Source organism: Humulus lupulus, chromosome 7, assembly GCF_963169125.1.
Source record: "Humulus lupulus chromosome 7, drHumLupu1.1, whole genome shotgun sequence".
NCBI lineage: Eukaryota > Viridiplantae > Streptophyta > Magnoliopsida > Rosales > Cannabaceae > Humulus > Humulus lupulus.
In genome coordinates, this window is record NC_084799.1 from 12,477,309 (window position 1) to 12,548,251 (window position 70,943).

Here is a 70,943-nt window from a genome sequence, read left to right on the forward strand (position 1 = left end):
TGACAATGAACACCCCTGGAGCTAATAGAGCTAGTTTGTCAAGTCCCTTATCTCTCCAGATTCTGCGAAAATAACCTTCCATTACTGAAATCGGAGGGTTTGCTCCCAGAACATAGCAAACCAAAGCTGATTGCCAGTATTGAATCTCATCTTCAATATCTTCCGCTTCTATTTTAATACAATTAGTCTCAATATGAAGAGCTGAATAAGATGTGGATGTACCTGGTTGCTCGTTCTTCCCCAAGTCTCCTTTTAGGACTCCCAGCCAATTAGTAAGAGTTTGTTTCACCAAGGATCGACGAACCTCTCCATCTGGATTCACCTCTGTATCACTCAACAATTGTGAATTCGGATTAGTCCCCTCAGATTGCTCCATCTCTGCTCCATCCATAGATTGAGTAGACGATTTCTGCAAAATATCTTCGTTAGGTTCGTCCAGTCGACTTCGCTCAGAATCCTCTTCTCCCTCAAACACCATTGCCTCCACTCCTAAGATGCCAGCCATAGATTTGACTTTGAGGACTGGATCCGTAGAAGATATGTTACAAATTTGTAACACCAAATATGTTACATTATTTGGATATATCTCATATATCTAAATATTGTAACTCTCTATTATATGTTACAATATGTGACACACTTTGTCACATTTATTTAATCTAAAACATTATATTATAATATAATATAATTTTACATTATATTATAAAATAATATAACAAGTTTTACGTGGTTCAAGCAATAAAAGAGCCCCAGTCCATGAGTCTTTGGTATTAGTGAGTTTGAAGTTTGTTTTTGCAAGCTTCAATGAAGTCTCAGAAAGCGTATATATTGCTTTGAGTTTACAATGCTTAACAAACCAAAGTTCTGAACCCTTTATAAGGAGATACCCCAGCCCTATTTATAGAGGCGTGAGTCATTAATGCCCTTAATAAACTATTAATACAACATTCTCCATTATCTGGGGAGTAAATTGCTAATTAATTACATAGGGATGCACTAATAAAGACCATGGGCCCAGGCAGATTGCACGGGGCCCATTTGTAGAAAGTTGCCTACTAACTTTATGGGGAACATGCATCTGACTGTGTCATGATGCAGCGCACGTTCACCCATGTCAGGCGGCGTTGTGGGAAATATCGATTGTCGAGTGTACGATCTTGACACCACTACTCGTGCTCATCAAAAGTTGTCAGACGATTTTCTGGTGGGCCACAGCTGCGGCGTTGACACCTGGCAGCTACTTTAGGTTCGAGGACAAGAATCCTAGGCCTGGGGGATTGGAAAATGAAGAGAGCAAGGACCATATGAATGGTCTTAGAGATGAGTCATGGGACGCGGCCTCGCCTAGAGACATCCACGCATCGAGGACAGACCTCGGGGCGTGGCCTCACTTGGAGACATTCGCGTCTGGCCAGACCATAGTATGAACCCTCACTAGCGCTCGAGGAGCTTAATTACTCCTCTAATGAATGTCACCTGTCCTTTGGTGAAAACACGAACAATAGTAACAAAAAATAAAATGAAGGATAAAATACGTCGACTATTAAGCATACCCATGCCATTAATTTACACGAGATAAATACTTATCAATGCTATCATAAACAATAATTGCAACTTATCAAAAAATGAACAATTTTCTAGGGATAAGGGAGTTACTTTCTCTTTCTTTCCAAACACAATTTTATAGTTAATAACTTTACCATTGCAAGCTCATGCAATCCAATGCAACCACATATAATCTAATACAACTTATGGCAACTTAAAAATTCATATTTTAATTTTATCATTTTGCAACCTACTGCAATCTCAAATGTAATCTCATGCACTCCAATGCAACTCATGGCAACTTAAAAATTTATATACTAATTTTATTCTTATGCAACTCATGCAGCCTAAAATGCAAGCCTAAGCAATCCAATGCAACCCATGACAACTTAAAAACTCATATGCTACTATCATTCTTATGCAACTCATGCTACCCACTGCAACCTCAAATGCAAGTCCATGCAACCCTATGCAACCCATGATAACTTAGAAACTCATATGTTAATTTCTGTTATATTATTTCATATAATATAATGTTAGATTAAATAATGTGACAAAATGTGATCTGTCACACCTTGTAACATATTATTGAGAGTCGCAAAAAATTAGACACTTGTGTGTGCCCAAATGTGACATATTTTGGAGTTACAAAATTAGTTACAAATTTGTAACTCCCAAATATTACCCAATAATGTGTATATTATATGTTACACATTTGAGATTGAATTTCACAAAGCCATGATGAAATATGGCTGTTGGAGACATGTTTTTAACTCCCAATAGGTGTTTGGAGGTTACAAAATCACGTGGGAAATGATTTGGGACGTTTTGGAAAAATGATTTTTTTCGTGCTGAAAATGGCCTGTGGCCGCGGCCACTGAAAAGTCCTAGTCGCGGCCAGTGAGGCTGACAACCTATATGGTTTTTTAGTTTTTTCCAAATTGAACGGTTCTAACATCCCAAATAACTCTCAAATCTCCATTTTAATTCCATAAACATCTAATTAAACATTGGTAACAACCATGAGGGTTGGTGGAATTTGAAATTCAAAGGGTTATCTCAAACTCTATAAATAGGAGCCTAATGCTCACTTGTAAGACACACAATTTTCCATACACAAAGCACTTGGCTGGAAAATACACCATAGAGGCTTGATATTCTAGAGAGCTATTTCCTAAAGAGATCCCTTAGTTCTTAGAGAATAGGGGAAATAAGCTTTTGGACAAAGGTTTTGAACCTTATTCAAGTTGGTGATCCCCACTACTCTATACTTTGGTTGTGTGGGAGTTTGTTTTTTCCATTGATCTTTTCATTCTGTTGTTCTTCTTGTATTATTAGTGTATTGATTTTGTAATCCTCTACTTCTATTTCTATTTACATATTTATTGATGTCTTTTGTTTTAGGGTTTTAGTTCTTATAATTCTCTTCCTTCTCTTATTTCTATCTACTTGTATTTTGAGCAATTGAGTTGTAATATTTATTTAATCAATTACCTTGTCTATTGTATTCTTTGCATAGAGTTGTATTTTGGTTTTCTATATTTCCATTGAGTATAAATATATATTCTCTAACAATCAAAAGCCTATGTTCCTTTTTCAATGGAAGGAGAAACCATGGAGATTGATAAACGAGTTTTAGGCTCGTTTATGGTCCTAGTTTTTAGGCTATTTTTCATTAGTTAGGACTATGTTATTTCGGAATTATGCTCGTTTGTTCTTGTTTCAGGGTGATTAACGTTAAGTGATACAAATAATGAAAAGGAGCAAAAGTGGAATAAATTTGGGACAGAATTATGAATTTTGATGGTTCTGTAAGTAGCGCTACAGCGCTACTAAGGGAGCGCCATAGCGTTAGGAAGAAACTTTGAAGAAGCTCGTTTCTGACTTCAGCGCTGCAACATGAGCGCTACAGCGCTTGGACGCAGTTTTCAGGAGGTGGTTTCTGACTTTAGCGCTACAACGCTACCATAAGAGCGCTACAGCACTGGTGCCCAGATTTTCCCCATTTCAGTTTCTGACTATAGCGCTATAGCGCTACAATGACAGCGCTACAGCGCTGGGTTGCGATTTTTCACCAAGTTAATCACTTCTAGATGGGCAATTGGGTCTTTTCCACTCGAGAATTGAGAGGGGTTTTTAAAGAAGCATAGTGTGCGACTGAGAGGGAATTAACCTAAGGAGACGGCTGAAGGCACATGATAGAGGATTGCGAGCGGATTTGAAGAATTCATCACAGTTTTTCTTCTTTTCTACTTTAAATTTCTGTATTCTGGATGCTTTTAATTTCTTCTATGGTTATTATGGATTTAATCATGAACTAAACTATTAGTCTAGGGTTTTAATGGATTCTCCTGAACCTTTATTTTAAATTAATGCAAGTTTTATGATTTCAATTTTATCTTGTGATTTATTCAATTTGATTCTAATGTTTGTGAATGATTGATCACCATTAACATGAAATATATGATTTTGATTCGAAATCTGAAAAGTGAGAATTGAATATGCTGTAATTGAATAAACATAGATTTCATATTAGGACGAGAGTACCTGTGTGGTCTGTGTAGTTTTAGGGTTGTTAATCTTAATGCCTATCTTATGTTTATTTATCACAGAGATGTAGAAAATTTGCATAAGATTGAGACTTATATATCCTAGTACGAATATAAGTTATTATTGTTGACCTGCTATCCCAAGAGAATAATTGAATAGTAAGATTTGTGTTAAGGAAAATTAAAGAGGATGGTTGATGAAATTAATTGCCCTAGTTTTTAATCCATTGAATTTTCGTCACGTTATTTATTTTTAGTTATTGAAGCTAATTTTAGATTTTTGTTTTACCGTTTTAGTTAATTTTTGTGACTCAATTATTGTTAGCCAAATAGATATAGGAATTAAGTTTGGGTATTTAGTATACAGTCCTCGTGGGAACGATCTCACTTACTCTTTATTACTTGTTAAGATTACGTGCACTTGCGTATCGATTTTACACAACAAGTTTTTGGCGCCGTTGCCGGGGACTGTTTTTACTAATATCAAGAAAGTAATTCTTTTTCTAATTTGGTTACCTTTCTTACCATTCTCATTCTAGTTTTCTGTTGCACTTTGTGATTTCAGGTACTCATATAGTTTATGCGACGACAGGGGTCTGAGTCAAGGGTGCCTGTTGATCCGGAAATTGAGAAAACCTGTAGAAGAAATCGGAAACAGAAAAGGGTAGAAAAAATGGCTCAGAACAGAGGTAACGGAGGGATCGACAACATTGCTCATGGTAACGATGAGAATAGAAATGCTGGGATAGCAGCGGATAATGTTGGAGGAATAGGAGTTGCACCAGTTCAGCAACCAATGCAAAGATGTTTGAGGGACTATGTGCTACCTACTGTAACGGGGCCCAGTCATGCATTAGACCTCCAACAGTTGAGGCTAATAATTTTGAAATTAAGCCTGCCATTTTGCAAATGGTACAATCATCAGTTCAGTTTGGGGGATTGCCAACGGAAGATCCAAACTTACATTTGGCTAATTTCCTAGAGCTTTGCGCCACATTCAAGATGAACGGAGTGACAAACGATGCAGTGAGGTTGAGACTATTCCCGTTTTCATTGAGGGACCGAGCAAAGAGTTGGCTTATTTCTCTGGAAGCCAATTCTATAACAACATGGGAGGAGCTGACTCAAAAAAATTTAGCAAAATTTTTCCCACCATCGTTGTCTGCAAGGTATAGAGGTGAAATCAACAATTTTCACCAAAAAGATGGTGAATCGTTGTATGATGCGTGGGAGAGGTTTAAGGAGCTGTTGAGACAATGTCCCCATCATGGAATCGAAAAATGGATGCTAGTCCATATTTTTTACAATGGTTTGTGTGGTACTACTCGCACAATCATAGATGCAGCGTCTGGAGGAGCGTTCATGAGTAAAAGCGCCAACCAAGCTTATGATCTGTTGGAGGAAATGGCCATGAATAACTATCAATGGCCATCAGAAAGAGAAACCAATAAGAAGGTGGCTGGAGTGCATGAATTGGACGCCATTTCAATGTTGTCAGCTCAAGTGGCAACTTTAACTAAACAGTTACAGCAGAATAACATTCATGCTCAGGCTCCAGTGATGCAAATGCATATAATTTGTGAGTTATGTGGGGGGCCTCATTTATTTGAACAATGCACGAATAGGGATTTTAACAATATGCCTATGGAGAAAATGCAAGCAATAGGGAACTTCCCAAGACCTTCCAACAACCCATATTCCATGAATTACAATCCAGGGTGGCGAAATCACCCAAACTTTTCGTGGAAAACTGGGCAGGGCAGTCAGCAACAGTTTCAACAGAATCAACCGCAGTATCCTCGACCTCCTCCTAGGTTTTATCAGCAGCAACCAGTAAGACCTGCACCGCAACAGATGCAAGCAAAGCAAGACGGTCAGGCCGATGTGTTGACTCAGTTTATGACTGAAACGAGATCATCAATTCGGAGCTTGGAAACGCAAATTGGACAGTTGGCTACGCTTATGGCAAACCGAGCTCAAGGGAACCTGCCAAGCACTACTGAGGTAAATCCAAAGGGGAATCCTAACGAACAGTGTCAGGCGATTACTTTGAGGAGTGGAACAATGTTGGAGGGAACAAATGTGGAAAAGAGCGTCGAGCAGAAGCAAGATCAACAGGCACCCACTGAAGAGGACAAGAAGACTTGTGAAGAGAAGGTTAAAGAGATTCCCCCAGCAAGAGAAGTGGTACCTCCGGTGTCTATAGATCATCACAGAAAAATTCCATATCCACAGAGACTCCAAAAGAACCGTCTTGACAAGCAGTTTGCAAAGTTCTTAGAGGTATTCAAGAGGCTGCATATCAACATCCCCTTCGCAGAAGCATTAGAGCAGATGCCCAGTTACGTTAAATTTATGAAAGATATTTTATCAAAGAAGAGAAAGATGGAGGATTACGAAACTGTGGCATTGACCGAAGAGTGCAGTGCTATTTTGCAGAGGAAGCTTCCACAGAAGTTGAGAGATCCTGGAAGTTTCACAATCCCATGCATAATTGGTAACTTTGAGTGTAAACATGCACTATGTGATTTAGGAGCTAGCATAAATCTCATGCCTCTATCGGTATTCAAAAGACTTGGTTTGGGTGAGGCAAAGCCAACAACTGTTACACTACAGTTGGCTGATAGATCACTGGCTCATCCGAGGGGGATTATTGAAGATGTGCTAGTGAAGGTCGACAAATTCATTTTCCCTGCAGATTTTATTGTGCTAGACATGGAGGAGGATGCAAACGTCCCAATTATTCTTGGGCGACCGTTCCTAGCAACAGGACAAGCTCTAATAGATGTGCAAAAGGGAGAGCTGAAACTCAGAGTTGAGGGGGACGAGGTGGTGTTTAGTGTCTTCAAAGCAATGACGTACCCGATGGCTAGTGACAGTTGCTACAGTGTGGATGTGATAGATAAGGCAGTTTTGAAAAGAAGGGTCAGTAGTGATGCTTTAGAGGCAGTGTTGACTGGTGGGGAGGAAGATGAAGATGATGAAGAGATGAAAGAATATGTAAAATGGATTAACTCTTACCACCCGTATACGAAGAAATTTGAAGAGTTGGCAGAGGCCACCGATCGACCATTAACATCCATTCAGCAGCCACCGAAATTGGAATTAAAGGTTCTTCCTGAGCATTTGTGTTATGCGTTCTTAGGGGAGAATGAGACCTTGCCAGTAATTGTTTCAGCTGATCTCTCAAAAACTGAATTGGAGAAATTGTTGAGGGTTTTACGAGATCATAAAATGGCCATTGGATGGACATTGGCGGATATTAGAGGAATAAGTCCTTCGACAGTAATGCATCGAATTTTAGTGGAGGCAGAAACTAAGCCATCTATAGAGGCTCAAAGGAGGCTCAATCCAGCTATGAAGGATGTTGTACTTGAGCAGATTTTGAAATGGTTGGACGTCGGGGTGATTTACCCAATTTCTGATAGTGCTTGGGTGAGTCCAGTGCAGGTGGTGCCAAAGAAAGGTGGAATAACAGTAGTCAAGAATGAAAATAACGAGTTAATTCCAACTCGAACTGTGACCGGGTGGCGCATACGCATCGACTATCGTAAGTTAAATAAGGCTACACGAAAAGATCACTTCCCACTTCCTTTTGTTGACCAGATGTTGGATAGGTTGGCAGGAAATAAGTATTATTGCTTTTTAGATGGTTACTCAGGTTATCATCAAATTTCCATCGCGCCAGAGGACCAAGAGAAAACGACATTTACATGTCCCTATGGCACGTTCGCTTTCAGGAGAATGCCATTCGGGTTATGTAATGCACCAGCAACATTCCAATGGTGCATGATGGCTATATTTTCAGATATGGTGGAAAGGAGCATTGAGATTTTCATGGATGATTTTTCGGTCTTTGGCTCTTCCTTTGATCTGTGTTTGGGTAATCTGAAAAATGTATTAAACCGGTGTGAAAAAGAAAATTTGGTGTTAAACTGGGAAAAATGCCACTTCATGGTTAAGGAGGGAATAGTACTTGGGCACAGAATATCTAGTAAAGGTATTGAGGTGGATCGAGCCAAAATCTCAGTAATAGAAAATCTTCCCCCACCAGTGTCAGTAAAAGGAGTACGAAGTTTTCTTGGGCATGCTGGATTTTACAAAAGATTTATCAAAGATTTTTCAAAAATTGCCAAGCCTCTTTCGACCTTGTTAATGAATGGAGTGAAGTTCGATTTTAATGAAGATTGTTTGAAAGCTTTCAAAATGTTAAAGGAGAAGTTGATTTCTGCACCGATTGTTGCTGCACCAAATTGGGACCTTCCATTCGAATTGATGTGTGATGCCAGTGACTATGCGGTTGGGGCTGTCTTGGGTCAGAGAATTGATAGGGTCTTTTATACAATTTATTATGCAAGCAGAACAATGAATGAAGCTCAATTGAACTATGCCACCACTGAAAAGGAGCTGCTTGCAATAGTATTTGCAGTTGATAAGTTTAGACCCTATCTCGTTGGAAATAAGGTAATAGTGTACACTGATCATTCGGCCATTAAGTACCTCATGACAAAGAAGGATGCAAAGCCTCGATTGATACGGTGGATATTGTTGTTACAAGAGTTTGATATTGAGATCAGAGATAAAAAAGGAACAGAGAATTCGGTGGCAGATCATTTATCAAGGTTGGAGGTTGAAGAGACACCGAGTGATAAAGAAGTACAGATAGATGACAGTTTCCCCGATGAGCAATTGTTTGCTATCAGAGGAGCGGTGATTGTCCCGTGGTATGCTGATTATGTGAATTTCTTGGCGGCTAACATAGTTCCTTCAGAGATGTCTAGACAACAGCTTAAGAAGTTTTATTCTGAAGTAAAACACTATTATTGGGAAGAACCGATTCTCTACAAACATTGTGCCGATCAGATCATTCGTCGTTGTGTGCCTGAAGAGGAAATGCAATCCATATTGTCTCACTGTCACACGTTGCAATGTGGAGGGCATTTTGGGGGAAATAGGACAGCAGCCAAGGTACTTCAATCGGGGTTCTTTTGGCCTAGTCTTTTTAAAGATGCTCATAATTTTGTCAAGGCATGTGATCGTTGCCAACGTACTGGTAACATCACAAGGAGGAATGAAATGCCTTTGACCGGAATTTTGGAAGTGGAACTTTTCGATGTCTGGGGAATTGACTTCATGGGACCTTTTCCGTCGTCATATAACAATCTTTATATATTGCTAGCTGTCGATTATGTATCTAAGTGGGTTGAAGCAGCAGCAACACCAGCTAATGACGGTAAAACGGTTCTCAATTTCCTTCATAAATATATTTTTACTCGGTTTGGAACTCCTAGAGCTATAGTCAGTGATGAAGGGAGCCATTTCTGCAATAAGCAATTTGATGCATTGTTGTCAAAATACGGTGTAAGACATCGAACTGCTTTGCCCTATCACCCTCAAAGCAATGGCCAAGCAGAAATCTCAAATAGGGAAGTGAAGAGTATTTTAGAAAAAACGGTGCAAAGCTCGAGGAAAGATTGGTCCAAAAGACTTGATGATGCATTATGGGCGTATCGGACAGCTTTCAAAACTCCAATCGGTATGTCGCCATATAGATTGGTATTCGGTAAGGTGTGCCATTTACCAGTAGAGTTAGAGCACCGAGCATATTGGGCAGTGCAGAAGCTAAACATGGACATGACTGCCGCGGGAGAAAAGAGAATGTTGCAGTTGAATGAGTTAGAGGAATTCCGGAATGAGGCCTATGAAAATGCGAAAATCTACAAGGAACGAACTAAAGCATGGCATGATAAGAATCTTGTACAAAAGGAATTTCAACCGGGGCAGCAGATGTTATTATTTAATTCAAGATTAAAGCTCTTCCCAGGAAAACTGAAATCTAGATGGTCCAGGCCGTATACAATTGTGAAAGTATTTCCATATGGAGCAGTAGAAGTATGCAGCGAGAAGAGTGGAACCTTTAAAGTGAATGGGCAGAGACTTAAGCCATACTTGGGAGGTCCCTATGATCAAGCCAAGTCGGTAATTATCTTGCGTCCTCAGTGATGAGGAATCCAGCATCCGGCTAAATGACGTTAACGACAGCGCCCTTGAGAGGCATCTTAAGCTTATTTTTTTTCTATTTTCAATTTTTATGTAATTTTTTTTTTTTTTTAGTTGAACAATTTTATTTTAATTTGTTTCTATAATTAGAATCGTGAAAATCGTGAAAAAAAATAAATAAATAAAAAATAGAAAATAAAAAAATATATAATAATAATTAATTAACAATGTGGTGAAGGAGGTGCCATAGCGCTACAGCGCTACACTTGCAGCGCTATAGCGCTCTTCTCAGAGAGGAAGAGGAAATTCGGGGGTTTTACAGCGCTACAGCGCTGTTAAACCAGCGCTATAGCGCTGGTTCCAGAGGCCAAATCCCATTTCGCGTATAAGCGCTACAGCGCTACGATTATAGCGCTATAGCGCTCGACCCAGGAAATTCCTTAAAAATCAGACCAGGTGCGATTTATTTCATTATTTCCTCAATTCCTCTTCTTTCTTTTTCTTCATCCTTATTTCCTTCTTCCCATCCTTTCCACAACCTCCATAGCCTTTCCCTTGCAGCCCTTTTTCCTAGAAATTTTTCCACACACCCTCCATTTTTCCTTCATTCTTCATCTTATTTCCTTCTTTCTTCCCTTCCATTCCAACCTACTTCAATTTTTCCCCAAATCTATTTTGAAACCCTAGAAATTCATTGATCTAAGTTCTTGCAAAAAGAGGAAATTCTGAAGGGGGCATTCACATTCAAGCGTCAGGGAATCGATTGCAAAGGTTTGGTAAGTGGTCTTCTTCCCTTTCCTCCTCCGATTTGTTTTGTTGTGATATTTGGGATTGGCTGGCCTTGATTGATTGAAGAGGGAGAATCATTTCTGTGGCTTGGGTTTGGGGATTTTAGTTGATTTGCTTGAAAGGTTGAATATTGTTATTGTTTGTGAAGAGGAAAAGGGTCCATTAATAGGGGAGGTGCTATAAAAATTTTGTCTTGTGGTTTGGTGATAATAGAGATAATGGCACCCAAGAGTAGAGCGGGTAGAAATAAGGACAAGGGAAAGGGGCAAGCTTCTGCGTCTCAACCAAGGGAAGACAGTTCTGAGCATGAGTATGATGAGACTCGATTTATCAATTTCAAGGCTCAGGAACGGTATGAGAAATTTTTTAGGAAGCCTTTGATTCCCGAGCGGGAAGTGGAATTTCAGTCTGAACCGTTTGCTCATCCGATTTTTGAACGGGTTCGGGTGAATCTCATGAATAGGAAATGGGGCGATTTTGTAACAAGGCTGGCTCAGGCTAATGTGTCGATGGTGTATGAGTTTTATGCCAACTTACGAGATAAACACAATGACACAGTCTTTATTCGAGGGAAACGTGTGCCGTTCACAGCTGAAGCGATTAATAAGGTGTTCAAAGCCCCGAATATAAAGCAGGAGGAGGAGGAATATGCCTAGTTCTTAAATGGTTCTATAGATTTTGAGGCTGTGGCTGATAAACTGTGCTTTGAAGGCGCTCCTTGGAATTTATCTGGCAGCCTCCCTAAAAGTATAGCCTCATGTCAGCTTAACATGGAGGCGAGATTTTGGGCGTTCTTTGTGTGTGCTCGATTCATGCCTGTTAGTCATGTATCTGATATGACTAAAGATCGAGCCTTATGGATGTACGCATTGATGCAGGGGATGAGTGTTAATCCGGGTATTTGGATTAAGGCTAACATCAATTTCATTGAAAAAGGGCACACTACTGGCAGTTTAGCCCATGGATCAGTCATCACAATGTTGTGTTGTAAGGCTGGTGTCCCAGAGTTCGTTACTGATATCTATCATTCGCTGCAGCAACCATTATCCATTAATTTGATGAATGACTATCCTGAGCCTTCTTTATATGTGCCACAAGCAAGAAAAAAGGAAAGCGCCGTGTGGAAGCTGTTGTGGAGGAGGAAGATGAACCAGTTTTATTGGGTGGCGGTAGCAATTCAAGCTTGCAGCAAGTCAATGAGAAGTTGGACTATCTAATCCAACAGAATCAATATGTGGTTCAGCAGCAGCATATGATGAATCAGTACTTGGGCCAGCGGTATGATTATGAAGTGAGTCATGTGGCTCAATTAAACAATTTGGTGAACCGCTGGTCGCTAGATGATTCAGATCGCACGTATTTTGCTCCACCTCCACCTTATCCACCGTACTCTCCGTTTTACCATCCTCCGCCACCCCCGTCCTTTGCTGGTTTTCCTGCACCTGAACCTCCGCAATCTCAGCCTTTCGAAGGTCCTTCTTTCCATCCACCACCACCGCCATACTGACGTGGCTGGTCAGGTAAGTTCTCTTCCCTTGTTCTTTTCTTTATCACATTGGGGACAATGTGCATTTTTAGTTTGGGGGAGAGCTTGTTTTGTTTTGTTTTTGTTTTGTTAGTCTTTTGTTTGATTTTCTGTGTTGTGTAGTGTAATTGTTAAACCATCATTCGTGTCTGTTGCTGCTTTGTTTTTGCTCATGAAAAGGAAATTGAATTCAACTGTGTGCTTGGTTCAATTGGTTTAGAGTTTAATTTAAAGGTTTTGTGGGAAATTTTTAATATGTTTTGAAAATGCAACATTTTGGAGTTTATTATATATGTTGGACTAGGGTTGGTGGTATGACAATTTGAATTCGATAGAACTTGCATTGTTTGGCCTTTGAGGCGAAATCCTTGATGACATGTGTTTAGAAAAGTGATTTAGGCAATTTTATTGGATCGATTGTGCCTTTCAAGCCAACCTTTATTTAATTATCCTTAGTCACCCTTTTTGAGCCTTAAACTTGGTTTTTATTCTTGATTATACTATTTAAGCCTAAATTTCCTAACGTCATTATTTTGTTTTCCTTTTCCTTTGTTATCATAAGCATATAATCTATGGGAAAGAAGAATGAAAAATAGTAAGGAATGTAGTATGATTGTACCAAAAGAAGAGAGACAGAAGTCTTCGAGAAAATTTTAAAAAAAAAAGAATCTCTTTGTCACACTCCTCGATTATATATAGATATGGAAAATCTTTAGTTTGGGGGAGTGTGATTCAAAAAAAAAAAATTAAAAAAAAAACACAAAGAGAAAATGAAAAGTGTTGTAATCTCTCTCTCTAATTTTATAAAAGGGTGATTTTTGGTGTGGTAAAGAAAAACGAGTTGGTTTTAAGGTTTTATGCTTATGGTAACGATTGAGCTTAAATGACAATTTTATCTACCCCTGCCTAAGCCTAGCTATAACCTATGAAAGTCCTTTTGATTTCAAAACACAGGTTATTGACATTAGTGGAGAAGGTCAAGTAATGCAAGCATATTGAAGAGTTGGTTTGTGGAATTGTTTGGAATGAGTTGAGCACATATGTTAGAGTCCAAGTGTTGTTGTTATTTTCGTGATATATTATTGATTTCCCTAATTGAACTTTATAAATTGGACTTTAAGGCAATTGAGTTGAAATTCTGGTTACTATTATTGCAATTGAGATTTCATGAGTTTTGGCAAAGTAGTGTAGATGGTAATGATGGTTTAGCTTGTTCGTTTGTGTTTGTTTTGTTAGTTTAACTTAGTATTTACTCGAGGGCGAGTAAAGATTTAGTTTGGGGGAGTTTGATAAACGAGTTTTAGGCTCGTTTATGGTCCTAGTTTTTAGGCTATTTTTCATTAGTTAGGACTATGTTATTTCGGAATTATGCTCGTTTGTTCTTGTTTCAGGGTGATTAATGTTAAGTGATACAAATAATGAAAAGGAGCAAAAGTGGAATAAATTTGGGACAAAATTATGAATTTTGATGGTTCTGAAAGTAGCGCTACAGCGCTACTAAGGGAGCGCCATAGCGCTAGGAAGAAACTTTGAAGAAGCTCGTTTCTGACTTCAGCGCTGCAACATGAGCGCTACAGCGCTTGGACGCAGTTTTCAGGAGGTGGTTTCTGACTTTAGCGCTACAGCGCTACCATAAGAGCGCTACAGCGCTGGTGCCCAGATTTTCCCCATTTCAGTTTCTGACTATAGCGCTATAGCGCTACAATGACAGCGCTACAGCGCTGGGTTGCGATTTTTCACCAAGTTAATCACTTCTAGATGGGCAATTGGGTCTTTTCCACTCGAGAATTGAGAGGGGTTTTTAAAGAAGCATAGTGTGCGACTGAGAGGGAATTAACCTAAGGAGACGGCTGAAGGCACATGATAGAGGATTGCGAGCGGATTTGAAGAATTCATCACAGTTTTTCTTCTTTTCTACTTTAAATTTCTGTATTCTGGATGCTTTTAATTTCTTCTATGGTTATTATGGATTTAATCATGAACTAAACTATTAGTCTAGGGTTTTAATGGATTCTCCTGAACCTTTCTTTTAAATTAATGCAAGTTTTATGATTTCAATTTTATCTTGTGATTTATTCAATTTGATTCTAATGTTTGTGAATGATTGATCACCATTAACATGAAATATATGATTTTGATTCGAAATCTAAAAAGTGAGAATTGAATATGCTGTAATTGAATAAACATAGATTTCATATTAGGACGAGAGTACCTGTGTGGTCTGTGTAGTTTTAGGGTTGTTAATCTTAATGCCTATCTTATGTTTATTTATCACAGAGATGTAGAAAATTTGCATAAGATTGAGACTTATATATCCTAGTACAAATATAAGTTATTATTGTTGACCTGCTATCACAAGAGAATAATTGAATAGTAAGATTTGTGTTAAGGAAAATTAAAGAGGATGGTTGATGAAATTAATTGCCCTAGTTTTTAATCCATTGAATTTCCGTCACGTTATTTATTTTCAGTTATTGAAGCTAATTTTAGATTTTTGTTTTACCGTTTTAGTTAATTTTTGTGACTCAATTATTGTTAGCCAAATAGATATAAGAATTAAGTTTGGGTATTTAGTATACAGTCCTCGTGGGAACGATCTCACTTACTCTTTATTACTTGTTAAGATTACGTGCACTTGCGTATCGATTTTACACAACAGAGATCATATGAGGATCCAACTTTGAAAAGATGGTAAGATAAGGTAATGTTTTTCTTTGGTTTTCTTAGAAGATCTAATGGTTTTCATATAGTGATAGAAATGAGAAGAATAAAACTTTATAATAAGATTCATTATTTTCTAATCTCCTTTGTTTTTTAGTGGTTAGATTAGAAGATAATATAATATCTTGAGTTTTGTTATATGTGATTAATATGTAAATAATCTAGTAGATTATTGGGTAATATGCTAGCATGTCATAGAATTGTCTTATTATGTGATAATGATAGGTTATTAGAATGACAATTTTATGAGTTCTATATGGCATGCATAAATATATTGATTTTGTGAATCAATAGAAATATGAAATCATATGTGTGTGATACTTGTAGTTTATGTTTACATATTAATAAAGAGCTATGTTAGTATGATATAAGTCATATATGTTGACAACTATGTGAAATTATATTGAAATATAATCATGCAAACATTTGTGAGATGTTAATAGGTTTTATCCAATATTATTGTTAGTATGTGATTTGTGAATAAAAGAATTATTTGAGAATTAAAAATTTTCTCATTTAAAAGATGAGCATCTCATTTTATGAGATAAAAAAAGATGAACCTAAGGGGGTTACATCTTTTAATGGTTGCGTCTTACCATTGCAAGAAAAATGGATAAAAGTGGATTCAAAAATTGTGGGATGACATGTTGACTCAATAGACTTATAGTTTAGAGTGTGGTCAATGAAATATATTTGAGAATTATTTAATGACAATAATTCTTAAGTATTCAATGAGGAGACATTTCAAAATTGGAGACATAATTTTGAATCTTTACACCAATAGTGAATAAAGAGAACTTTATTCATTTTTGGTTAAAGATGGTGATATGTTTAAATTAATCTCAATGAAGAGATAATGTTAAACAAAAACATAAGAAATCAAAGTGTTTAAATAAATCAATGAGGGTTTATTTTCTTTGATTTAAAGTGTTTAAAAAATTGACATTTTCATTTTCATTTTGATGAGAAAATCAATGGATGTCAAATTGATGTTTTCAAAAGAATCTCAAAGAGACTCTTAAGAAATACACAAAAGTTGTTTAAGTGATTTTGAGATTATTTAGACTACTAAAAATGAAGATTTGTGATTATTTGTTTGAGAAATTCTCACATTACATTTGTGTTCACATTTTATTTTGTGAAATATATAAAAGAAAGCAACCAAGTGAAAGTTACTTTCAAATAAGTGTTTATTGCTTTAGCAAGTAAATAAATCAAGATAAACATTGAGGTTTTATCTTAAGAGTTTATCATGTGGCATAGAGGACTCATGATGAACTTTGAGAATCATAGGTCCAGATTTTTCTTGGAGGATAAAGGACTTAATAGAAATGAAGAGATTTCTATTCTAAAGTGATATTTTATTATCACTATGTGAGAAATGTGGGGGTGATGCTCCAAAAGTTAATCAATTTATTTTGTTGATAATAATTGATTAATTTGGTCATCCTATCAAATAGGTGATTTGGAATTTCACATTCTAAATCACATTGGCTATATGTGTATAGAACGGACAAATCTAGACATGTTTGGTGTCTAAGGTCATTTTTCGTAATATTTTGATTCAAGAAGGAATCAATTTAAAACATAAAGGAGAATTTTAGAAACAAAGAGGTTTCTAGAATTAATATTCAAAGAAAATGTTTATCTTGGATATTAAACTATAAAATAGTGGGGGTGTTGACTATGGTCAAAATCACTATTTTAAAGAGGTAACTATTTTAATTAAACTATGGCTAGCAACAAAGTTTGAATAAAATAAAGAGAGTGTTTAAAGTATGCATACATGAGAAAAGAAATGATTCAAATGGAATCATTTCTACATCTCAAGGGGTGAGACTTAGACTCCCTAAAGAGGTTCTCGGTTGATGGTAACCTATCTTAATACTAGTCACCAAACTAGTATTAGGTTCAATAGGTAATAACAAGTTAATCAAGTGAATAGTAGTAGTATTCAAATTTTGTCCCATCTGAGATATGAGTACTAATGTGTTACCAAAATGAGGGTTAAAACCGAAAGGTTTTTTAATAGAACTCATTCTTGAAAAGACAAGTATTTTAGGGTAAAAAAATACTGTAAGAGTTCTACCTATATAAACCTAAGGGTGGTGCCGCCCCTCATGAGAATTGGGAGTCATTCTCAAGAAAAATCTATGAATGGAATGTGCACATGGCCATTAACGGTGCAAAAGCGAGACATTGAGGTCTCAAGTGAGCACAACAAAGGTGTGTGTGTTACCACCGGTTTGTTATCAAGGGATAATGGTTCAATGCTTTGGCAACCAAAACTTCAACAAACTTTGCGATAATTACACTAAGGTAAAATTCAAGTCGAAAGACATTTTACTTTATGCACAAATGCAAAGGTTTCTATAGAGAGTGATTATTTAATCAAGTGGGGGAATATTATATTTTAATATAATGTTTAATTGATTAAATAAGTGTTACAAAAAGTGATTATTTAATCTAATGGGAGAATGCTATATTATTTCATATAATATAATGTTAGATTAAATAATGTGACCAAATGTGATTTGTCACACCTTGTAACATATTATTGAGAGTCACAAAAAACTAGACACATGTGTGTGCCCAAACGTGACATATTTTGGAATTACAAAATCAGTTACAAATTTGTAACTCCCAAATATTAACCAATAATGTGTATATTATATGTAACACATTTGAGATTGGATTTCACAAAGCCACGATGAAATATGGCTGTTGGAGACATGTTTTTAACTCCCAATAGGTGTTTGGAGGTTACAAAATCATGTGGGAAATGATTTGGTACGTTTTGGAAAAATGATTTTTTTGTGCTGAAAATGGCATGTGGCCGCGGCCTGGGGGACAGACGCCAGTGGCCGCGGCCAGTGAGGCTGACAGCGTATATGGTTTTTTAGTTTTTTCCAAATTGAACGGTTCTAACATCCCAAATAACTCCAAAATCTCCATTTTAATTCCATAAACATCCAATTAAACATTGGTAATAGTCATGATGGTTGGTGGAATTTGAAATTCAAAGGGTTATCTCAAAATCTATAAATAGGAACCTAATGCTCACTTGTAAGACACACAATTTTCTATCCACAAAGCACTTGGCTGGAAAATACACCACATAGAGGCTTGATAATTCCAGAGAGCTATTTCCTAGAGAGATCCCTTAGTGCTTAGAGAATAGGGGGAAATAAGCTTTTGGACAAAGGTTTTGAACTTTGTTCAAGTTGGTGATCCCCACTACTCTACACTTTGGTTGTGTGAGAGTTTGTTTTTTCCATTGATCTATTCATTATGTCGTTCTTCTTGTATTATTAGTGTATTGATTTTGTAATCATCTACTTCTATTTCTATTTACATATTTATTAGTGTCTTTTGTTTTAGTGTTTTAGTTCTTATAATTCTCTTCCTTCTCTTATTTCTATCTACTTGTATTTTGAATAATTGAGTTATAATATTTATTTAATCAATTACCTTGTCTATTGTATTCTTTGCATAGAGTTGTATTTTGGTTTTTCCATATTTCCATTAAGTATAAATATATATTCTCTAACAATTTCATCCTTATGCAACCCAATCCAACCTAAAATGCAAAATTGTGCAACCCAATGCAATCTTATATAACCCATGACAACTTAAAACCTCATATGCTAACTTCATCTTTATGCAACTAATGCTACCTGCTACAACCGCAAATGCAAGCCCATGCAACCTCATACAACCCATGACAACTTAAAAATGCACATGCTAATTTCACATGCTGTCTTCCTAAGTTAAGTACATTCTTTAAATCTCTTTAAAACTGGTCAAATAATTTATTATCAAATTAAAGATAATCAAGTGTTAATGTCAACAAGTATGGAATGGGGTTTTAAAATTACAACATAAAATACAGTCAGAAGTCTTATGCCTCATCACTGGCTTACATAAATCCTTTTTTTGGGGGGGTTTAAGTTGTGCTAAGAAAACCAACTATTCATTTATAGCTAATTCAATATAGGTGTTTGAAATAATTTAGCCAATAAGAAGACAAGGAATGAATTAAAAGTGAACTTAATTTAGGAGCAACGATCATCTCAAGTCCCATTTGAACAAGAGCATTATGAATTTTACCTTTACAAATCTTCCATTATCTTCTGCATCTAAATCAATAAAAAGATTATCTGCTATCATTGGGAAATCATCATCATCCTCTAATAACAACCTAATATTTGTTTCCATCCAAGATTGTTGCAACATCGTGGGAACTCATGATCGGGCATGGAAACATCGTGGAAGAGAAGAAAAGGAAGTGGGAGAGAGATTTTTTCTTTTTTTAGTATAAAACATAAACCTGAAATAAAAAGATAAGATTAACGTAAAATTAAAAAAAAAACATATATAAAATTGAAACAAACTAAAATAGAACGTAAAAATGAAAAAGAAAGTGAAATTATCGTATTTAGGATAATTTTTCCCAATGGCGGCAACCTATTACAAATTTCAAATTATTTACATAAAAATTGAGTGTTTTTATAATTAGTAATCCTTATAATAATAATAATTAAATTTTAGTCTATTTTTATAATAAAACAAAATTAGGAGTAAAATATTTAATAGAGACAAGTTATAAATAATATCAAAGATGGTATTGCAAGTTATTTTTTTTAAAAGGATAATAAAGAAAATAAAACTAAAAATTACATCTCAAATTTTAAATTATAAAAAATTAAGTAGGGTGACCATTCTCGTTTTGATAACCTCCTTTGCTTAGCTAATGTATTGAATTTAATATTGTATGATTTGTTTGTATTAATATGTAATACATTGAGCATGCACATATGCTATCTTTAACATTTTCTTATATTTGATAATACTATATAATTAGTAGAGTTGATTAGGAAGTTTAGGATGTTAACATGAGCACATCATGATCTGATCTCAATTTAACTATAGTATATATTTATATATGTATGTATAAATTTTAAAACATATATATATATATATTCTTAACTTTTGGAGGGGTTGGTAGGATAGAGTATTGGAAGGTGGCGTTAGATTAGATCATCTCATGTGCATTATTAGCTTATTGTGCTAATATTTATTCTATATAATAAGTGTGTAGATAACGGAAATTCTTGGTTTTAACGGTTTTTTATTTTTTTAATGTTAACTTTAACAGAATATTCTTATATTTAACAGAATATTCTCATATCTAACGGTAGTTTGTAAATACTTTAACTTAACTTAAATAAAATAAATAATTAAAAAAATTAAAATAAGATATTTTACAATGATAATTTTTAAAAAATAATAAATAATTAAACAAATTAAAATATGATATTTTTTTAGATATTTTACAATAATAATTATTTAAAAATAATACATGATTAAACAAATTAAAATAGAATATTTTTGAGATATTTTACAATGATAATTATTTAAGAATAATAAAATTATTTTATAACTTAAATAAAATTTAATTAAACTTAAATTCGCTTATTAGAATAATATCATATTAAATATATAATATAATCTACTGTCAATTAGTAACAAATTAATTTAAAAAAAAACTAGCAAGAAACTTAAATTTAAAATACATGTATAATATTTAATATTACATTAAGCATATAATATATAATTGTCACTCCCAAATTCAAAAACTAGAACAAATATAAACTTAAATAAAAATAAATAAATTATTTAATTAAAATATGATACTTATTTGAAATTTATATAACATTAATATAAATTTAATAAAAATAATTAAGCAAACGTGCAATATGCTTGTATCTAGTATTATAGTTAAACATATGACACAAATCTCTCTTCAATATATTAATATAACTTAATTTGTTGTTCTAAGAGATTTTATAGTTTTAACTTGACACTAATTATAATATAGTAATTAGTAAAAACAAAATATATCATTTTTTAATGTTATTTTGACATCTAGATTGGATGTTGAACTGTTGAGAATATCTAGAAGACCCATTTTATAAAAAAATATTGAAAATAATTATAAAATGATTATTTCAACAAACACCTTATTATAATATATATATATATATAAATCATTATATATTCTATTAAAATACAAGTTTTAAAACTCAATCAGTTAGTTATCACTTATTCACTCTCAAAAAGAATGAGGAGCTAGTCTATTGAATATAGACAAAGAAAATTAAGTAATAATAGTTTAGTAACATAGAAACTATTGAATGAATATATATATATATATATATATATATATAGTGAACAATTCTTCAGAGTTTAGCACAATATTGTATAAGATATCCCAACAAAAGTATAGGAAGAGTGCCAAAACATACCAAGTCAAATGTATGAGGTTCAATGCATATATAGTTCTAGACGTGTTAGAAAATAGACAAGAAATAATAGGCAATAATAATAGAAAAAAAATACATAAGTGAATAAATTCAACACATGAAAAATTCTTGATGAAACAAACTTCGTATACGAAAAAAAAATTACTAAAGTATATAAACTTAGGGTGTTCGAAATTTACTCAATCCCCACTTGTCAAAATAAAAAAAAATCAAAATAAATTTATGAGTTGTTGGAGCTTATTGTTTGTGTTATTAAAATTGTGTTGTATATGACTTATGAGTTGCTGTATTTGTTGATTCAAAATTAAAATGAGTTTTATTTACAAAATTAGAGTTAATTTATTGATGAAAAAATATATATATAAAAAAATTAGTGATAAAGTATTAAATTTATAAATTATTTAACATTTAAATAAAATAATCAATCTAAAATAGTCAATTCAATCTGCACTCAAAGATAAAATTTAATTGGTAGCATAGAATAGCAGATTATTATATCTAAAATATAAAATTCGTACTCAAGGAAGATACACAATAGATTCAATGAACAAAATTTATTTTAAAAATATGAAAATATAATTTAACAAGTCTATATATCAATTTGATCAATCCCCTACCACTACACTACAACTACATAACCATCAAAAGGTAAACCTCTTGTATCGAAGTTCAAAGGATTTGGGTCATCATAGTCAAACAAGAAATTTCACTCAAATTTACTTTATAAATTAATGCACTGACTAATTAATTCAAAGAGTGCTTTGAAAATCTCTACAGTAGAGTACTATTATCAACTTAATTTTCCAGTCCAAGTTTCATACTAATTCAAAGTAGAAGAAAATTTCCCATTCCCACCTTTGCAAACTCCATTTTCAAAGAACAAAACTCTAAAATTAAGAACAAAACTCTTGTCAGCTTTGAAGTTTGAACCATGGGATAGATAAGCAACCCAAACCAAAAAGCTACAACTATACTAAAAGGCATCTATCTACAAACAATAACTTTTTCACCTCCCAAGAATCTCAAACCTACAATGACATTATTACTATTATTTTTAAAATATACTTTTAATGGAGTGGGGGGTGTTCCACTTGTACTATATCATATTTAATTCATATATTCATATACATATCCAAATAGATCATTATTATTCCTCCACACCAAAGCAAAGTAGAATATACCAAATGATAACCTTTCAGCACAGCACAACCCAGTACTTGTCTCATTTCTTGGTTAAAAGAGAACCAAAGTGACCTATTTTATTAGTGGATATATATATATATATATATATTTATATTTATATTGCTCAAGCTTTTTCAGAAGCAAAAGTGCTTAAATAGTTAAGGTTGGTTCAGTAGTAGTGGCAACAACAGCATAACAAAATGCCTTTATTCTTTTTATTTAATATACAAGGACAAGAAGGAAGAGGAATCAGATCTATTGTCTCACTCTTCTGTGTCACATCATAATACATTTACATTGTATCAATTTATTATTTCTTTACTATTTTTACTTTAGTACAAAAATTTCAGTATTTTAGAATATGGAACAATTTTTAATTAGTGGGATGTGGATGAATGACTTATCTTCCATACCATATTTCAGAATGTTCACATCAAAGACAGAAAACATAGAAATGAAAAAAAGGCATATTAATCAATCTGCATAACCACTTTGTGGTGCATATTACAAAATAAATAATAAATAATAATAATAAAAGATTTATAGGAACATCTGGAAAATGGGAAACATGTGAGAGTGAAGAGATAAATGCTGATTTTTATTACTCCATGAGTTCTGAATTATAGTCATTTGTACTGTTGAAGGTGAAAAAAATTATTATTTTTATAATGACTTCTAAATAATTTTGCTGTACTACTTTGAAATTTGATCTCTAAAAAGGGTGTTGTCTTTTAATCTTACATGGACAGAATGAGAAAGGTAGCAAGCCACCTAATTGGTTAAAGGTAGTAAATCTTAGACTAGTGGATTCATTTCACCATTGGAGGAACACCAAGATTGTTTTTTCCATGGTGTAAATTTAAAGAAATATGAACAAGAATAAGAAAGGGTATATATAAAGTAGATAGATAAGAAAGACGTAAAACACAATGAGAAGTAAAAATTCAATGGAGACAAACACTTTATGTACCATTTTCTACAACATATAAAGTGAACAGCTTTTAAGAAATAAGAGAGCTTTTAAGAACGATATCTCAACAAGAGAGCTTTAGCTTAGCAATAACTTCAAATAGGCTTCTGAAACTTTCCATGCACCCACACCCTTTGCATGCTTTTCCCCTTTCGACGATTTACCGAGTTAATACAACAATAGTCGAGCTCAACCTAGCACAAGAACAGAAGAAATGTACAATGGGAAATGTTATTACCATATGCATAACACAAACAATAATCATTCAAGTAAAAACATATTGACAAAATACATTTGTTTGCTCAGTAGAGAATGCATAATGAGAAATGTTATACTATGCATTTTCCATAGGTAGTGCAACTCCTTTTTGAGAATTCTTTTACCTCAGTGAAGCCAGCACCCACAAATAAATCCCTCACAATATCTAAACTAAAGAAGTAAGAGCGTGTCCCGTCTGATCGGTTGTATTCCCTGAACCCCACTCGCTGGCTCTTCTCAAATCGAAGCATGGTCATATCATAGAGGCCTGATTTTCATCAAGTAGAAATTTGTTTCAAAGGGGTGCTTAGATTCGTAATGTAATAAATTTGATTCTATACAACTATTTATTCAATCAGTTGGTGATGGTTACCATAGTCCCTAAACAAGAGTAGACCTCCAGGCTTCAAAATAGAAAAACATTCTTTAATGGAAACCGGCATCTCTTGAAGTGGTATAGCTGAAAGCGTGAATATCTAGCACATCACACCAAACATAAGAAGCAAATTAGATAAATGTTTATACAAAACTTCCTGAAAACTCTAATAAATCAACAAAAACAGTTTCAATCACTTTAGTATTATACCTTTTAAAAATTAAGTTCATTACAAAACTTGAATGATTAATTTAAACAGGGCTTAGAAGAAAATCATCATTATTTAGAAAAGAACAGCTAAAGATAAGGATTATTATTAAGGCAAGCAAGCCTTTTATAAAAATGACAAATAATATTCCAGACAAAGTTTTATATAATCATGCAAATTTAAGCTTATCTGCAAAATAAAATTTCCTACCAATGTAATAAAATCAACTCCGCCTTTGCAACATCCACTCCCTTCCAATGAATATGCATCATCAGAATTCGCTTTATTATTATTATTAATTCTAACATCTGGAGAAAAGAAGAAAACACTTCAGCTCTATATTGTGTATGGGTCCAACCAGGCTTCAATTTAATAAAATAAATGAATGAAGCAAATAACCTGATAAACATGACTGCTGTGTTTGAAGATTTAGATCTCGGCATTGGTTGCAGGCCAACCAAGATGGAAACCTGGTCACAGACAAGTCACAGTAAAATGGATGGAAACGATTTCTGAGAGCTACAACATTTGAGTCATTAACAATCTCTTTTGCCCTCTCTAGAATCTCAGAGCTACAGTCACATGCATAAACAATGATATTTTCATTGCCACTGCAATGAAGAAGAAAAAAAAACATGTGCTTTGTGAGGATAACATGTAAAAATCTAGCAGTAAAGTCCAAAAACATGAAAATCGGTCATGTACTATCAGTTGTTGTGAAGTAAAATGAAAACCACACATTTTAACAAAGTTGAAACTGTCAAAAATCCAAAAGAAATATGAATTTAAGATTTGACCATCAGTCTCATCAACTGAATTCATTAGGCATAAAGATTCAAAGTCATATGAATCAAGGTTACCGTAGTATTGGGAGAATGGTACTCCCATTACCACACCCCACCTCCAAAACCTTGGAGTTTTCTTTGCATGAAACCAGTTCAGGAAATTCCTTCAACAAATAACGTCTTTCCTGGAAAAAGACAGGAACCAGATAAAGCAATAAAATTTTAACAATAACACAGAGCAAAACAAAAAGGTCCAAGTGTTACTACTCTCTAGCTGATGACTTACAACATTATTTCAATAAACCGGATAGCCAAAACCATTTTTAACGTTTTTCATTCTTTTTAGCTGACTTAGATCTTCTAATGCGTAGTGTAAAATGTTTTGAACATAGATGGTCTAATAAGTAGTTGTACAATGTTTTGAAGGTAAAAAGGGGGCCCCAATTTCAGAAAAAATATTAAGCTGCTTGTATAAATGGCTCTTGTCGTACACAGCTCTGTAAAAAAAATATTCTGCTGAACAAGTTCAATACCCAATAGAGACTTTGCAGAATGCTTTCAACATTTTTCTTAAGGTCCTTCTACTGATAATTTTGATTCTTTTTTCTGATTGTCAGTTTTGTAGTTTGAAAGAAAGCTAATGAAAAACTAAGTTTGCTGAGATAGAAAATGTTGAATAGCAGTTTGTATGCTTTAATTAAAGTGTAAAGATTCTTGCAAACATGAGCAACTTAATGTTTTCTAGCATAGATAGACACTGGCACAGTGAATACTCATATTGTTGAAGCCAATATCATTCATTTGCTTCATCTCACTGTTGTGTGGTACTTTTTTTACTCTCAAGAGGCATATATCATGACCTCATTAAGCTTGTTGTCAACTTCATAGTAAAAAATACCCACAAGGAGATCAAAACAATTGGACCAAAATTTAACATGGTTCCATCAACATTTGCATGTCTAAGGGGAAATCATCATCCATCTTCATTTCATTATTTAGACACTGCAGAATAGAGAAGATATCCGACCATCTTGGATTGCGCAAATCGGTTGCTATAAAATTATGAACTAGTCCATCGATAACTAAACTACTACAACCTGCAATCTTCTTCACTCCCTTGCTTTCCATGACTTCCCTAACCATATCTGAGTGGTTCCACTTCTCACAAGCAGCGTATATATTAGACAACAATACATATCCACCTTCTTTCTCGGGTTCCAACTTGAGCAGCTCTCTTGAAGCGATCTCTGCTAGTTCCATGTTTCCATGAGCTCTACAAGCACTAAGCATTGCTCCCCAAATAGAACGACTTGGTTTCATTGGCATCTTCTCGATCAAATTATATGCCTCAACCAACTTCCCTGAACGACCTAAGAGATCCACCAAGCATCCGTAGTGCTCAACTCCTGGTTCAATGCCAAATTTTCTCTTCATACTATAAAACGTATAAAGCCCTTCATTCACAAGTCCACTGTGAGTGCAAGCTGTAAGAACAGCAACAAAAGTAACTTCATTTGGTGTTATGTCTTGCTGCATCTCGGAAAACAGATCCAAAGCTTTGTTTCCATAACCATGAAAAGCAAGTCCAGTGATCATTGTTGTCCATATAGTAACATCCTTCTTCGTAACTCCCTGGAAAACCAAGAAAGCTCTTTTAATACTGCCACACTTGCAGTACATGTCTATTAGCGCTGAACCTAAAAAGACATCTATTTGCATCTGATTTCTAACAACCATGCCGTGTATCCACTTTCCTTGGTCCAATGCTCCAGTTTGTGTTGCAACAGCAACCAAACAAACCATCGTGATGTTATCGGGCCTAACATTCTCAGCAGCCATGCTTCTAAATAGATACATTACCATCTTGTAATGACCGTTATGAGCAAAGCCAGCTATCAATGAATTCCATGAAACAAGATCTTTCCTAGGCATTTTATTGAACAAGTATAGAGCAAGTTCCAATTCCCCTGCCTTGACATGTCCTGAAATCATTGTGTTCCATGAAACAAAATCCTTCTTCTCCATTGCATTAAAAATCTTTGAGGCAAGCTCGAATTCATTACACTTAGCATACATGTCTAGAACAGCATTGCCCAATATCAAGTTTAAACTACTACTAGCCTTCCTCCTCTCTATCCATCCATGAACAGACTTACCAAGCTTTGTATCTCTTAATAGTCCACAGGATAGGATAAGTCCTAGCATGGTAAACTCATCTGGTTTAAGACCCAAAGACACCATTTCGTGAAACAGTTTGATAGCTTCTAAGAAGAATCCATCCTTGGCATTACCAACAATCATGATATTAAACGACACAATATCTGGGGTCGACATCTCATAGAACACCTTGTACGCAAGCCCTTTTGATCCTTTCTCCAAATAAACCTTCATAAGGGAGTTTTTCAAGTACCCATACGAGCCAAAGCCTGTTACAATGGCATGACAATGTACCTGCTTCACTTCTGATACACAAGGAGAAGCTTTAAGTAAATAAAGGAAGGTGTTTTTATCTGGGTAAATACCCGAATGGAGCATGGAGCTATACAAAGAAAAAGATTGAACTTTGGAGAAAGATAAAGCCGAAATCATGGTATTGTAAATGTAGAGGTTGGGATAAGGAGTATAGTGATTGAAAAGAAAGATTGCCATGTCCAAATTCTTTGGGTGTGAAATGGCTGAGAATAAGAGGAGTCTACTCATGGGAAAGGTTTGCCCAATAAGCCCAATCCTCATTATTTGAGCTAGAATCTGCTTGAATTGATTGCTTGAACTACATTTCTCGAGCAAAATAAGAGTTGGGTGACTGAATTGAAGTGCCACAGCTGGATCCCAGATGGTATTAGCGCTGCTTGAAGAAATTGAACTCAGTAGACGAAGGCCACGTCTATAACGATGCGTATATGAAGTTTTGACCAATGCCCAAGAGATCATCTATAAGTCAATTAAACAACTTCCGGTTAAAAATCAATTAAGGAATTTCACTCAAACTAGTTTTCTTGTGAGTCAAATGAAATTTATACGGTATCTACTTTGACTAAAGTACATGTGTTAATCCAAAAACAAAAACATAACATGTACATTGTCATGCCATTGTAAAAGTGAAAAACTTAATTATGATATCTTCGTTTGAGGTTGTTGAGTTCGAATAAATTGAACTGGGATGACCAAAATTATCAGAATTCAATCGACAGCATTGATTTTGTTGTATATATCATGATTTCAAGATTAAAAAAAAAATCATACATTTGAGTTAAAAATCAATATGTTAGACTTTGCACCCTGTAACTTCAAAAAACAGCAAGCAATCAACTAAAATAGAAATCACAAACAAGAAAAATAATGTCAAAAAGTGAAACAGATATCAACCTCAAACGAATAACAAAATTGTAATAAAAAGAAAAACGCCATAATATACTTGGTTTGGCCAAATTGGCCTCGTGCATAGCTGAATTTTCACTAGAGCAATGTTGCTCGTCCCGAGGACGAGCTCTTTTTTAGTTCAAACTAGAAATGGACAACCTTGTATTGCATCCATCTTTGATATTGTAGTGGGTGAAATCGTTCCCTTAAAGATTGGCCATCAGATTCCAGCTAATGAGTTGTTCTTAGAAGGTTGATGAACCATGGATATGCCAAGGTAGGGGAATTGGAGTTTGCTCTTTCCTTGTTCAATTAAAAGTCTAGAATAGATCTTGTTTCACGGAATTCATTGATAGTTGGTTTTTCCCGGGTCATTACAAGATGGCAATGATTCTATTTAGAAGCATGGTTGTTGAGAATGTTAGGCCTAATAACATCATAATGGTTTGTTTGGTTTTTTCAACCGCAGAAACTAGAGCATTGGACCAAAGAAAGTGGAAACACGACATGGTAGTTAGAAATAAGATGCAAATTATATGTCTTTTTAGGTTTAAGTGCTAGTAGACATGAATTGCAAGTGTGGCAGTATTGAAAGAGCTTTCTTGGTTTTCCAGGCAGTAACGAAGAAGGACGCTATTATATGAAGAACAATGATCACTGGACTTGCTTTCTAGTTATACAAACAATGTTTTGGATCTGTTTTACGAGACGCAGCAAGATGTAAATCCGAATGAAGTTACTTTTGTTGTTGTTCTTACAATGTGCACTAAAAGCTTTGGCATATGATTTGTTCAAGAAGAAGCCTATGAAACCAAGTTCTTCTATCTGGGGAGCAACGCTTAGTGCCTGTAGAGCTCATGGAAACATGGAACTAGCAGAGACAGAGATAGCTACAAGTGAGCTGCTCAAGTTTGAGACTGAGAAAGAGGGTGGATATGTATGGTTGTCTAATCTATACACTGCTTGTGAGAAGTGGAACCACTTAAATATGATTAGGGAAGTCATGGAAAAGCAAAGGAGCGAAGAAGATTGCAGGTTGTAGTAGTGTAGTTATAGATGGACTAGTTTATAATTTCATAGCAGCTGATTTGCGCCATCCAAAATGGTCAGATATCTTCTCTATTATGCAGTGTCTAAACAATGAAATGAAGCCGAATGATGATTTCCTCTTAGACATGCAAATGTCGATGGAACCATGTTTTTTCTTTCCTACTTGCTTTGCTCCCCTTGGTGGGTATTTTGTACTATGAAGTCGACAACAAGCTTAACGAGGAGGTAATGTTGTATGAGTCTTGAGATTGAAAAAGTACCACACAATAGGGAGATGAAGCAAACGAATGATATAAAAAAAAAGGATATTGGCTTCAACAAGATGAGTTTTCACTGTGCCAGTATCTTCATCTATGCTAGAAAACATCAAGTTATTCATGTTTGCCAGAATTTTCACACTTTAATTAAAGCATTCAAACAGCGACTCAACATTTATTATCTCAGCAAACTTAGTTTTTCATTTTGCAATGGGCACTACTACTAATGAACTACAGCAAAAAAATATAAATTAGCTTTCTTTCAAACTACAAAACTCACAATCGGAAAATAGAATCAAAATTTTCTGTAGAAGGAGCTAAAGAAAAATGTTGAAAGCATTCTGCAAAGTCTCTATTGGGTATTGATCTCGTTCAGTAGAACAAATTTTTTACAGAGCTGTGTGTACGACAAGAGCAATCTATACAAGCCAAAGAAGCAGCTTACTAATATTTCTGATATAGAAGGCCACTTTTTATCGTCAAAACATTGTACACCTACTTGTTAGACCATATATGTCCAAAACATTTTACACTCTAAGCATCAGAAGATCTAAGTCAGCTAAAAAAAATGAAAGTGACCCTGAGTTATGTGTTGAATTGATCTTATTATTTATTATATACAACCAAATAATAAGATCAATTCAACTCATAATTCCATAAATTGCATTTAGCTGAAATACCAATTAAAACATAGAGCACTCTCATATTACTCACATTAAAACAATCTCTTTTATCAACATGCCTCCATATGCTTCATCAGACACTTATCTCTACTTTGAACATGAGTATGAATAACCTAATGTTTGGATAGAAACCCAAAAATCCCAATAAGGGAGTGCAATTATTTAAGCATTTTTTTTCTGGTGGAAAGAAATAAAGAAATAAAGAAATTAATTAAAAGACGAACCTTGAAGAACTTGCCGGAGGAATGACGGATGTGAAAGCGTTTCCAGGCGTGTGAATCGGATTGGAGCAGTTGGGGTTGGGGTTGGGGTTGAAAGGGGAGTAAGTGATGGGAAAACGACGGGTCGTTTTCAACGTGGGATCTGAGCTCCTCCCACTCGAAGTCTTTGCTGTAGTACTCTGCTTCTTTCTCTTCTTCCAAACCTATCCCTCCATTCATGCTTTACTACTCTCTCTCTCTCTCTCTCTCTCTCTCTCTCTCTCACCAGTAACCGAAGAGGTGGTTACGCAGGTACTGTCACACCCAAAACCTGGGTCAGCACTGAACCGGGTTTCAGATAAATGGCTACGGTTCGGTTCCTATACCCGGTAACCACTATCCCGGATTTCAGATAACAAATGATTATTATTTAAAATATATAATGTGGTTAAAAAAAATTACACAATGAAAAAACATTATTTTGTTAATGGTATTATACTCAATTTAGTATTATGTTGTTTAATTAATATTATTTTGTTGCCCCATTTTCAAAAACATAAACATTTATTTACTAAGGTTATGAATTTTTATGCAAGGAAAAGAAACAAATCTTTTTTTTTTAATTTTATCAAAGACATACAATGAATGAATATAAAAAATTGAACCAAACTTCAATATTTCTATATTCATCCATGGAGAAGTTACAAAATCAACTTAACTTGGTGAATATTTTATGTTATCTAATTTTTATTGTCATGGAAACTCTATGTTTAACCATTTATATAGTGCATGTTTATGAGTAGTAAAAATCAATTTGTATATGGGATTGCAACCAACCAGTAGTTCTTGCTGGTGGTCTTCTATCTAAACTTCCATACTTTCATGTAAGATGGTCAACTTGGATTTAAAAGTCCAGGTACAACCAATACTATCCGCCATTACATGATTATATAGCTTAAATCACCAAAATGGTTAGCATAATCTAACAGCTACAATTTGTAAGTAAACAGTAAGTTTTACATTGTGAGTTGAGTTCTTTGTATTTGGTGCTCTCTCAATTATGAAACACCTCAATCGAATTTCAAGACTGAAAAACTAAGGCCCCAATTGCCAATGAGACTTAACTTCACATGCCTTCACCACCACCAGCTCGCTGCAGGACTCTCTGAAGTTCATCAGCTAGACCTTGCAAGACAACAGGTTTTCGAATTAATCCATTCATGCCTATCTGCAGACACCTCTCCCATACATTCTCCTCTGCACTCGCTGTGACAGCTATTATCAATGGCCAGCTACGGCTGCGGAACTTCCTGATTCGCATAGCCACTTCAAACCCATTCATTTCAGGCATATGAATATCCAGAAGAACCACTCGGCATGCGTTTTCAGCACTAGTAACAGCAGTCAGGCACTCAAAACCAGAGGAAACAGCCAACACTTGACAGCCCAGCCTCTCTAGCAGCTTCTTGGTCACTGTCCTGTTTACACCGTCGTCATCAGCTAGTATAACTCGGAGGCCTCTGAACTGTGAATTGGACCTTGGCTGCTGTTGATCTAGCAAATTTCCAACAGCAAAAATTCCTCTTCCTAAAGGTCGGTTTTGGAACCTGAGAACAAGCGTCATGCTTTGTGCAAACCCCACTGGATTTGGAGATATCCAGATATTACCTTGCATCATCTGAAAAGGGTTTCAAGAAAAATTAGAAGATGCATAATCCTTTTTTTTTTTACCTTATCAGGCAAAACTTAAATAAATACATCTGCCTATATTTATAAGTTGGACATGACTTAGCTACCAAACATGTCCTTAGTTTGTCAGTTGTAAGGACTATTATGCTGGCACTTTTGTCTGTATTACTAATTAGTTCATGGAGAGAAAAGTCCCCAACCTGTTTAACTGTGTCTAAAGGACAAAGTCCGCTAGCAGAGATAAAGCTATACCTATTGCACCCCAAAATAAAAACAAAAAAACAAAAGAAAACTGTTCTTAAATCTTTAACATGTCCTGAGCAAGAGATGGATACCACAGTTGACCTTTAACATGTCGGTTCAAAAATGTACATTAGCAAATATGGAATGGATTGAAGTGCAAGTTAGCTATTTCCACTTGATAACTATCACAAATCGTCAAATTTATCAACTTTCAGTTACAAGGGTGCAATCAAGTACACAATCTATGTAATATGCAAATATATTCAATGAGGACATATAGACGGCTTACTTGCACTAGCCTTTTGCAAATGCTGAAACTCAGGCCCTCCTTTATTTCATCACTGTTATGCCGCCCACTAGCATATTCTATATCTGCTGTTGATCCTTCTGTCCCAGAACCTCCTTTACTGATCTGAAATTCAAACTTTATACTTACAAACTCATCTGCCACATTTGATCTCCACATATTCTGCATCTTATTATCAGCCCTACCCTCACCACCATTTCCAGAAAAAACCCGGAACACGACAGTTCCACCACCGTTATATATGCTCAGTAGATATCCAACCATATGCAAAATAACTTGAAAAGCCCTGCTTTCATCACCAATCACCTGATTAGGCAACGAGCTTTGGACATCAGTTTCAAAGCCAAAACCTTTATATATACACAAGCACTTTACTAGGCAAGCAGCTTCCCTTGTCATGGAATGTAATTCAAAAGGCCTCATTTGAAGTGGGAACCTTCCATTATCATTTGCTGAAATCTCCATGACATCATTTATCAAAGTTGATAGAACATTGCTGGTTTTAAGCATTGTGTCTATGATAATCCTTTGCTTAAAGCTCATATTCTCCTCACTGACCATCGAAAGCAAGCCTAAGATTGAATGCATAGGCCTTCTCATTCCATGACTCATTACCTTCTGAAATGTATTCCTAGCTTGGCTGGCCATCAATGCATTCTTCTTGGCCTGTTGCAAGGCACGATTTTGCTCTGCAAGTTTTTCTCTCATCATTTGAGACTCTTCAAGAACATCAGCGTGAGACAGCGCCACAGCTACCTGGTCGGCTACCACTTCAACTATCTCCATTTCGGGTTCGCTCCAACCTCTAGCATTGGCACCTGGAAGAACCAAAACCAGTATAGCATAACAAGTCTCAACCATCTCTGGAGTACCACCCTTAAAATTTGATACCCGAAGCATTGGCATCCGAATAGCAGCCACAGCACCTGACTCCCCAGACTCACCCCTGCTTGCAGCCCCAAGGGCTGAGTCAGACCTCAGAATCCTCACCCCCTTGCTCTCTCTTATCTTTAAGACATCTGGGTCACTAATATGTATAGCACGAGGGTAGCCCTGTGAAGATCTGGGCTTCAACTCATGAGTCAGGTTCATCTCTCTTCTGTTCTCATTTGGCATCCAAACAGCACAATTGTACAAATCCAATGTTTTGGAAAGTTCAACAAGAGTAGTGTACAATATGGTATGCTTATCAAGTGACTTCCTAATCTCTCTAGTCAACATCCGGACATGCCAACTTGCTTCTTTCTGTCTCTTCATCAAACCAACCTCTTGGTCCAACTCCAACACATTTTGCTTCAAGAACAGCTCTCTTACTTTGACTTTGAGAAGAAGAGGGATCAAAGTTAAAAGGGTTATGGCTGTTGCACAAGATACTAAGGCTGTGAGGAATTTTGAAATGGTGAGACACAACATCAATTGGAATGAGTGAGGACCATAATAGGTCCATCCATTGAGTAAATGGGTCAACCCACAAAGGACTATAAATGCAATAAACTGAGAGAGAACCCATTTGAATGGAAGGCTTGAGAAACTAACAAAGTAAAGGAGTTCGATAGGGATTGAAAAGTATGCCACTGCAATCAAGAAATCACTCACTTTTTGACACTCAAGAATCGTTGCAAGGCTCCAAAAGCCCTCATCATCACAACTACAGTGAGGAAATTCATTATCATCGGCTGAAACTGATACAATGAAATAAGAAATGAACAATATAAGATGGAAAGCTTTTAACATTGCACCCAAGTAGCTACTCTACTGAAAAGTTCAAACCATTTTCTATTTTTTCTTTTTCCTGAGAATTTCCAAAAGCTATAAAGCTCAATATGAAGAAGTGAAGACAAACTAAAGAGTGACCTTCAACACAAGTTTCAGGTTCTCATTTCCCAGAAACTATCAGCCTTAATCCGAGATCTGAAATGCCCACCTGGCTTGTTTTAGAAAGAGTTGCATCAATCTGCTAGAGTTCAAGATCCACATTTCCTAAATGGTCGAGCTAATAAAGACCGTTTTCTTTTCACTTAACCAAACTAATTCCTTTAAGAAATCTCCATAAGAGGAAAACCGATACCTTGAGAAAAGAAGTTTCGTGAACTCTTCAACCAGAAACTGATGAGAAAAGGTGTTGATCTCACAACCAAAAACTGATGATGATCCAAATCTCTAAGATACCAAACCGACCATCTTGACCAAAACGTAATAGAAAAGAAAAGAAAAACAAAACAAACACGGAAAAAAAAACCCAATAAGATATTTTTTAGACCACCTTGTGTTGTGCCACCCGGGCTTCTCTTCCAATCACAATCAAATCAATATCAAACTAGTCTTTTTTTTAACTTTTTTTTACCGAAACAAACCACCAAGACCGCATACAGTGATCAATCTTCAATGCCCAGAAAGCGAAATCCGTCTAAAGTTTTAAAAAACATATAACTGAAAAAAAAAAAAAAAAGATACCCTTATTCTACAAAAGCTAAAAAAAAGCCTACTTTAACCAAAAACGATTCTCTACACTCTCACTCTCTGAAAAGTTAACCACCAAAAAGAAAGACGCAGCGTGGGGACTATGGCCAATGGGTCCAGAGAGCTGGAGCTTGAAGAAAAGGAAAAAGGGGTTTAAGCGGGTTCTGAGAATTGGGACCCACAAATTTTTACGTGAAGAGAACCTGGACCTTCTCTTTCATCGATGTCCTCGTCACACCACCACCCCATCAAACCTCTTTAACTGATTACAGTCACAACTCACACCCACTTTTGTATTTTTACTTCTTCCGATTTCGACTTCCCAAAAAGATTGTTATGAAACCGTGTTACAGTGTTGGCGAGTTCACTTGCTTCACGTGGACACTAGTCTCTCAACCGCTGGATTGGTCAAACGTTGTAATTCTGGCTGTCTTTAACGATGACTGGTTGGGGGAGTTTGGCAAGATAAGACTGTGGCGGTTGAGCTTAGCTTTCGCCACTTGGGTTTTTGGATTGGGTTGGGCCCAAACCCACCCAATCCAATTGTATGGGAATGGTTGTCGTCGTTCGAGGGTCACGTGGCGCACGTGTTAATGATGAGCTTTGATAGGTGGCTTTGGATTTTTCTTGTGTGTGTTTTTAAAGTACTGATTTTTATATAAGTGGATTGATATGGTTGGTCTTGGTCCTATAACACTTCTGATATTTTATGTATATTAATTAACACGCGGTATTTAGTCTAAGGTCAATTACGCATGGTGTGGCCCATGTGTGTGGATTTTATTTACTACCATACTAACAATGTTTGTCCCAAAAGAATAGACTTTTGACTTCTTTGCCCATTTTTAAGTACACAAGTGTAATTAAACAACTACTAACACACCCATTTCTAATGTGAATTAAACACAAAATGTTCACTAAATACCCCCGAAGACAAGTTGGGATTGTTTATGACATATTAGTATTGGTCTATATTCCAAAGTGGAGAAAAGGACACTCTTTTTTCTTCTTGTTTGACCAATTTATTGCACTATATGAATGTGGAATCTTTGCTAGAGTGTGTATGTGATCTTTACAATGGTTGGCTTTATCCAAAGAATATGTAATTAGTCAATTATTTGGGCTTTGATTTTGAGGATGTAACCGACTACTTCCACTTGACTTGTGCTTGAGCTGAACAAACACAACCGTTTGTGGTACACATAAAGAAAGTAGGCCCCAAAAAAGGAATAAAAAGTGGCATGAAGACCTCATTTATAACAAAGGTTGTAACTTTTTGTTTGTTTGCATATGCTACTTCACCGCCTTTACCAAACAAGCACCAAACTTTCTTGTGTTAAACTTTTCCATTTGGTCGCTTTTTCCATAAGAAATCAACTGATGATGATGATGATGATATTCTCAGCAAACTTTTAACTAACCCGACAAACATAACATGGTTTAACTTGTTCACAACATAGTTCAAACAACCAAGTAGTACAGCAAAAAGGGTGCCACTTTCACCTGTTCACTTTAAAAACGATGAATGAATCTGTCGACAAAATTGGTGACTGCAAATAACTTGGCAGTAATGGGAGGATGTAATTCCGAAAAGCATTGAGGAACTACTTTATTCATCCCTAGTATAAACAGGAATTGCCCAGCGACCCAGTACGAAAATTCAACAAAAGATAGAAGAAAAAAAGAAAGAAAGAAAGAAAGAAAACACCTTAATGAAAAAGGAGGAAAGTGAAAATAATTTAAGGACTCTCCAGGGTGTGATGATTCTCTCTCACTCTCTCTCTCTCTCTAATGTATGGTGCAAACTATTAACAGCATTGCCTAACAAAAGAGTGCTGGTAAAATATTATACATCTTTCTAAGACAAAACATTCATTGCTTTCAAACTCCCAAGAGAAAATGCTTAATCAGGAATTTGATCATAGTCCCCATTTTCTGGAGATTGATGTGCTGCAAGACCACCTCTTCCTGCAAAGTAAACAATAACCCAATTCAGATTCTCTCTTTACTGGTTAGATGCATGTATGTCAAGTCAAAAAAGAAACCAATGATTGTTTTACCGATCAGGGTAAGTGATTTCACGTGTTTAACCGCGTGTCTAACTTACAAAAGTTCTATGCTTTATGAAGAAAGAAAAGAAAACCCTTTATTGTCTGTCTGTTCATACCTGTCAATTCATAACCAGCAGTGCTTCGAGCATCCGGACCAGCTCTCCACTCTGTGGGCCGTGAAGATGTCACATGCATGCCACGGTGAAGCATGAAATGACCACCCCCCATTGCTTGCTGATCATCATTTCCCCTGACTGGATTTCTTCCACTAGGGTCAACAGCAGGGCGGAAACCTACACTTGAGGGAGACGTCACACCAACTGGTGATGGCAATTTCATAGTAGATGCATCACCTTTCACACCACCACTGACGTCCTTCTTGCTATCAATCAAAAATGTACCCACAATAACCTGTGCACATATTCATATACTGTATCATTGACACTCCCAAGATAAAAATGAACAGGAACTTGCACTTATTTTGGTTACTGTTACTCCTCAATGTCCAAATCCTGTTCACTATGCAAACAACACTTTTGAGACATTGAAACTACACTCAAAGCATATCTATATCTTTATCTTCTTTCTCTTTCACACACACACATGCAAGAACATAGAATAAGCTAATATATCATGTCCCACTTGAGCCCTACATAATGTGACTAATATCTAACTATGTTACCATTTAGTGATTATTACGATAATATAACCATTATCTACTCCAACCAAAGAAAAAAGCACCTGTACTGGCCCTGCAGCCTTTAGTGGTCCTCCAACTCCACCTCCAATGATTTGCCCATCTGTACTGGATAGACACACGCTGAATCCACCGCTCCTGCCTCCAAGCTCGGTACGTACATAAGATCCGGAGAAAGAAATAATGTCAAACCGACCCTAATTTCACAGCATGAAATTATTATGTTAAGATGGTGAAATTTAGCATGTAATATATGAGACAATGGCACAACAAATATAATATTTTAATCAAACAAAATGCTGCCATCCTGTAAATGACTTTTAACAAACCAGCATTGAAAACATATCAACTTTCTGCTATTTTTTTTCAGATAGAGGAAATAATTGCCAAATTTATTCTTATTGGCGCTTGTTATGCTATGATAGAAGAGAGTCATTCAAATTGAGAGACCATACTTCACTTGTGCTGATCATTTTAACAAAGAATTCAGTATATTTTACCTCATATGTAATGCTGCCTCCGGAAGTAGCCGGTTGGCGAAGAGATGCATTTGAAATTGTGCCAGACGCAGACAGGATACATATTTCTCGCTTGCTCTGTTGCATGAACATCATAATTTTCTGGCCCACATCCTACTAAATGCATCCAACTATCAGGTGAGCAGGTTAACAAATAAAGATAACCTAAGTAAATAATACAAGAAAAATAGAAGCAGCATCTCAACAAGCCATTTAGGTTGGTCACAAAATTACTGTCATCACGCTAAGAGGATTTAGTGAAAGAAGAGGAAATAAAATAAGCTAATCAAGAAATTCTGCACAATGTGAAACTCTTAAAACAGAAACGGTATCAGCAATGCTATTTACAGCTAAGCCAATTTTTGGGTTAAACAAAAAGCGTGGTCAAGTAACAAAACCACAAAGTCAGTCGCCATCATCAACTAACCAACTATCTACTACAAGTAACCAAACAAGAAATAGGCAATCCTGAAGCAAGTTCACATGAAAATGTTAAAATTTGTAAATAGTAACATTAACAAATCTCAATAACTAAAGAACTCATGCAAAAGTTGTTAACTGAAATTAGCTTCACCTTCAGAAATAATCCACTTAAAAGTTATGTACAAGTGTCGATAGATAAGAACTAGATAAAATTCTGCCGATTACACAATGACATGATAATTAAAAAAGCATGCTGGTCACAACTACATATAAAATGCTCATTTAAAGGGTTTCAGTCAGTCTGTATCCTGGTTTTGGTATTAATATTAAAGGCAAAATATTTTGGATCAACCTTAAAGTGAATATACCATGAATTAAAATTATAGAATGACTGCAAACAATTGCTATAGCTAGCCATACAGCAACCTTTTCATACTATTTAGTAAAAATAATTCAGATTTGATTTTTCTTCATTCAATAAAGATGCAAACAGAAAGGGATTGTTTTCTTAAAAAAATATTTAATAAAAAAATAAATATAAGAATTTTTAACTCTAAAAAGACTGACAGTAAAGTTTATGTTTCACTATTTTGCTTAGAAAAGTTTAGCAATAAAACGAATATGTATCTCTTTTTTGTGCTCCCTTTTGATTCATGCAACGGTCAAACATCTAAAATGAACACTATAGCATCCATAATGGCTGGATGCAAGCATACCTCGCCGGCAGCTACATTGATAACATGTGGAGTAAAACCTTGTCCTGCATTGCCTGCATCAAAGAATAAAAAGTAGGAGAATAAATCCGCTCACCTGATACAAGAACGAGTGTTCAAAAATTATCTGAATTAAAAAACCATAAAAATGGAAAACAATTTTATTTCATATAAGTTGTGTCATCAACTAATGTTTTTACAAGTAATATGACATCGCAAAATAAACAAAAGTGAAAGAAGATTCCAGGGAAGCAAGAGAGAGTGGAAATAAAGAACATCTGTAAACATTAAGCAACTGGAGGCAGAAGAGGTTTTGAATCTAAATGTCAAGTGGAGAAGCAACACAATACTTCACTAAATTTATTCTTACTTGTATTGTATGAACTTTTTTCTAGGTGGGTTAACTAACATTTTTCTCGTTTTAGAAGTTAGAACTCTAAAAGTCAAACAAAATAGCATCTTAAACTTTTATAGCCTCCAAAAATATAAAAATATATATATTTATTTATATAGATCTGTAAGAGTGTTACCTAAAGAAAATAAAACAAGCGAGCCAATCTTTAATATTCTAAAGAATATGCCGGACAAGTTTTCATTAGAAAATTAATATTTCATACAGTATAGAAAAAGGGGACAGCGTTGAAAACCCAATCCGAAGTAGAAAAGTTTTCCTCATATTAAACGTTCCATACAAGCAACATGGGCTGTTATACAACCTATATAAGTATCCATTATTTAATACCAGAGCACAGTACTGAGAAATCTTAGACTGCCTACCTCAAGACAGTATAAATTCACATGTAAAAATCTATTACATTGGAAATGGAATGTTGAGGTTTAGGGGTAATCGGTTAGCACAGCAGTAAAAGAGGCGACTTGCACCACAAACCAATAAATATATATATGTATATATTCCAGAGATTCGGAACACCACCACCACCAAACTCACCAGAACAGAAGAAATTCAACAAGGGAAGACCAAAATACAAAAGAGTCTCAAAGACCCACCTGAAAATGAACAAAGAAATCCACACAATGTTGCAAAAAAAGAAACCCCAAACACCAGAGGGGTCGAAGACAATGCACCAAAAAAAGAAACCAACACCATGCAATTTAGAACACACAAAAACACAGCATCAAAAAGACTCAATTTTGCACCATAAATCAGCCAAATTCTACGAAAATAAAAAGACCCACCAAGAGCAACGAGCTGGGATTTCTTAGAGGAGGCGGAATAGGAAGGCGAGGAAGCGGCGGCGGCGGCGGCTTGGTCCTTCTTCTCCTTGGAAGATGAGTGAGACGACGTCGTAGCGGCCTTCTTAGCAGCCAAGGCTTGCTCGGGAGTGCCATACTTCCTGGGTCGGCCTCTCTTCCGCTTGGCCGGCTCCAGCGGCGACGTCACAGCGGAGGGAACGGAGTGAGAAGGGTAGACCATGTGGGTCCCATCGCCGCCGGAGTGGGTGTTGGGCAAAAGGCCGTTGGTGGGAGACGCGGTGGCGGCAGGGGCGGCACCGGAACTGGGGCTCTGCTGCTGCTGCTGCTGTTGCTGTTGGTGGTGGTGGTGATGGAGGTGGTGGTAGTGGTGGTAGGAGCTGAGTTGGTTTTCATTGGGTTCCATAGAGAGAGAGAAAGAAATGGTAGAGAGAGTGTGTGGAATGCCAATTTTTTTTTATTTTTTAATTAAAACTTTTTATTGAAAATTCATTTTTCTTTTCTTTTTTTCTTTTTTTTACTCTCATACATATCTATATATAATTCGGCCAAAAGTCATATCAGCCGTTGGATCAGATTTAGGTGTAACCTTTTTCATTTCATTGATTTTATTTATTTGACTTTCTGACCATCTCTTCCGTTTTTCATATATTATATTATTACATTGAAAAGCCCTAGAAATATTCATTTTTTTTCCTTTTTTAGCACTACTATTTTAGTAACGTAACCATTTCTTTATTAATTTTTTTAATTCTCAACTTTGTGCTAATTTCGTGAGATCATGCATGATCTTCCAAATAAAAAAATAGGTAACTGCTTTTTTATATGTACAAAATACACAAAAAAAATTTGTAAAAAAAAAAAAGAGCACACACAAAACATACAGAAAGCTTAGCCGCCAATTTAGTATGGAAAATTAAAAAATTATCTTTTCTTATTATAATATTAAAAATTATTATATAAATGTGTGAAAGTATTTATTAATTATAAAATAATATCTATATGATGCTATCTAAGAAAGAAATATAATATCTATATGATGATTACGTGTAAATTTTATAAATGTCTTGAAATTATAACTGAATTCATTTTTTTTTTTAAATAAACTTAAGCCTCGCATATTTTCTAATAAAAAGTAAATAATTATTATTTATTCTATTCTCATTCTAGCATGAGTTTTTTTTTTCCTTTCATTTTATTTCCATTATATCTCTCGGACATTATAATAGTAATATTAAAATTTCACAAAAAAGACAATATATCAAACAATCTAACAGTTGATAACTCGCATATTAAATTTATAAAATACTGTTAAAAATTAGAGATAAACAAATTATTAATGGAAAGAAAAATAAGAATATAGAGATTAATGTGGAAATTCTTTTAGAAAAAAATTTACCATCTCACAAGGAATTGTACAAATAGGAGCATTACATCCCTATATTTAGTCCAGCAGTACAACACATGAAAAAAGAAAATTTTAATAAAATTACTAATTCTATACCATCATCTTAATATAATATTGGGTAATTTTCAGGTGTATCCAAAAAATACACATGAGAGCACCTTTTTAGTTTTTGGCTCATGAAGTATTTTCGGCAAATTTTTTTTTTTGGTATGTACATTGTAGTTATTTAAAGCATCCTTTAAATTTTTGAAAAATTCTGAATAATTTACCGTGTAGAAAATAAAATTTAAATAATTTGTTGCACGCATGACTGTTTTTTTATACGCTTAAAAGATAACTTGTTCGAACTTTATTTTTTGTACTATAAATTATTCGAAATTTTCTAAAAACTTAGATGATGCTCAAACAAAATACTATATTTCAAAATATAGTTTTTATGAAATTTTTTTCTATCTTTATGTCATTTTTGTATGAAAAAATTCTGATCCATGTAATATTAGATAATTGGTCCAAACTTGTAAGAAATTCTTTTTTACTTCTGAAAAATAACGACTATGTTTTTAAGGGAACAAAATTATGCATCGTCCCCTTATTACAGGTATATAAATGTATATATTTTTTCTAAATATAAATAAAGAATCCAAAATATAGATATTAAAACATAGCAATTCTTTTTTGTCAAAAAAAAAACAGAAAAGGAGGGAACAGTTTATTTTCAAACATGGAACCCCAATTAGTTCTCTCTTCTGTTCTCCTTAACATGCACTGTGTTCTTTCGTTTTTCAATTCCCTTACATAAATAATGGTTTCCTTAAACTCTTATCCATAATCATCCCTTTTATTTCACTATCTTTGCTTCACAGCCCATTAGATTTCAGACGTTCAAAACAAATTAAGTTGAAGAATCTGGGCATACAAACTTGAACATGCACAAGCCGAAAGCCTCGGGGATCACCCGTTCATCGTCGTCGTCAGTGCTGGAAGATCAACACCAGCCACACAAGCAAGGTCAGTATTTTAGTTTTCATGGTGGAATGGAACGGTAACTATAAAGATAGATGAAGATGATTGATTAAGAGTAACAGTTGTGGCGGTTTATATAGGTGAATTTGAGAATAAAGAGATGGAAATGCAAATCCATGTTGAAGGAGGGGACATTTCTTTGTTAGACTCTTCTTCTGGTGGGATTTTTGAGAAGTCTCTGCCATGTTTTGGTTGTGGCATTGGATGGTTCTCGTGAGTACTATTACATTAATTTCTCTTCTTATATTCTTTTCAATTCAACAGTATCATGTTTGGAATCAAAGGACAAAGGGCATTAATTTTGTACTAGTTTGGTCTGTTATGTTTGTTTGAGCAGGTTTTTATTGGGGTTTGTATTTCCACCATTATGGTACTATGCTACAGTGCTTTACTTTGGAAACTATTACCTTAAAGATCCTAGAGAAAGACCTGGACTTGCAGCATCAGCCATTGCAGTAAGTAAAAAAAATAAAAACTCACAAACCAAGCCAAAGTAGCTTCTGTCGTTTTCTAGTGTTGGTCACATATGGTTTTCTATGTTTCCATGGTTTTGGTCATTTTTTGTTTTTATTGGCTGAAGATAATGATATTTTGCAGGCTTTGATTTGCTCGGTCATTGTCTTGGTTTCCCTAGTTGCTGTTTTCTGTTAGTTGGGTCTCATGTTTTGACTGGACACAGGGATTATTCAACCACACTTGTTGAGTTTTCTGTACTGAATTTGGGCATACCAGTGCCATGTATGTTTATCACTGTAATGAATTTACAATAGGAACATAGTAACTCTAACAGTAACACTTTCAGAATGAATAATTGTATTTCTTAAGCTGGGGGCAAGTCTTGGTGAAGTTATTAAAAGTGTATTTATCTACTTTGTTTTACCAAATGCATTACTATGCAATTAAGAGTAAATGATACAGAGGTTGAACCATCAATTTCAAACCATGAAAGAAGATTTAGAAGGAGAGAGTAATGAAAATAAATGCATTTCTCTTGAAATGAACTACATCAGAACACTGCCTCTTCTCGTCGAATAATGTAGGGTAAGGCGAGGAGCCCAGTTTTAAAAAAAGAAAGTCTTGCTGTTCCTAAAGATATAGTCATGCAACTATTGAGGAACAATGCTTCCCAACTGTAAATTCATATCATCATAAATGAAATATTGTTTGCTTAACCATGTACTAAACAACTTTGTCACCTTCAAAGCCTCTCTTTCTGAGCTTCCCCATCAGAAGTCTCCTTGGTCGACGAAGGTTCTACATCGCACGAACTCTTAACTTCTTCTAACTGCATTCAATTTCTCAGTCATAACAGGTTTAACGCGGGTAAAAACAAAAACAGATGAATAGACAATAAAGAATCATAAGAAATGGACCACATATACAGATCAGATAAAGCAATGACGATGATGCTAACTAAGTTTCTGTTACTTGGAGGCAAGGTCAGGATCAACACACATAACACATGTATCATAATTAATTCTCAGACATCACCAGCTCATGCGCTCTGACATTTTCATGTACAATACATACTCTATCATGTGTTCTGTTCATTTGCTAAGATCGGACCCTACAGATAGTTGTAACAGCAATTCATAGACGTACATACATATATATTCATTCAATGCGAACCAAACATGTCGTGTAATGTACACCCGTTTTGCTTATACTAAGCATCAGAGCTATAACTCAATTGTACTTATAGTCATTACTATTCATGTAACTACTTCAACCAAACTTTGACAAAGTTTAAATATGAGAGAAATGGGTTATTAATTGTTTTAACTACTTATTGTGAATCAAATCAAATCGGTAAAACCATTGGCAACAGCAAGTAGAAAACCCCCCCAAAAAACAGATATTGCAATGCACACAAACCTCTTTGCAGGTTTCTTGATGTGTAGCCAAAAGCTGGTTGTACTTATTTTGTAAATCTGACATCTCAGCTTGTAACTTTTCATAATCAGAGGCAGATGGTCCCCCTAGTTTTTGTTGAATAAACCTGTCACGGTGAAAAACAATCACCTTGGATACCCTTTGATGCCATATCATACAATTTTTTTTCAAAACTAAAAAAACTCATAAATGATAATCAAGTAGACATCTTTGAAGCCAGCTCTTCAATTAACATAACAGGAGAAATAATTGTCCTTAGATAATCAAATTAAAAAACCCTAAGCTCATATTTAAAAAAGGGACCTGCAATTTACAGTAAGGAACTTACTCGAGGGCAGAGGAAGGCTTCTCGTGTTGCTCATATAAAGAAACCAGAACTACAAAATAGATAGAATTGTTCATCAATAATCATAAATGATATGAGACAATAAACCCAAAAACAAGAATTGACCCAGAAGAAATTTTGACCCAAAAATGAAAATAAAACCTTTGGTGAGAGCATCAACAACGCCACTGGACTCTAAATACTTCCTGAAAGCTTCTTTCTTGGCGTCTTTTTCCTATACATACACACACATTTTACAATTGAATGATCTTTCTGATAAGATCTGTAGAGTGTAGTAGAGAAAATGCAAAATGAAGAAGATAAGAAAGTATACCTCTTTAAAGGGTATCATGGTATTTGATGGAATTGCCTCTGGAATTGAATTGAAGCTCTTCCTTTCTCTTTTACTTCTTCTTGTCCTTCTTCTCCTTCGGCCATGGAGTTTAGTAAGGTAGTGAGTGTAACTTACTACTTATCAACACCAACCAACAACCTTACCTCAAAGCCCACCTTATTCTTTTTAATTCATTAAAAAATACATACATATAAATTTATATATATATATACACGATCTCAAGACACTAATGCTAAATTTATCATCTAATTATTCATTACGAAAAATTAACTTTTCTTTCAATATTCAACTCAAAATCCAAATGAACGAAAAAGACTTTAGTCAGAATTCGTATATAAATTAATAATACAAATATTTTTAGTTCATATAAACTTTTTTTTTCTTTTTGAGATAAGTTCATATATACAGGTCTTTTCCCTATTAAATATCACATTTACATGTCTATTCGTATCTTATTCCTTTAAATGAGATTGGCAACAAGAAAGTAAAGTTTATCCATTTTAAGCTCGACTAATTAATTATGAATATACACCTCTTATACTACTATCTATTTTGCTCTAAACTCTGAAGAAAAAAAAGCATACATGTACATTCTGATTTTGCCTCATTATAATGTGAAAATTGTTAAAATGCACTCTAAGATATGACATATCATTATTAGTATAATTACTAATAATTTAATATCAATTCTTGGACACCTTAGGAGCTACTAATATCTCCCCTCTATTTTTTTTTTCCTTTCAAAAAGGTGGAATTTCATTTGGTAATATTATCTCATCTGCACAATTTTGCGGATGTTACTTATAAATAATTAAAGTTGCATGTTATGAAGCTCAACGTTTCAAAACGATGATAGTATAAATGACACCAACTCAACTCGCTCAGAAAAGCATTATAAGGATTTTACTATGGACTGTCTGGACCATCTTTCCTTCCTCTAAAAAAAGACCAAAATCTACCGATGCAGTGAAAAAAACAAAGAGAAAATACTGCAAAACCCATGTTGGGTTCTACTGGCTCAGCATCAGAGGTAAGAGATTACATATGCTCAAAACTCTAAACTATGATAACCATGTGGAAAGAAGCAACAATGGAAGCATTATGAACATGCCATAGTTCACATAAGAATCGATATCTTCAATTTTATCAATCTTGTCGTTGAAGCTACTCATGAAACGTGTGAATGGACATGGTTGTTCCTGCAGGATTATGCTCCTTGTGTTAATAACAATGTTGAAAATATACCAGGGCACACGAATGAATACGGGAATGGAAAAATGGAGAAGTTACCCCTGATTTTGTATCGTGAAGCTGATCTGAATCTGATGCTGTCAGTTTTCTTTCATTGTTGATGGTTGATTTATCCGGAGAGATCTTGATATAAGCTCTGCTAGAGGGTTTTTTTGATAGAGCTTTGTAAGCTGAATCGGTGTGTATTGTTCCCATGACTGAACCAAAAAAGTTTGTAACAGGTACCTAAGGAGAGTAAAGGATAGTTTAGCTTTAGAGGATGTTTGATCTCATACTAGCAAATGAAAAAAAGAAAAAAAAAAGTTTGTTACATTAAAATATATGTGGAAGCTTCGCAAAAACAAAAGACAACCAAATCTTGGTCTTAAATCATGTGAAGTTCTCCAAAGGGTGACATTGACACTCAATAGATTGGTATTAGATAAGATTTTAGATGATTTACGCATATTCTACATATAAATATGCTTTTTCAGTACATTTACATTAAAATGAAGATCCATGACTTCTGAGGCAGAAAAAGAAGGGTCTAAGACACCTTTGTACCTCTTCCAATTGTCGTTGGTACAGATCTGTTCGATAATATGCGGTTGACATCAACAAGCTTGGGTTATATGATTTGAAAAGACTGTCCAAAAAACACATTATGCCCACAGTTTATTAGGAAAATAATGCTCATCTATAATACTCTTTAATAAAAACTATGGAAATGGAAAATAGCATTATATTCCCTCAGGAAATGAAAAGGTATTTCAAGCATGCAATTTCTGTAAAGAAGATATATAGCTTAAATTTCAAAGTCTATGCAGCAGTACAGAGATAATAAATGCGATCATACAAGTAAATTAATATTGTACCTGCTCAATGAGGCATTGTCATACATATTCAGCCTCTCAAAGAAGGCAAGGGTATAAAATGTAAAACGATCAACTACAGAAACACCAACCTGTATTTGAAATAGAGAGAGAAGAAATGATAGCATGGTCAGCCCAGTCTATGTGTTACTTAGAATGATCAGGAAATGATAACAAATTCATACATACATCAGAGTCCAAGTGATGAGAATATGAGTTTTCTCCTTTCATGCTGCTCCCAATAGTCAAAACTCCAGGCGACTGAAGCTGCAAGAAATGATGTTTTGTACAAAATAAAACTCAACTTTCACGCAGTAACTTCTAAATCAAATATTAGATATTCTTGAAATAAAATGTTGAAGACAGAAGATTTAAGGACAAGCATGACCACGAAAAATATCAATATAATACAAGGCTCTTGCTGGAAAATCAGCTGTAGATTCAGACTATGGATAAAGCAATCACCGTCGACATACTAAAGTGTAGAACAATTTGTAAAAGTAAATGATGACAAAGATAAATATAAATTTATAAAATCAGGTAAATCTATGCAAGCAAAACATCAGTGTGGTAAAATTCAGAACTATAAGACAAATCAAATCTCAACCTGAGAGAAGAGAGTGGCAGCTTGGCAAGTGTCCACCATAATCATAAGCTCCTTGAATCTAAAATCAATACACATATGAAACAGCATATGAGTTCCTTCTCTAAAACCAAATTTTAATAATAAGTTCAAAATGGATAATGAATTAAAATAAATTTGTTCAATAGAACATAATAGAAGTGTACTACAGAGAGAAGCAACTTTTTTTCTTTAAGGTGAAGAAGGCAGTCATACAAAGTGCAATGGAAAAACCAGATGCAGTAGTAACCTCAATATATCTATAATCTGAAATTGGAAGTTTAAATATTCCACAAGAAATGACAAAGCTAACAAACCTACGCTTTTCTTTCATTTGTTTCACGGCATCAGCTAAGTCATGACTTTGGAGCTCTTCTGAGTCTTGAAACTTCAAAAACTCATCTCCCCCATGCCCTGTCATATACAAAAGAATGTGGCTTCCCTCATCACTTAATAGACGCTTAGACCTTGGAACAGCAGTTTCATGACGCCCGGTCAGTACACGTAAGAAATTTTCGACTGTAACTTCATAACCTCGATAATCCACCTGAATAATTTAAGAATTTCCTTACATAATGGCGCACACACACACACACAAGTATATGTGTTAAAAGAAAGTCATGGGACCAACAAGCTAACCTCAACATTGTCCCCATACAAGTTAAGCTTGTGATTCTCATTGTTGAAAACTTGAGCAGGATACTTGTTTCTAGCATTACAGGCCATATCATCAGCCAACATTAATATTATTCTCTCATCAGGTATTCCGAGTCGCTTAACGGTCCTGGAAGACAACCATGAAAATCATCCATTAAGGAGAGGACAAAAAAAAAGAGATGATCATCCAGACCAAAGGGGGACAAAATCTTGCTTACCTATACAAGGATAAGGTATTTGCCATATGTCGATAATTAAACCTGGACAAAGACATGTCAAATACTCATTAAATACAACGATTAAACCATCAATTATCCTAAGCAGAAGTTTCTCCAAACAAGTTCTTTAGCACATTTAACGCTGCCTAGAAGAGTTACAGTTCATTCATCTTGTATGAATCGTTGCCAATATCGCAAATTTGATCAAATATTATTCCGTAACCAGTAAAGCAGTTCAAATTTTTGCACGAAATTACAATTTAAATCCATAAAATTAAGTAAACCCCTAATTTTATCTGAAAAATGAAATCGCCCAAATAACGTAATTCAGAAAATTCAAGAAAGAAAAAAACAACAAGAGATGAGATACAATATTAAGAAGCATATAATAGATAGCCAGAAGAAGAAACTAAAGTTGATTCGGTACCAGAAGCGAGACGTGCAGACTAAAACAGCCCAGTTGTTAGTGTGCATGGTGGTCTCAGTTTCAGATGAAGAAGACAAACCAGATGCCACGCAATTGGAGAAATGACTCAAACCCAGAAACAGAAACAACGCCAGCACCGCCATTGAATCAAAAAAGTTTCGCATCTTCAACGGCATAAGCATGGGATCACAAATGGTTAAGGCCGCATACAACACTGGTCACCGTCGAAATATAGTAAAATAAATTGATTTTGTCCAGCGTTTGAGCGTAGGAAACCCTACTCACGCCAATTCGAATCTATACCATTATCATTCATAATAAGTCGCTACAACTTCGATCATAATGGAGGGAACACCGAACAAGGAAGGAACAAGTAGGCAGTAATGGCTTCCAAACTCCCAGATTTAACTCAAGCTGTATTGTTCTTTTCTTCTCTTTCTAACAAAATCTCATACAACCGTACACATATTAATGTTGGATATAGTATTTTTATTTTTTAACCTCAAAATTTTAACACCATCTACAAATTTTATTAAAGAATATAACAATCTTTTATAAAATTAATTATATATTAATATATAAAAAACAACATATAATATTTTGGTAAAATGTATGTAAAATTGTTATTGTTGACGCGGTTCTTCGGCAACGGGTAATTAAGAGAAGAAGAGAAAGATATTAGCACTCAAGGTAGAACCGTCACACATATGAAATCTTATATAATGAACTAGGTGACTCAAGACACGTTTTTAAGTGGTTCAAACGTTAAAATCCTTCTACTCCACTAGTCAATATTATTCATCCTCTCTGGGTATTTGGTTTACAAAGTATATAGTCCGTCAAAGACTATTTTTTCCAACCCCTATCAACTCCCAGGGTCTCCATATTTATAGGAGAAGGCACCTGGAAGTTGGTAGGGAGGTCATCCCGTGACCTTACCATTTGTCATATCCACTCTGTGGCATTCATGATTAATTCCTAAACCTGACACATAAGTGTGGTCTAATCAGCATGGAAGGATATAATGGGCCGCACGGCCCAATCCATCCGTGGGTGTCTGACACGCACGTTCCTACTGCGTGTCCGAGAAGTCAAGGGGATATCAGACACGTGATGTCAGATATATGCATGTTTATCTTGCGTGCGTTGATTTCATAAAGGCTCAGAGCTTCCTGGGCTCCTCGCGACACGAACAGCTCGTATTCCAAGCTGTTCTCCTGGCGTGGCCTTCAGATGCCCCTCTCGAGCTGAGAAGATCTGCCCTGGAAATAGGATCTTCGCCCTGTGGGCACCTCGGACTAAACCTGATTAGTCCGAGGCTCGTCCTGCTAATCAGCCCGTGGGAAAATCAGGGCGTACATCTGCCCCCCAAGCTCCTGCTCGTGGTATATGACGTTATGTATAGGAGACCACAGTAGGGGCTTTTAGACTTCCCCCACAACCCTTCGCATTCCATTCTTCTCGCAGGCGTCTGATACGTGGAGCGTCGTGGGTGGCGACGGTACACTCTACGAGAACCGCATTAAATGGCCTAGCCTACTAACCAGCCGTCGTTTCACATTTCGAGTGGAGGGTCTTCCAAGAGCCTTTTACACGTGATCCTCCCCTTGTATAAAGAGGGGGTGGCCACCCTACGCACGGGCCACCCTATCATTCAAAAATTTCTCATATTTCCTTCTCCATTCTCTGACTTTCCGAAGGACGAAACCCTCATCTCTGCTGTTTTTATCTTCTTCGTTCACGAAGCCTAAGCGTACGAGTTTCTTCAAAGCCTTTGAAGCCACTGTACCAACGAAGCTCCTACCAGCGCAGCAATCTCGCTCACCATCCAGCCATACACTGTAAGTTTTCTGACCCAGTTTATTTTGAAAGCATGCCACTGTAGCTTAGGTAAAAAAAATTACTATAGCCACATGCAGGGGTTTTCTGGGTTGTGTGGATATGGAGGGTGACGGCCCTTCTTAGATTAGGGCACGCCTGTTGCAGGAAATCGTTTTAGAACATGGGTTTCAAGGTGTTTCTTCAGGGACAATTTCTGGGTAGGACCTTTAGGAATTTTAGGTGCAAAACCGGGTAGCTTAGGGAATACGCCTCAAAAGCGGTTTTGCACGTTTTGCCTATTGAAACTTTCCCCCCAAGGCAAATTTTTATTCTGAGACCCCTGACACACGAATTCCGAGTAATCTGGGATCTGTTGAGGGCCTAGGCGCGTGTTCATTAAACTGCGTGGTTCCAGTCTCCACGGGCTGGGCTTACCCCAGCTCGTGTAATTAACACTTGTTTCATCCTTCTACTTGGGTCGCCTTTTCTAAAGTGTTTTCTTTTGTTCGATAGGCGACCAGATGGCCCCGAAGAAGAACCTGCCCCAGAAGAACGTGGGAAGCTCGGCCTCCCAACAAGATAAAGGAAAGGCGGTGATGCCCAGCTCGCCGATTCCCCACTTTGGCCCGGCCGTGGAGAAACAGGCCGAGGTGGCCCCTGACGCGTTTTTCGAGGCGGAGAGAATCGTCTCGAAGATAACCGAGCAGGCCAAGATCACCAATGTAACGCCCTGGATAGCCAAGACCGCTACACTGTGTGTTTATAAAGTGCTAGACTTGCTAACCAAGTCATTAAAGTAAAAACGTGTTACTGAAACAGTAGAGGAGCTAGGGTTAAAGGTGTTTTGGTCTCAAAAGTTACATTTTCATTACTAAACATTGTTTCGTTACATGGGATCCCAAAAATGACAGTTTAAAGGTCATTTACAAAATTTACAAGGTTTAAATACATTAACAGCCATACTAAGGCAAAATGAGCAGTTAGGTAATCTCTGTCCTGACACACTCCTCGATCATGGTGATCGAACGGCTGGCTATGTACATTTCACCTCGGAGCTCTCCACCTCAGGCCTGGTCCAACTTGCTCTTGCCTTTACCTGCACCACGTAGCACCCGTGAGCCAAGGCCCAGCAAGAAAATACAACAATAATAGAGCATGCACATCTAGCTGTCAAGTCAATTACACATATAGCATCTCATAAACTCAAGCATATCGATAGTCAAGTATTTCATATACTAAGCATCTCAGCTCATAATACACAATGCACAGACGATAACCAGGGCTAGCGCTCACAGGCTGCTCCCTCTGTTATCCTATTATTTCTGGCTCCCAGTGGCCAATTCGCGCCCCGTGCGCTATATTCATGAACGGTACTCTTAGACCGCTTATACGTGTCCCTTGGCATAATACCAACGATGACACAGTACACCTCTCGGGAGCACTTAGTCCCATTCACAACCATACATTCGGGTGGAGTGTTCTTACCTTTAGTCTGAACGGTTATCGAATTACGAGCAAAGCCCCTCAAGCACGATTCGTTCCCGAGCCCAAGCTTTTATCACCTTAATCCCTGTTCTAAAGCTTGATAAATCTCTGAGCTAGACCTTCAATTCCTCACCCCAAATCACAGGAATCCCAGCTTGTTTCCCCTTTGATTCACTGTATTTTCCTTTTGGTGTTTTCCTTGAACGTGAGCAAGAGAGAGAGAGAAAGAGCCTAAGTGCTAAGTTAAGGTCGGTTTGTATTTTTTTTTCCTTCTAAAGGCTTCCTTAAGACTAACTCACGTGTTAAGCTAGTCCCGAGGCTCGGGGTGCCGGAACCGTCCCCGAGGCCAAAATGGTAAAATCCCCCATTATTCCCGCCTAGACATCCTAACCTCAAATATATCTCCATATATTTATTTTCATGTCCCGGTAACCCAATTCACTATCCGCTATCTAATAACATTCCTGACTTCTCCAAAGTCATAACTTAAACCCCATTATGACTTTCCCGCTATCTGACCCTAGAATCGTCTTGAGTCGTGCTCAACGAACCTGTCCACATAATAATGTGGTTCTCCCATTTATCACATATCATATACCACATATTATAATCATATAAACAATATTAAACACATAATTATTCATTAAATCACAATTATTCCAATAATGCTCTCCTGGCACACTAATCAAGGCCCTTAAGCCTTATTAGTGAATTTGGGTCGTTACAACTATCCCCTCCTATTGAGTATTTCGTCCTCAAAATTTACCTGAACAACTCCGGATACTGATCTCGCATAGCTGTCTCAAGCTCCCAGGTCGCCTCTTCGACCTTACTGTTTCTCCACAGCACTTTAACCAAAGGAATTGTCTTATTTCGCAATACCTTATCTTTTCGATCTAGGATCTGAACTGGTCGCTCATCATAAGCCAAATCTGCCTGTAATTCCAGATCTTCATGCCTCAATACATGAGTCACATCTGAGACATACTTCCGAAGCATGGAAACATGGAATACATCATGAACTCCAGACAATGATGGCGGCAAAGCTAACCTGTAAGCCACCTGACCAATCCTTTCCAGGATCTCAAATGGTCCAATGAATCTAGGGCTTAGCTTGCCCTTCTTACCAAACCTCCTCACCCCTCGCAGAGGTGAAACTCGAAGAAAGACGTGGTCACCAACCTGAAACTCCACGTCCCTACGCTTAGGATCAGCGTAGCTTTTCTGCCTACTCTGAGATGCGAGCATCCTAGCCCGGATCTTTTCTATGGCTTCACTCGTCCTCTGGACCATATCCGGTCCCAAGTATCTCCTCTCACCCATCTCATCCCAATGGATAGGTGATCTACACTTCCTCCCATACAACACCTCATAGGGAGCCACTCCAATCGTTGACTGATAACTATTGTTGTACGAGAACTCAATCAACGGAAGGTACTTACTCCACGAACCCTCAAAATCAATCACACAAGCTCTGAGCATATCTTCCAGTACCTGGATCGTCCTCTCAGACTGTCCATCAGTCTGAGGATGAAAGGCTGTACTGAATTTCAACTGAGTTCCTAAAGCTTTCTGCAAACCTCCCCAAAACTTGGAAGTGAAAATAGGATCCCGGTCTGACACAATAGACTTAGGAACCCCATGGAGACGTACGATCTCTTTCACATACAACTCAGCATACTGATCCACAGTATAAGTTGACCTCACTGGAAGAAAATGGGCTGATTTGGTGTATCTATCCACTATCACCCATATTGAGTCATAAAACCCTACTGTCCTGGGTAGACCTCCTACGAAATCCATAGTAATATCCTCCCATTTCCACTCAGGAATACCCAAAGGCTGAAGCAACCCTGCTGGTCGCTGATGTTCAGCTTTCACCTGTTGACAGGTTAAGCATCTAGCAACGTACTCTACCACATCTCTCTTCATCCCGGGCCACCAATACAAAGTCCGTAGATCCTGGTACATTTTTGTGGAACCCGGATGAAGCGAGTACGACATCGTATGAAACTCATCCAGTATCTCCCATCTGATCCCCTCGTCAGCTGGAACACAAATTCGCCCCTGATACCGTAGTAAACTAACCTCTGAAACAGAATAGTCCTTAGCTATTCCTGCTAAAACATCCTCTCTAACCCTCTGTAATTGAGCGTCTGTCAACTGCCCCTCTCTGATCCGCTCTAGCAGGGTCGACTGTAGAGTAATATTAGCCAATCGGCCCACAACCAATTCTATTCCCGCTCTAATCATCTCATTAGCCAACTCTCTCGAGATCTGAACAACACTATATAACTGACTTGAACCTCGGCGGCTCAGTGCATCAGCCACCACATTGGCTTTCTCTGGATGGTAAAGAATATCACAATCATAATCTTTCACCAGCTCCAACCAACGCCTCTGTCTCATATTCAGGTCCTTCTGTGTAAAGAAATATTTCAGGCTCTTATGGTCAGTGTACACCTCATACTTCTCCCCATAAAGATAATGCCGCCAGATCTTCAAGGCAAAAACCACTGCTGCCAGCTCTAGGTCATGAGTAGGATACCGCTGCTCATAGTCCTTCAGCTGTCGTGATGCATAAGCTATCACCTTCTCATTCTGCATCAGCACACAGCCTAAACCCAACCTCGACGCATCACAGTATACTACAAACTTCCCTTCCCCCGAAGGCAAACTCAACACTGGTGCTGTAATAAGTCGTCGCTTCAACTCCTAGAAACTGTCCTCACACCTGTCTGACCAAATGAACTTTAGATTCTTTCTTGTTAATTCTGTCATCGGTGCTGCTATCTTCGAGAAGCCCTCTACAAACCGCCTGTAGTAGCCTGCCAAACCAAGAAAACTCAGCACTTCCGAGGCGTTCCTTGGCCTCGGCCAATCCCTAACTGCTTCTATCTTAGACGGATCCACCTTAATCCCATCCGCACCTACAATGTGTCCAAGGAATGTCACTTCAGGTAACCAAAACTCGCACTTCTTAAACTTAGCATATAACTGATGCTCCCTCAACCTCTGAAGAACCAGTCGAAGATGAAACTCGTGTTCTGCCTCTGAACTGGAATACACCAGGATGTCATCGATGAAGACTATAACAAACTGATCCAGAAAATCTTTGAATACCCTGTTCATTAAATCCATAAAGGCTGCTGGGGCATTGGTCAAACCAAAAGACATGACCAAGAACTCATAGTGCCCATATCGCGTCCGGAAAGCTGTCTTAGGTATGTCCTCATCCTTGATCCTCAGCTGGTGATAACCAGATCGAAGATCAATCTTTGAGAACACCATCTTACCCTGCAACTGATCGAACAAGTCATCAATCCTCGGTAGGGGATACTTATTCTTAATAGTTAACTTATTCAATTCCCGATAGTCAATACACATTCTCAGAGTCCCGTCCTTCTTCTTAACAAATAAAACTGGAGCACCCCATGGTGAATAGCTAGGTCTGATGAACCCTATATCCAGAAGTTCCTGCAGTTGTATCTTTAACTCTTTCTGTTCCGCTGGTGCCATCCTGTATGGTGCCCTCGACACTGGTTCTGTCCCCGGTGCCAACTCAATAACAAACTCAATCTCCCTACGCGGCGGCAACCCTGGAAAATCCTCAGGGAACACATCCAAAAACTCACAAACCAGTCTAGTCTCCTCCGGTCCAACTGGTGAAACTTTGGTGGTATCCACCACACTAGCCAAGAAGCCTATACATCCACCCTGTAGCAAATCTCTGGCTCTCAATGCAGATATCCTGGGTACGCGGGGTCCACGCACCGCTCCCACAAAGACGAAGGGATCCTCACCCTCTGGCTCAAAAGTCACCATTTTCTTTCTACAGTCAATGGTAGCTCCATATCTAACCAGCCAATCCATACCTAAGATCATGTCAAAATCCTCCATACTCAACTCAATCAAGTCTACTGACAACTCTCTGCCATCAACTAACACTGGCAGTGCCCTAACCCATCTCCTAGACACCACCAGCTCTCCCGTAGGCAATATAGTCCCAAACCCTGAAGCACTAAACTCACTAGGTCTACACAATCTATCAATCACCCTATCAGATACAAATGAATGCGTAGCACCAGAATCAATCAAAACAGTTAAAGAAGTGCCAGCACTAGAAAGCTGACCTGTCACTACCGAGGGACTAGCCTCGGCCTCTGCCTGCGTCAAAGTGAACACTCGAGCTGGAGTCAAGCTGTCCACCTTCCCTGCCTCGCCCTTCTTCACTGTTGGGCAATCTTTCCTGAGGTGTCCCACCACCCCGCATACATAACAGGCCTTAGCCTGACACTTGCCCAAATGGCGTCTCCTACACCTCGTGCATTCTGGGTAAGTCCTCCACGAATCGCCGCCTCCACGTCGGCCACCCTGAATACCCCGACCTCCTCTATCAAACCTAGGAGCAATTGGGGCTTCAGGAGTCTTTCTCTTCAAATCACTAATACCTCCACCTCTACTAGAACCAGAATACGGAGGCACCGGTCTACGACCCTCCCTTCTTGCTGCATTATCTCTCCAAATCCTATTCTCTGCTTCCTCAGCAGTCAAAGCCCTTTCCACAGCCTGGGCATAGGTAGTCACTCCAGGAGCTATGGTAATCCTCACATCCCGGGCTATCATGACATTTAGCCCTCTAACAAATCTGTCTAACCTGGTCGCATCGGTAGGGACAAGATCCGGTGCAAACTTTGCAAGTCTGTCAAATTTCAAGGCATACTCCGTAACAGTCATACCGCCCTGAACCAATCCCACAAATTCATTCACCTTCGCTGCCCTGATGGCAACATTATAGTACTTTTGATTGAACAAATCTTTAAACTCCTCCCATGTCATTGCAGCAACATTTCTGGTTTGTGATGCCACCTCCCACCAGATTAGGGCATCCTCTCTCAACATATAAGTGGCACATGCCACCCTATCATGTCCTTCTACCTTCATAAAATCAAGTATGGTGGTAATCAGGGTCATCCATTGCTCAGCTTTTAGTGGATCTGGCCCACCCTCAAAGATCGGGGGCTGCTGTTTCCTGAACCGCTCATACAACGGTTCCACTTTATTACCAACATCAACAGGCTGTACCACAGGTACCAGCGCCGGTGGCCCAGCTGGGGCAACACTCCCAGATGGAGCCTGCTGCAACATTCTGATCAGTTCATCTTGGCTCTGAAGCCTAGCTTGCATTTCTGCCATTAACCGTTGCCAGTTCTCAGGGACTGGCGGAGGGGTTGAGCCTTGGTCATCCTCTCTAGCCCCAGACCTGCCGGCTTGTCATGTGGATTTCCTTGAACGCATAACTATTCAAGTCAATCTGCAAACAACGACGCGGCAATCAGGCTATGATAACAGGGTAATAATCTCTCCATAATCCACCATCGAAACTCCAATCATTCACAAGCAAAAAAGTATAGCAATTTATCCAAATATTCATTCACATGCACAGCAATGCTAATAAGCACGCCTCAACAACATCATGCAATAGTCAAGGGCCAGGCCCTATCAGAATCTCACGCTCCCTATCCATCAGACAGATATCAACATTCATATCTCACTCAAATCACTTAAGCACATAATCATGCATATACAATTACCAAACCCTGAGTTGAGCTTGTCTCCCGCAGCGAATGCACATACCCAGCCAGTCCTCAGGACCCATAAACCTAGGACGCTCTAATACCAAGTTGTAACGCCCTGGATAGCCAAGACCGCTACACTATGTGTTTATAAAGTGCCAGACTTGCTAACTAAGTCATTAAAGTAAAAACGTGTTACTGAAACAGTAGAGGAGCTAGGGTTAAAGGTGTTTTGGTCTCAAAAGTTACATTTTCATTACTAAACATTGTTTCGTTACATGGGATCCCAAAAATGACAGTTTAAAGGTCATTTACAAAATTTACAAGGTTTAAATACATTAACAGCCATACTAAGGCAAAATGAGCAGTTAGGTAATCTCTGTCCTGACACACTCCTCGATCATGGTGATCGAACGGCTGGCTATGTACATTTCACCTCGGAGCTCTCCACCTCAGGCCTGGTCCAACTTGCTCTTGCCTTTACCTGCACCACGTAGCACCCGTGAGCCAAGGCCCAGCAAGAAAATACAACAATAATAGAGCATGCACATCTAGCTGTCAAGTCAATTACACATATAGCATCTCATAAACTCAAGCATATCGATAGTCAAGTATTTCATATACTAAGCATATCAGCTCATAATACACAATGCACAGACGATAACCAGGGCTAGCGCTCACAGGCTGCTCCCTCTGTTATCCTATTATTTCTGGCTCCCAGTGGCCAATTCGCGCCCCGTGCGCTATATTCATGAACGGTACTCTTAGACCGCTTATACGTGTCCCTTGGCATAATACCAACGATGACACAATACACCTCTCGGGAGCACTTAGTCCCATTCACAACCATACATTCGGGTGGAGTGTTCTTACCTTTAGTCTGAACGGTTATCGAATTACGAGCAAAGCCCCTCAAGCACAATTCGTTCCCGAGCCCAAGCTTTTATCACCTTAATCCCTGTTCTAAAGCTTGATAAATCTCTGAGCTAGACCTTCAATTCCTCACCCCAAATCACAGGAATCCCAGCTTGTTTCCCCTTTGATTCACTGTATTTTCCTTTTGGTGTTTTCCTTGAACGTGAGCAAGAGAGAGAGAGAAAGAGCCTAAGTGCTAAGTTAAGGTCGGTTTGTATTTTTTTTTCCTTCTAAAGGCTTCCTTAAGACTAACTCACGTGTTAAGCTAGTCCCGAGGCTCGGGGTGCCGGAACCGTCCCCGAGGCCAAAATGGTAAAATCCCCCATTATTCCCGCCTAGACATCCTAACCTCAAATATATCTCCATATATTTATTTTCATGTCCCGGTAACCCAATTCACTATCCGCTATCTAATAACATTCCCGACTTCTCCAAAGTCATAACTTAAACCCCATTATGACTTTCCCGCTATCTGACCCTAGAATCGTCTTGAGTCGTGCTCAACGAACCTGTCCACATAATAATGTGGTTCTCCCATTTATCACATATCATATACCACATATTATAATCATATAAACAATATTAAACACATAATTATTCATTAAATCACAATTATTCCAATAATGCCCTCCTGGCACACTAATCAAGGCCCTTAAGCCTTATTAGTGAATTTGGGTCGTTACAACCAAACTCTTCATCACCCACAACATTCCCTTGGGGAAAGCCTCAGTGATTGCCCGACCTGCCGCAGAGGGCGAGCGGAGCTGCATGCCGCTCGATGAATCGTTCGCGGCCTGGAGCGGTGAACACTTCAAGGCAGGGGCCTTCCTCCCCCTGGACCAGTACTTCGCCGACTTCCTGAATTATGTGGGGTTGGCCCCATTTCAGCTCCCTCCCAACTCCTACCGTCTGCTGGCGGGGTTGAGGTATTTATTTCAAAAGCACGAGTGGGAGGTCCCCACTCCTGCTGATATTCTATACTTCTTTTGCCTCAAAGCCAGCCCAGACCAGCGGGGGCGAGGCGACGGGTTCTATTACTTTACCTGTTTCCCTAATACGGCGGCGGTCATCGAGCTGCCGAGCCACCCGAATGACTTCAAGGACCAGTTTTTCATGTCAACTGGGTTCCGCAACTGCGATCATCATTACTTTAATCGCCCTCGTAAGTGGTCCTTGACCTTAGCCCGCCTTTTAAGGGTTATCTTATTTTAGCTCCCTCCTTACTCCACTTCTGACTTCAACCAATCTTGCAGCCATCTACTCGAGGATTGAGAAGTCCGTGACCCTCGGGGGTCAATACGACACACTGGCGAGCCTTCCCCCCAGTAAGAAAGACTACCGCGTGCTCGTGACCGACGAGACGATGGTATTCTGCAAGCTGATTTTCCCAAATCAGACTTTGAATTTGAAGAGGCCCCGGGGGCCGCCCCCAGCTCGCGACAACAGACCGATCGTCGCGGAGGAGATCGCAGACGACGAAGGTGAGGAAGAGAGTGACGAAGTTCCTCTCGTGAGGAGTAGGAAGAGGACCTTGGAGGTCGCCCAGATGATGGACGAGGAGAGGGTCCAATCCGGAGCAGCCGCGGGTCCCTCCGGCCAAGGTAATCCTTACTTATTTAAGAATGTAGATAGGGCCACTACAGACTCCCGGCTGGTTAGGTTCAATCCTAGGCAGCTCGTCCATCGTCACCCGAGGAATCCGGACCTGGACACGCTCTTGCTCCATTGTGTTGACCGGCTCATGCTGGATCACCAAGAGAGTCGGCCTAGGGGTACCGTAGCAGTAGATAACACCTTAGCTTTTAGGTCGATCCTTTTTTAGGAGTATGGGACCAACTTACGCACGTGGCCGGTGCTCCAGAGGGGCATCTATGCTCCGGGGATTAGGCAGTATGTAGAAGAGTCCAGCCCCGAGTCGGAACCGGACCTAGAACCTGCGCCAGTTCGTGAGATAATCGTCTTAGACTCTTCCAGCTCGGCGGGTAGGGCTCCCTTAGTATTCGCTTACTCATTGCCTTTAAACCTTTTGCCTCTATTTCTGCATGATTGCTACCTTGTAATAACCATGTTTTTTGTTCTTGGCAGAAGAGATGTCTCAGCCCGGAGGTAATCTGCGGGGCGTGGTCTTCGGCGGGAACCCCCCAGCGGGGCCAAGGTTGAAAAGGCTTCGAGAGTCCAAGGGCTCGGCTGGGACCTCCACCAAATCCCCGGCTAAGGAGAAGGAGAAATCCCCTCCATCCCAGGTCGCGGGGGCGATCCTTCCTATTGCCAGGACAGGGCCCATGCCCCTGCCACCCCAACGATCTCCATTAGCCGCCTAGGACGGGGTAATAGAGATCAGGAATCCGGTCGCGGCAGCCCCGGATGTGCGTATCCCGGTCGATCCCCAGGATCTGGGGAAGATGCCAAAAGCATTCCGGGGGACGGTGTATGAGTCGGCTAGCTATGCCGTCAGCCACTTCTACAAGCTCAGGGAGAGGGAGCTCCGGGCCATCGAAACAACGAGCCCGGTCCGAGTTATGGAGTCTTCGATGGACATGACCCTAACGGTAAACTGCCCCATTCTTTTAGAGCTTTAACACTTACACACCGCCTTTTTTCTTCCAGTTAGTTAATTTATCCTTCCTTTCTTGCAGGGCATTGCTGCCGCATACAGAGGCATCGCTAGGACCAAGGCCCAGCTCGAGGGTGTGGAGGCTGAACGCCAGACCGCCCTCCAGGAGGCTCAGGAGGCGAAAGACGCGCTGGCGGCCTCTAAAGCCGAGCTAGAGAAGATCCGCTCCAAGAACCGAGAGCTTAAAAACTCCCTGGCCGCGTCGCGGACAGATCTCGAGGTAGCGAAGACCGAGGCCCAGGCCGCCATGGAAGCCGAACGGGCCGTCTCGGAGCAGTCCTTGCAAGACCTGTTCTATCATTGTTGGTCCCACAACCCGGATGCGGACTTTTCTTTCATGCCGCCGGACCTCTGGGCGTTTTTGCTGCCGAAGCTCCAAGCCCGCCTAAATAAAGAGGTACCTCCCTCGGAGACTGGAGAGGCCTCTGTCGCAGCGGAGCAGGACGAGACCGCGACCTCCAAAGGGCCAACTGGTGGGGCTTAGGATACTTCTCTTTGGGCATTTTGAACTATTTTATTTTTCGTTGTACTTTTTCATGAGGTGTTTCCACCTTGAGACAATTTGCTCAGCAACTTTAACATATATATATTTTTTTATGCTTTTGGCTACAATTCATCTCTTCATTTTTATGAATTTAGTTCGGGTTAACCGTTATTTATATCCCGGGCTTTTAAAGAAGAGCCACGATCAAAATTAAAGTTAACCCCTAAGTTTCATGACCTAGTTAAAACCAGGAACTTATTTTGAAAACTTAGTTCGCGTCAACTTTTATCCATATCCCGGGCTCTTTAAAGAGGAACCGCGGTCAATAAATTTTAGTTAACTTCTAAGTTTTATGACCTGGTTAAAACCAGGAACTTATTTTGAAAACTTAGTTCGCGTCAACTTTTATCCATATCCCGGGCTCTTTAAAGAAGAACCGCGGTCAATAAATTTTAGTTAACTTCTAAGTTTTATGACCTGGTTAAAACCAGGAACTTATTTTGAAAACTTAGTTCGCGTCAACTTTTATCCATATCCCGGGCTCTTTAAAGAAGAACCGCGGTCAATAAATTTTAGTTAACTTCTAAGTTTTATGACCTGGTTAAAACCAGGAACTTATTTTGAAAACTTAGTTCGCGTCAACTTTTATCCATATCCCGGGCTCTTTAAAGAAGAACCGCAGTCAATAAATTTTAGTTAACTTCTAAGTTTTATGACCTGGTTAAAACCAGGAACTTATTTTGAAAACTTAGTTTGCGTCAACTTTTATCCATATCCCGGGCTCTTTAAAGAAGAACCGCGGTCAATAAATTTTAGTTAACTTCTAAGTTTTATGACCTGGTTAAAACCAAGAACTTATTTAGAAAACTTAGTTCGCGTCAACTTTTATCCATATCCCGGGCTCTTTAAAGAAGAACCGCGGTCAATAAATTTTAGTTAACTTCTAAGTTTTATGACCTGGTTAAAACCAGGATAGGGCTTAGTTTGTGATAACTCTTATCCATGGATAAAAATTAACACCTAAGTCGTTAAGGAGACCTGGTTATATCCAGGTACCATATGCCCCCCAAGTAACTGGGAAAGGGTCTTTCGTGGTTACTTTAAAATCACACTTGCAAATAAATATAAACATTTGATTTTTATTTATACATGGAAAGTGACCTCCTAGGCCTTACAAGTGGCTCATTGATAGTATTTCTTTAGGTGGATGGCATTCCATGTCTGCGGGACCGCCCCTCCACCAAGCCGAGCTAACTTATAAGTTCCCTCTTTGATGACTTCGATGACCTGGTATGGTCCTTCCCAGTTTGGTCCCAAAACCCCATCTTTGGGATCTTTCCCGGCCAGAAAACTCTCCTTAGGACCAAATCGCCGACGCTAAAGGCACATCTTTTGACCTTAGTGTTGAAGTAGCGAGTGATCTTCTGTTGATAATGGGCGAGCTGGAGTTGTGAATCTTCTCGCCTTTCATCCACTAAGTCTAGGGAATGGCATAGGAGCTCGTAGTTCCTGTCTTGGTCGTAGTGCTGGACCCTATGTGACAGAACTTTAACCTCCACGGGGAGGACTGCTTCACTCCCAAAGGTTAGGGAGAAAGGCGTGTGACCCGGGGAGTCCGATGTGAGGTCCGGTATGCCCACAAAACTTGGGGGAGCTGGTCGGGCCAGATCCCCTTTGCCTCATCTAGCCTTTTCTTGAGGCTCGCCTTCAGAGTTTTGTTGACAGCCTCGACCTGGCCGTTCGCCTGGGGATAGGCCACGGATGAGAAGCTTTTCACAATTCCGTGCCTTTCGCAAAATTCGGTGAACAGATCGCTGTCAAATTGAGTTCCGTTATCGGAGACGATTTTCTTAGGTAGGCCAAATCGACATATGATGATTTTAACCACGAAGTCTAACACCTTTTTCGATGTTATTGTCGCCAACGGCTCTGCCTCGGCCCACTTGGTGAAGTAGTCAATGGCTACTACGGCGTAACGGACCCCGCCCTTTCCGGTAGGCAGGGCGCCTACTAGATCTATCCCCCAAACGACAAATGGCCAGGGAGACGAAATCATTTTTAGCTCGACCGGAGGAGCTCGGGCAACCGCAGCGAATCGCTGACACTTGTCGCACCTTTTTACATATGAGATCGAGTCTTTGGACAAAGTCGGCCAGTAATAACCTTGCCTGAGAACCGTAAAAGCCAGGCTTTGCCCCCCAGTGTGGTCTCCACAGAATCCTTCATGAACTTCTTGCAGGATGGCCTTCGCTTCACTTGGAAGAACGCACCAGAGGAGAGGTAGGGAATGCCCACGGTACAACACCCCTTCGACTAGCGTATATCTCGGAGCTTGATAAAGGACCCGCCGTGCGTCGTTGCGCCCTTCGGGTAACTTGCCCTCGACGAGGTACTCAATAATGGGAGTCATCCAGGTCTGCCTGATGTCAATCATTTCAATTTCCGCCCGATCCCCGTCTATGCTAGGATTCTCCAAGAACTCAACTGGCACCAACCCTAGGGTCTCTGTCTCGCCCGAGGTGGCGAGCTTGGCGAGAGCATCTGCGTTGGCGTTCTGCTCCCGAGGTATCTGTTTGATTGACCCTTGAACAAACGCAGACAGTTCGGACTTTACTTTTGCCAAATAGGCGGCCATCTTGGGTCCCCGCGCCTGATATTCGCCTAGAACCTGGTTCACCACGAGCTGGGAATCGCTGAAGTATTGGATAGAGCTCGCCTTTAGCTTTCTAGCTATCCTAAGTCCAGCCAACAAAGCCTCGTACTCTGCCTCGTTGTTAGACGCCTTGAACCCGAACCTTAGCTCCGAGTGGAATCTATGTCCCTCTGGGGATATCAGAAGGATCCCGGCCCCGGAGCCGTTCTCGTTAGATGAGCCATCAACGAAGATCTTCCACGACGAGTGGGGAGAGGCGACCTGAGGTGCGTCTCCTGATGGAATCTCCTGGAATCCCGTGCATTCCTCCACGAAGTCGGCCAAGGCCTGACTTTTTATGGTAGTTCGGGGAGTATAGAAAATCTCGAACTGACTGAGTTCGACCGCCCACTTTAGCAAGCGTCCCGATGCTTCAGGCTTTTGCAAAACCTGCCTTAAAGGCTGATCGGTCATGACGTGTATAGAGTGGGACTGGAAGTATGGCCTGAGCTTTCGCGAGGCCGTGATTAGGCAGAACGCCATTTTCTCCATCATTGGATATCTTGATTCAGCTCCGAGGAGTCTCTTGCTGATGTAATAGACCGGTTTCTGAGCCTGGTCCTCTTCTCGCACCAGAACAGCACTAGCTGCGTCCTCAGTGACGGCCATGTAGAGGAAAAGTGGTTCTCCTACCTTGGGTTTTGATAGCACAGGCGGTTCAGCCAAATGCGCTTTCAGGTCAAGGAATGCGCTTTCGCACTCCACTGTCCATTTGAATTTCTTGTTTCCCCAGAGCAGGTTGTAGAAGGGTAGACACTTATCGGTCGACTTGGAGACGAACCGGTTCAGTGCTGCCACTCTTCCTGTGAGGCCTTGGACGTCTTTCCGCGACCTGGGGGAAGGAAGCTCGAGTAGTGACCTGATCTTGTCAGGGTTTGCCTCGATTCCTCGGGTATTGACTATGAAACCCAAGAATTTCCCCGATGCAACACCGAAAGTGCACTTCTGAGGATTGAGCCTCATGCCATATTCACGCAGTATGTTAAAACATTCTTCCGGGTCGGCAACGTGGTTGCTGGAAGTTTTTGACTTGACAAGCATATCATCGACGTACACTTCCATGTTTTTCCCGATCTGGTCCGCGAACATTCTGTTCACTAGCCTTTGGTAGGTAGCTCCGGCATTCTTCAGACCAAACGGCATGACCTTATAATAATAGACATTAGTTGGGGTCATGAAGCTGGTATGCTCCTGGTCTGCCGGATTCATCGCGATCTGATTGTAGCCTGAGTACGCGTCCATGAAGGACATGAGCTCGTGCCCCGCCGTGGCATCCACCAATTGATCGATCCTTGGCAATGGAAAGCAATCCTTGGGGCAGGCTTTATTCAAGTCGGAGAAGTCAATACAGGTCCGCCACTTCCCGTTGGGCTTTGGAACTAGCACGGGATTGGCGACCCAAATTGGAAACTTGGCTTCACGAATAAAGCCACACTTTTTGAGCCGGGCCACCTCTTCTTCGAGGGCTTCGGCTCGGGTTGTTCCCAGGCGCCTCTGTTTTTTAGACTTGGCAGGGACGCTTTTATCCAGGTGGAGCGTGTGCATGATGATGCTCGGGCTGATTCCTATCATGTCCTCATGTGACCATGCGAATACGTCTAGGTTCTTCTGCAGAAACGTAGTCAGCTCCGCCTTTCTTTTATCGCAGAGGTTCTTTCCGAGCTTAACCATCCGTGATGAGTTTTTTTTATCGACGCTCACCTCCTCGAGCTCCTCAATAGCTTGTAGCTCGGACCTGTCCTCGCCTACACGGGGGTCAATATCCTCACTCAGGGCGGGCTTTTCGTCTTCAGAAATTTGAGGTTTTTCAATCTCAGGAGCCACCTTGGGTCCCTGAGATTCCTCTTCATCCTGAACGCCCATCGTCACTTGCTCGGGTTTAGATTTTCCCTTCATGGAAATGATGTAGCATTCCCTGGCAGCGAGCTGATCGCCCTTGATAGTATAAACCCCTGTTGAAGTAAGGAACTTCATGGCGAGGTGCCGGATGGAAGTGATAGCCTCGAAGGCTATGAGCGTAGGTCGGCCCAAAATGGCATTGTAGGCAGCAGAGCAGTCAATGACCACGAATTCGAGTAGTTTGGACCATGTCCGGGACTCCTCTCCTAGGGTGATCACCAGCTCGATTGTCCCTATCGCTGCTGATCCTTCTCCTGAAAAACCATATAGCATCATCGAGGTTGCCTTAAGCTCGGCAACAGTCAGACCCATTTTTTCTAAGGTGGATCGGAACAGGAGGTTCACCGAGCTCCCATTGTCCACCAACACTCTCCTTACTTTTCGGTTGGCGAGCTGGACTGCTACGACCAAGGGATCGTTATGAGGGAATTGGACATGGCCTGCGTCTTCCTCCGTGAAAGTTATCAGTTGTTTCTCTAATCGTTGCTGTTTTGATTGACGTTGTTCCGGGATGAACTCCACTCCGTTGTGGGCCTTTAATTCATTCACATACCTGTTCTGGGCGCCCCTACTCGTGCCGGCCATGTGTGGTCCTCCAGAGATGGTGGATATCTCTCCCTCGACCACGGGGGGAAGGACGTCCTGATCTGCCTGACGCCCGGGCTGACTGGCTGGGACCTCCGGAACGGGTCGACTTGCCCGGACCCGGTTCCGCGAGTACTGCGCCAATGGTCCTGCTCGGATGAGAGTCTCGATTTCATCTTTGAGGTGCCTACAGTCGTCGGTATTGTGCCCGACGTCGTTATGAAAATGGTAGAACTTCGAAGCGTCTCTCCTTCCCTTAGGGTGCTTCAATGGCTCAGGCCTCTTCCAGGGGACCCGAGTAGCGTTGGCCAGGAAAATATTTTCCCTGGTTTGGGTGAGCTCGGCATAGGTTGTGAACACGGGCTTGAACTTATCCACAGACTTATTCTTCTTCTGGCCGTGCTGGTTGTTTTCACCATGTCCTTTTCTTTTGCTACCACCGGGCTGGTTATTCTGCGCGACGTCGGGAGTCGCCACTACGATCTCCGTCTCCGTCCCAGCGGTCTTCTCGGGGACATGGCTGGTCCCGGCGGCCGAAGCTTCAGCTTCTTCCAAGTTTATCCACTCTTGGGCTCTGTTAAGGAATTCGCTAACCGAGCTGACTCCCCTCCTTTTAATATCTTTCCACAGGTCTCCGCCGACTAGGATCCCGGTCCTCATGGCCATTAGTTTGGAGCTATCGTCAGCATCCCTTGCTCGAGCAGCGACATTTGCAAATCTGCTCAAGTAGGCTTTCAACGTCTCACCGGGCTTCTGCCTCACGTTAGCTAAAGAATCGGCCTGGACCCGGACGGCCTGAGAGGCGCGGAATGCCCTCTTGAAGTCTGCCGAGAAGGTCTTCCAGGAGCTGATTGACTGCCTTTTACTCTGCTTGAACCACTGCCTGGCAGGTCCAATCAGGGTGGAGGGAAAGATCAAGCAACGCAGCTCCGGGCCGATGTTATGGGCCATCATTAGGGTGTTGAACATCCCTAAGTGGTCAGACGGGTCTCCATCCCCGTTGAACTTTGACAGGTGGGGCATACGAAAACCAGAAGGGTATGCCGTTGCGGCTATATTGGGGGCGAAGAGTTCCATCTCGTCCCCTGAATCATATTCGTCTTTTTCTTTTTCCGATAGGAGCTTCTTCATCAGCTCCTCCATCTGAGTTAGGCGCTCTAGGGTTTTGTCCTGAGATCCTGGGTTATTCCGGGGCTGTTCAACAGCTCCGGTCCCGTTGTACATATTAGGTGGGTTGTTGCCCCTCCTATCTTGAGATAGGTTATTTGGGACATTTCCACCGTTACGTACTTCGGATCGGACCCCCACCGAGCGGGCCTGGTTACCATCCCTAACTCGATCCTCTCTGTGAGAATTGAGGCGATCTCGAAGGTCGCCTCCCTGGGTAGTATGGTGACTTTGTGCCGAACTTAGTCGCTGGCGCAGGTCTCCTCCCGAGAGATCACTCCGTCCACTACCGGTCCAGTGACTCCTGTTGGACAGGCTCGGGGTACGTCTTTGGCGGCTATGACCTGATCCTTCCTCCGGCATCCTGCCGCGCCAGGAGGGTCCAGCTGACGGCGGGCCTCTCCTGCTATTTCCGTAGGTCAGGATGTCTCAGACGGGCTGAGGAGACGGATATCTGATGGGAGAAGGAGGATGCCTGACTGGGGAGGCGATCCTAGTGCCATCCGGACGGACTAAATTTGGTTGGGACCTCTCGGCCCTGCCAGCTTGCTGGTCCCGCGCTGGGCGAGCTGGACGAGGAACTGGACGTCCTTCGGGGACGGCCCGACGTCTCTGGCCTTCCTCGGCCCTTCTTCGGGAATTTCCCCGATCTCTTCTGGGCGTTCTCGAGGAAGGCTGAGAGCTAGGGGTCGACGTCCTAACCGAACGGCTGTACTGCTGCTGTCCGGTCCGGGGCATTTCCCTGAGGTTTGCCTCCTGATGGTGTGATGAAGGTGTGGAGTTGGCTGCAGGAAGTCTACCCGAACGGCTATGCCTGGACCGATTACTCCAGCGAGACTTAGGAGCCTCGCCTTGCCTCTCTCCAACGTTATCGTTGGTTGTGAGAGGGGGTAGTCGGCTCAAAATATCCTGGATTTGCTGACCAGCTGCTGCTAACTGGCTCCTCAGCTGAACATTCTCCATCTCCACCGCAGAATAATAACATGGATTCGGATTAGGCGGCCGGGGCGCTGAACTACCAGTGTCATCTTGGCCCGCCGGCTACTTTCCCGGCCTCTGCTGGACTTCAAGAGCTTGCTCATCAGGGATGGCAACCTGGTGAGCCTCCTGCCCATCATGCTGTTCTGTCTCGTTACCATGCCTGGATCGAGTGGTCACCATAGTTGGATGTCTGCGGTAGTACTAATCGAACTTGCTCTCAATGAAAGCACCAAACTGTTGACACGGTTCTTCGGCAACAGGTAATTAAGAGAAGAAGAGAAAGAGATTAGCACTCAAGGTAGAACCGTCACAGATATGAAATCTTATATAATGAACTAGGTGACTCAAGACACTTTTTTAAGTGGTTCAAACGTTAAAATCCTTCTACTCCACTAGTCAATATTATTCATCCTCTCTGGGTATTTGGTTTACAAAGTATATAGTCATTCAAAGACTATTTTTTCCAACCCTTATCAACTCCCAGGGTCTCCATATTTATAGGAGAAGGCACCTGGAAGTTGGTAGGGAGGTCATCCCGTGACCTTACCATTTGTCATATCCACTCTGTGGCATTCATGATTAATTCCTAAACCTGAC

General features: G+C 38.9%; 6 protein-coding genes and 1 non-coding gene across 10 annotated transcripts; 1 reads left to right on the forward strand and 6 right to left on the reverse strand.

Annotated features, from left to right (window-relative positions):
* Positions 1–5,261: 5,261 nt before the first annotated feature.
* On the reverse strand, positions 5,262–5,368 carry LOC133793052 (small nucleolar RNA R71). The gene has a single exon (XR_009874515.1). It is a non-coding gene; the product is annotated as a small nucleolar RNA R71 (small nucleolar RNA).
* Positions 5,369–23,509: 18,141 nt separating this feature from the next.
* On the reverse strand, positions 23,510–31,421 carry LOC133790704 (pentatricopeptide repeat-containing protein At3g04750, mitochondrial-like). Of its 4 annotated transcripts, none has more exons than XM_062228447.1 (7): positions 30,809–31,182; positions 25,310–25,419; positions 24,849–24,919; positions 24,660–24,757; positions 24,239–24,341; positions 23,991–24,133; positions 23,510–23,801 (listed from the first exon to the last, which is right to left on the reverse strand). In XM_062228447.1, exons 1-7 carry the CDS (start codon positions 31,022–31,024, stop codon positions 23,703–23,705), a joined length of 840 nt encoding a protein of 279 aa, XP_062084431.1. In that variant the 5' UTR covers positions 31,025–31,182; the 3' UTR covers positions 23,510–23,702. The 4 variants fall into 4 exon arrangements, with proteins under 4 accessions (XP_062084431.1, XP_062084430.1, XP_062084429.1 ...); XM_062228446.1 differs by having other exon boundaries at positions 24,849–25,060; positions 30,809–31,166; XM_062228445.1 differs by lacking the exons at positions 23,510–23,801; positions 23,991–24,133; positions 24,239–24,341; ... (1 more) ...; positions 24,849–24,919; positions 25,310–25,419 and adding exons at positions 25,426–27,660; positions 27,757–28,165 and having other exon boundaries at positions 30,809–31,421.
* Positions 31,422–31,756: 335 nt separating this feature from the next.
* Positions 31,757–36,070, reverse strand: LOC133790703 (protein EIN4). The gene is made up of 2 exons (XM_062228442.1): positions 33,006–36,070; positions 31,757–32,462 (listed from the first exon to the last, which is right to left on the reverse strand). Exons 1-2 carry the CDS (start codon positions 34,755–34,757, stop codon positions 31,911–31,913), a joined length of 2,304 nt encoding a protein of 767 aa, XP_062084426.1. The 5' UTR covers positions 34,758–36,070; the 3' UTR covers positions 31,757–31,910.
* A 997-nt stretch (positions 36,071–37,067) lies between these two features.
* LOC133790705 (AT-hook motif nuclear-localized protein 14) lies at positions 37,068–41,593 on the reverse strand. The gene is made up of 6 exons (XM_062228448.1): positions 41,083–41,593; positions 39,889–39,941; positions 38,732–38,863; positions 38,276–38,428; positions 37,651–37,945; positions 37,068–37,451 (listed from the first exon to the last, which is right to left on the reverse strand). The coding sequence occupies exons 1-6, from the start codon at positions 41,501–41,503 to the stop codon at positions 37,387–37,389; spliced, it is 1,119 nt and encodes a 372-aa protein (XP_062084432.1). The 5' UTR covers positions 41,504–41,593; the 3' UTR covers positions 37,068–37,386.
* Positions 41,594–43,137: 1,544 nt separating this feature from the next.
* LOC133790707 (uncharacterized) lies at positions 43,138–46,212 on the reverse strand. The gene is made up of 6 exons (XM_062228450.1): positions 46,081–46,212; positions 45,909–45,981; positions 45,750–45,798; positions 45,404–45,527; positions 44,725–44,813; positions 43,138–43,482 (listed from the first exon to the last, which is right to left on the reverse strand). Exons 1-5 carry the CDS (start codon positions 46,096–46,098, stop codon positions 44,727–44,729), a joined length of 351 nt encoding a protein of 116 aa, XP_062084434.1. The 5' UTR covers positions 46,099–46,212; the 3' UTR covers positions 43,138–43,482; positions 44,725–44,726.
* LOC133790708 (large ribosomal subunit protein eL20z-like) lies at positions 43,489–44,547 on the forward strand. The gene is made up of 3 exons (XM_062228451.1): positions 43,489–43,741; positions 43,866–43,983; positions 44,126–44,547. The coding sequence occupies exons 1-3, from the start codon at positions 43,629–43,631 to the stop codon at positions 44,177–44,179; spliced, it is 285 nt and encodes a 94-aa protein (XP_062084435.1). The 5' UTR covers positions 43,489–43,628; the 3' UTR covers positions 44,180–44,547.
* On the reverse strand, positions 46,080–50,580 carry LOC133790706 (uncharacterized). Its single transcript, XM_062228449.1, has 10 exons — positions 50,128–50,580; positions 49,701–49,742; positions 49,465–49,609; positions 49,143–49,372; positions 48,811–48,868; positions 48,393–48,470; positions 48,207–48,295; positions 47,896–47,977; positions 47,392–47,577; positions 46,080–47,300 (listed from the first exon to the last, which is right to left on the reverse strand). The coding sequence occupies exons 1-10, from the start codon at positions 50,307–50,309 to the stop codon at positions 47,163–47,165; spliced, it is 1,230 nt and encodes a 409-aa protein (XP_062084433.1). The 5' UTR covers positions 50,310–50,580; the 3' UTR covers positions 46,080–47,162.
* Positions 50,581–70,943: the final 20,363 nt, after the last annotated feature.

Excerpts from the sequence above, each read along its gene's own strand:
- LOC133790704 (XM_062228443.1), bottom strand. The coding sequence starts at position 31,024 with ATGAATGGAGGGATAGGTTTGGAAGAAGAGAAAGAAGCAGAGTACTAC. Across the intron at positions 28,166-30,808 it reads CCTCCGGCAAGTTCTTCAAG|ATGATCTCTTGGGCATTGGT; the intron begins GTTCGTCTTTTA and ends ATTGACTTATAG.
- LOC133790703 (XM_062228442.1), bottom strand. The coding sequence starts at position 34,757 with ATGTTAAAAGCTTTCCATCTTATATTGTTCATTTCTTATTTCATTGTA. Across the intron at positions 32,463-33,005 it reads TTTGCAAAAGGCTAGTGCAA|ATGATGCAAGGTAATATCTG; the intron begins GTAAGCCGTCTA and ends AACCCTTTTCAG.
- LOC133790705 (XM_062228448.1), bottom strand. The coding sequence starts at position 41,503 with ATGGAACCCAATGAAAACCAACTCAGCTCCTACCACCACTACCACCAC. Across the intron at positions 39,942-41,082 it reads ATCCCAGCTCGTTGCTCTTG|GCAATGCAGGACAAGGTTTT; the intron begins GTGGGTCTTTTT and ends TCTTTGATGCAG. Across the intron at positions 37,452-37,650 it reads TGCTGGTTATGAATTGACAG|GAAGAGGTGGTCTTGCAGCA; the intron begins GTATGAACAGAC and ends TTTACTTTGCAG.
- LOC133790708 (XM_062228451.1), top strand. The coding sequence starts at position 43,629 with ATGGAAATGCAAATCCATGTTGAAGGAGGGGACATTTCTTTGTTAGAC. Across the intron at positions 43,742-43,865 it reads TGTGGCATTGGATGGTTCTC|GTTTTTATTGGGGTTTGTAT; the intron begins GTGAGTACTATT and ends TTGTTTGAGCAG. Across the intron at positions 43,984-44,125 it reads TTGCAGCATCAGCCATTGCA|GCTTTGATTTGCTCGGTCAT; the intron begins GTAAGTAAAAAA and ends GATATTTTGCAG.
- LOC133790707 (XM_062228450.1), bottom strand. Across the intron at positions 45,528-45,749 it reads AAGCCTTCCTCTGCCCTCGA|GTTTATTCAACAAAAACTAG; the intron begins GTAAGTTCCTTA and ends TCACCGTGACAG. Across the intron at positions 44,814-45,403 it reads ATCAAGAAACCTGCAAAGAG|TTAGAAGAAGTTAAGAGTTC; the intron begins GTTTGTGTGCAT and ends AATTGAATGCAG.
- LOC133790706 (XM_062228449.1), bottom strand. The coding sequence starts at position 50,309 with ATGCTTATGCCGTTGAAGATGCGAAACTTTTTTGATTCAATGGCGGTG. Across the intron at positions 49,610-49,700 it reads AATACCTTATCCTTGTATAG|GACCGTTAAGCGACTCGGAA; the intron begins GTAAGCAAGATT and ends GTTGTCTTCCAG. Across the intron at positions 47,578-47,895 it reads ACCAACGACAATTGGAAGAG|GTACCTGTTACAAACTTTTT; the intron begins GTACAAAGGTGT and ends TACTCTCCTTAG.